Raw genomic sequence first — 72,089 nt, forward strand, 5'->3', positions numbered from 1 at the left:
GTTCTATACCCGTCAGCTGTATACCTATAACCTCACCGTATTCAGTACATACCTTGGCACACACTCTGCGACTTGCTTCCTTTGGGATGAGACTAAGGCACGTAGAGGTTCGCAGGAAGTGACTTCATGCTTACTTTTGGATTTGCAGAGCTTGCCGTCGACCGTTGAGCATATCATTTATTACAGCGATCGATGGGCTGGCCAGAATTTCAACAAAACAGTTGTCGGATTATTTAGATATTTCACCTCCAAGGAAAGAAAGCATATAAGTTATATTTCGAATGGACTTCGAAGACTTTTTAAAAAGATTTAAAAGACTACTCGCGACGATGGTTCGAACTAGAATGATTTATTCCCTCAATTTGAATTTTATGTATGAAATACAAAAGAGCTTACATTCTTTGAAAAAGTGCTGAATTCTAATTATTATCCCTATGTACTGGCTAATGCTGCTTCTGCTACCAACCGGTGTCGGGTTGACTTGCTGTTGCCGTTGCCATGTGGTGATCCTCTTCGTCAACATCGTGGTTGGGTGTTCACATTACTTTGTTGCTGAATTGGCGTTTTCTGCTAGTGCACTTGGTGTATGCTATGGTGGTCGTCGGGGTGTTGATGAGTTATAACCGTCACTGATGTTGTTATTGTTGTTGTTGTTGCTGTCGACGCTGCCACTCGTACTAGTCTTTGGCGTTGAGGATCCCTGGAAACGATGACTGTGCAATCGCACTCAATGTTATGGCTACTTGTTGTTGTTCCTGTTTAATTGTTTCCAACCGATGTCCGATATCTTCTGGTGTTTGGGTTGTTGTTGGGGAGCGGTCCTTAACTTATATATCATTGAACATAAGTTCATGAAGACCGGCCACTCCACATGCCTGGGCAGTGTCTATTTCAGCAATAAGACGATCAGTACCATTCAAAGTGTTTGAGATGGAACAAGGTTTTGGCTGATCGGTACAGTATTCCGAAGTGGTCGGTGGAGGGAAACGCAGTGCGATTTAGGGACATCATGGTTTTTAAATACACCACGGATTCCCCAGGAGAAGTCTCCTTCAAATATGAACCGACACAAGAAAATTTTGAAACTATTCGACTGTTCCAGTCAGCGATCAATATCAAAGCAGTTAACTTGAAGCCGTTGAACATCGAACCTCTGCTATTGCCGGATGCAAAGCTTTCGGACCTTCGAGGACTACTTCCTTTCGTCCGTCAAAAGGAATATTATCAAGCGTTCCTCAAAAACTTGGTGCCTGCTAAAAGAGGGCGCAAAGTGAAGTCTACGAAAGAAGATGACTTTGAAAACGATTTGGATTTAAATGATGATGAATAAGGTAAGGTTTTCTTTATAAAGGGGGCTTTCAGCCCGGGGCTCTTATTGTTTATCTCTGCTTTGAAAATACTTTTTTAGCATGAACAGCAACTTTTAAACATAGGGCATCGAAATGCTCGCGACACTGGCAGACAAGCGACAACTGTGGCACAAGGACAAGTACGCTAACTATCCTCCTCCGTTGTGATGTGGGTGATTAAAGCCAAGGTTCTTCAACAAACAGCCAGCTTCACCTTCGTCATCCAATGGGTACTTTTCCCCACCAACTTGGCTGCAGCAATCGCGAACCAAAAACCTTCCTCGTTTTCTCGATCTACAACTTCTGGTCCTCTGCGGCCGATTTTTCCATAATCAGAACCACGTTGGTTGACTTTTCCTGCGGAGAAAATTTCCGTTGCAAATCTATTCAACATCATCCGTTTCATTGAACGCAAAACGCGCCCAACCCGTCGTGATAGGAATTCCTATGGTGACGATTTCGGTCAGGTTTGCTTCCAATGAAACAGATAATATTTCAACCATGATAATTGTCATCATCATGACCATGGTGGTTCAGCATAATTTCCATTAGACTAACCTGAAAGGTATAATTCGAACCGTTGTATGTAATTATTGTATGAACCTTTCGAATCGTTCGAAAACGAGAATAGGGGTGGATGTCTTCGTGGCTGCCGTCTCAAACAGCTTCGATTCCACGTACACCAGCGCTCGCTGTTCCGCTTCCAGCAGCGGAAGGAAACCCGTTTCTGCCCTGCATGTTTGTTTCTGACAGGAAAATTGTCGTGTCCGGGACTTCTTTGTGTGGGTCGAACAAACTCACTACCTGATACTGGACTCCGTTATTTTAATCCTCAGTTATCCTCTTGTTCCAGATAACCTGCTCCTGACTAAGGATCTCCTTCTCCGTTCCTCGAAATGACGAATTTCTTTATGAGAGTTAGCAGACCGACGTATTTCTGCTTCCAAATCAAAACTGGTGTATCTGATCTGACGCAAGTGTAAAACGGTCTGTCAAATCGACGCATCTCACAAGGTGTATATAACAACCAAGGTACTATAACGACGAATCTATCAAGGTGTATGTGGGAAGTTCAGAACCAAAAGGGTGTATCTTTTAATTTTTATCAAAATTGCTGTTAATGTATGCAAAAACCCAGCATTTTTCATAATAATCATAAACTACAATCCTGTATGTAACTTTTGGCAGCAACAGATCCTGAAAAATAGCAAATTTTTTTTAAATAGGATTTAATAATATAGTCTGTATATTACTGCCTAATTTTTCTCAATTGCTGTCAAATGTTATATACGTCCTTTTGAAAAGTTATGCTTGAATGGTTTGTTTGGCAATCTGGTTAATTTGACAGTTCACATGTTTTATTTTGAAGAACCAAACAAGCTCCCAAATTCTCTCGGAAAAAGACTACACTGAACCTAATAAGCAACGGCCTCGGCCACCGAATCGAAGCTTCGAGCGAGAACGTTCTCCGGGGAGGCACTTCCAATTTCCTACAGAACAATTTAACTTCTACTGGATTGGAGTATGATGTGGACTCGGATGAACCACAGGAGACGATGCGAGAGTGCATCATCAGAGGAAACTGGTCCAGATGCTCTTCAGATTCTGATGAGCTAGAGGAGCTACTCCCGAAAGCCATCGACTCAGTAACAGATGCGTCGCCAGCGTTCTAGTGGGAGTTTCAACCGGAATCAGACTTTCCTGGTGGAGGTGGGGTTTAATATGTCTACACGGTCAGACAGTCCAACGATCGGTCAAATGGAGAGAAGTATGATGTCTCTGGCAAAAAGCATTGCCAGCCAGAGAACACCTGTAAAAGCTGGGGTGCTGTCGATGATAGGAAAGTAAACGCCGGTGAAGATTCTACCTCCGAAGATGGTTCGACTGATCATCGATGTCAGTGTCATGTGCATCCCTACAAATAACCACGACAATAACCATATCGTAAACAAACAAAGTCATTAACTTCAATCCGAACAAAGTTCATAGTTTCAAATTACATAGAATGCAATTGCAACCATATGCGGCGATTGCGCCACAGCGTTAGAGTTATTTCATTTCCACTTTCCTCTCCCCGCGTGAGGCCTATACCGAAGTGCCAACGCAAGGTGTCATGTTGCGCAGTCGGGTAGGACCACCAAGTCACCAAAAATGCAGACCTGGCAAAGATGCATATTTTGGGTATCGGCACTCCAGTCGTCTCGTTCTTACATGTAGACTAACTAGGATAAGCAAGAACATGTAAATGCTATATAAACCAAATATTTCACAATATACGGGACAATTATCGATCAGCAGTCAAACTCTCTTCACTGCGGTCCTCACTGGTAGATACTCTGTTTAGAGTCTACCATAGTTTGGATACCGCATATCAAAGAAAGCCCTTCTCCAAAGGAAGTCTGTTCGATCGATCCATGTAGGCTCAACCTGCTACATCAGTTACGATGAGGAACGAATCATGGAACTGAATGTCGGTTGGCTGATCAACGAAGTGGTGAAGCGTTACGGAATCAAACATGGTAAACGAACACTGATAAAACTACTACAGTCAGATGGTGGCTTTTGAATGAAGCCTATAAATGTTTTATTTCCAGCGCTGGGTTACCAGCATCCACTTAACCTCGTTCGGCTGTGATTGCAGTTCCGTCACGAATCCCCCCCACCTCAAATTGGTCTACCAACATCTTCAACGTTCGCTTCATTTCCTCTTTCAGGGTCTCGCCCACCCAACTAACCAACTCACTAATCACATTCCGAATCGGCATTATGACCAGTAGCAGTCTCTTCATGATCATCTTTTCAATCAGCTTCCGGAACGATGCCCCCCCCCCCTTCCCCACTTTGATCAAACTGTTCTGAAACACCAAAGGCTTTCTTGAACAGTTCGATCGTTTTAAGTGGAGGTTCTCCGATCTCGAAGTCTTCCGGTAGCGACTCCAGCACCATCCGCAGGAATTCCAGTATCACCTCCATATTAGAGTTGTACTTGGTAAAGGTGGCCTCGTTCATCCCGCAAGCATACCGCGTTGGCTTTTGACCGGCTTTTAGCTAATGTTTTGAAAATATGTGCGCTGTGAGGAATCCATGGCAGAACTTCGCCGGAAATTTCACGGTTGCAGCTATGAAACCAAAAATTGGATTGTGTCAACAACAGTGTCTAACATATTGACACATGGACAGAGCAGACGCAAATATAGTGCAGTGTTGCCAGTAACTTTAAATATCTTGATAATTTCTTACCATGGGTACCAATGAAAGTGCCCAGGTGTGCCCATCTGTATTTTTGACACACTCTTCGGAGTGATCAACCCCTTGACACTTCTATAGAGAACAACTGGTGCAAGTTTGAACAATGTAGTCGATCGCGTTCAGAAATAACGTCAAATGGAACTCGAAAGAAGAAAAAAATATTGTGCAGAAACACCTGGAAAATACGGAGTGGTCCGGTTTCAAGCTGGCTTAAGTGTTGAAGATGCCGAAAACAACAGTTTGTCGAGTGCTCAAAACCTACAAGGAAACCCTGAGTGTGGACAGGAATCAGTGGACCTACGATCGTCAGCTGCGCAGCAAAGTGTTGAGGTGCGTTAAAGCGAACCCCGGTCTTTCGATCCAAGATGTGGCCAGAAGAACCAGAAGGATACAAGTCGTACAAAGCTTGTAAACATCCGAACCGGCACATGAAGCAGAGTTCCGTGGCCAAACATACGTCAAACTCGATTTTAAGCAGCTTCCCGGTCAAAAGTTTTTCGTCGCGACTGGACGTGGAGATGGGTCTGGAAGATTCAAGTTCGTGTTTGCCGACAAGTTCGCGAAGAAGGCCATAATTTGGCAAACGATTTGTAGTTGTGGCCTGAAAACGGATCCATCCTCGACGATGACATCCCAAGTTTACATCGAAGAATACCTGAAATAGCGTGTATTGTCGTTCATCCGCATGGATAGGGGCAAAGTCATCTTTTGGCAAGATTTGGCCAGCTGCCACTACTCCAAGGTGGTTCTGGAGTGGTACGCTGCCAACAAGATCGATTTTTGTCCCCAAGCTAATGAATCCTCCGAATCACCCGGAATTTTGACCAATCGAAAAATACTGGGCAATTTCAAAGCAGCGACTTCGACGAAGCGGCGAGGCGGTCAAGGACATCCAGCAAATGCGGGCAAAATGGAAGAAATGCGCTGATTCCGTGTCTGTTTCCACTGTGCGAGCGCTGATGGGCTCCATCAAGAGGAAGGTACGAGATTTCGTTCGAACTGGAGAAATGTAATCATCTAATTCTGTAACTTTGGAATTTTAATAAAAGTACTGTAAAGCAAACTTATTAAATCACGAATTACAGGTCTTTTTGTGCGTACCAATTTACTTTAAGTCAGCCTTTAAGTGAATACATTCAGCTTTTATCGCTTCAATTTCGTATCTTGTTAAAGTTATTGAAAAGTAAAGTTTTTGAATTTAGTTAAATATCAGTTAGATCCAAGGATCAACGTCGGAGTTTGAATATGTTAGAATGACCATCATTTTGCCATATGTGGACTGCCATATCATTTGAGAAAGCCTTGATCTAACATCAACTAGCGCAAAAAGTAGTTAATTCCAGTCGACAGTAGTGCGATATCCACCAATCAGGCTTGTTGTTGTTGTTGTTGTTGTTGTTGTTGAAACTGTAAAACTCGCGCAGTGACTGAACTGCCTCTATTTACCTCTGGGGCTACGTAGTTAAGTCATAAAACTCAACTCCCGTACGGTCAAGCTCCCGGGGTGTTAGCTGAAATTGAAGCTCTATCCAAGCATCTACCTAATCGGCCAGATCGTGCCAAACCTGCCAGGCGAAAAATCTCAAAACTGTTCGAGAGCGAGCAGTCGGTACCTGTGCTGGGCAGAAGGGAAGGGACCCGCGAAATTAAGACAAGTGCTAGTTTATTGCAGTGCACACACGGTCGAGACCACCGACTGATTGCCGGCCGCCCGTACGCAGGAGGGTATTGGATCGATAATGAACAGCGCGCGCTTACCGCAGGGCCTTCACTGTGCTGGGTCGGACAATCAACGAGGAAACTGCGCGAGAAAACTATATCATGTTATGCCTCGAGAACAAGATCGTTAATTTGAATATCGCATGCTGTAGGTCTGCTCGAGCAGAAATTGTCAATAAGTGACCATATGGGAGTTTTTCCCCCCGAAGGTTTGAAACCTGTTGAACGCATGTCAAAAAGTAAACGACTTGCATTCAGAATGGACACATTCCCATGGATGGGCATCACGGAGGATTCCCACGCGTCACATGTGGAGGACAGTTGAATCTTCTGAATGACGCTGGAGAGCACAGTAAATGTGCTCGTTTTTGGGCTGCTTGATTTTAGATTGTAATTATCTCTCAGAGGAAAGCCAAGCCAAGCAGAAGCCAAGTACTGTTCATTACGAATGGTTACGTCTACCGGTAGCTTTTGAGGTTTATGAGTCTAGTGGAGAGAAGCTAGAAAAGCATTAAAGAACCTGGTCCCTGATTCGTGTGTCCATTAGACTGATGCAAAATTTGAAAGTTTCGCTACACAGAGCTCAAACGGTTCCAATTTGGGTTCTGATTAGCCTGTCAAAATTGGAACTCATTTATTAAGAGACTGTCTTGGTACAAACCATTTGAAGTTTATATGGAAATTACTATGGGAAAACCAAATTTGTTATTCATATCCATCTAACAATTCACCATAACGCTTTGCTTGTAGGAAACTTCCTCAGCAACAACTTTGTTAAAATTACTTTTCGATCACATTTAAGGAACAAAAGCGTTTTGATTGAAGTCGGTGATGCTTATGATTATGCTCAATTAACTGTGCAGCAGTAATAATTGATCAGTGTCCATTTTTCGTTTTTTTTGGCCACGGAATTCTGCTTCATGTGCCGGTTTGGATGTTTACTGGTTTGGTACGACTCGTATCCTTCCCTGGCAAGGATGTTCCGAACCGTTTGAAAGTTGGCGTTGTATCTTCTGGCCACATCTCGGGTCAAAAGACCGGGGTTGGCTTAAATGCACCTCAACAACTTACTGCGCAGCTGACGATCCCTGGTTCCAGTTATTTCGTAGGTCCGCTGATTCCACAGTCAGGGTTTCCTTGTAGATTTTAAACACTCGACAAACTGTTGTTTTCAGCATCTTCAGCACTTTAGCCAGCTTGGAACCGGACTACTCCGGATTTTCCAGGTGTTTGTTTCTTTCGAGTTGCACTTGGCGTTATTTCTGAACTTGATCGGCTACTTTGATCAAACTTGCAGCATTTATTCTCCATAGAAGTGTAAACAAACCACTCTCAAAGATTTTCGATTCCCAACACTAGAGGCATACTAGCGGCGTGCGACGGGCGTACTTTTAGAAAGCCTTTATGGACAATATGCAATCGAGCATACCTCATCCTTCACCCCTTGACTGTCCACGTGGTATATGGCCGGCCACTAGCGATAATAACTTGTTGACGTAGGATTACGTCTTTCGGCAACATATTCGGGGTGCAATTTAAAAAAAAAAAACCAAAATCGACCACATTATGAAAAGAAGTCAGGTTTTCACCACATATAACTCTGTCAATAGCAGATGGTTTTTAATTCTAAACAAGTCAAACGATTGAAAATTTATCTACCAATATGTTAAAATTCACACTTTATTAATTTTCTATAGGTAACTTTTGAAAATCACGCAAATGTCCAACTGTTGCAATGGTGATCAAAATTATCACCGATTGCCTGTTAAAGCGCTTTCCCTAACACAGATTTTAAAATCGAATTCCATGTGGTCTCACTGAACGGTGCTCATTCAATCACCGTGTAGGGTGGTGTCCGGTCGTCGGTGTTAGCAGCACCAGCAGCAGCAGCAGTGCTTTCGGCGTGTGGCGTTGAACATTGTTCTCCAGTATACAACGAAAGGCAGCCTGCAAGCAGCGAGCTGCAGAGCCCATAGAATACAGAGTATCCATAGAAGGAGGAAGAAGCCGCACCGCTATGGATCGGAATCAGTAGCTCTTCGTGAGTCCTTGCGGGTCATCTATGCCAAGCGCTTCACCCTTGCTCCAAACAACAGCTCGCCAGCCTCATCCGTGTTAAACACCCTAATAGCTCAGCATTACTTAACCATCATGACAAAACAGTCCTTTGCAGGACCATCATAAATGTGTTAAAGAGTATTTTTGAACATTTGTTAAGCTCATCCATTATTCATATCGTCCGGTCATTTTCCACAGAGATGGCGCTGTTCCGCTGGTTGGAAGTGTTAAAAATTCCCATATCGAAATTGAGAGAAGTGGCAATAATTAGCTTTCGGTGCATATTCAGGTCAAAAAAGTGAACGACAACCTAAATAAATTAGTCAGAGACTTTGTCGTACAGTTTTTTTTCCCGGAAATTATTGTTAAACAAGCTACAATTAAAAAAAAATAATTTTCCCCATACAGTTTTACATCTTTTAGTACCAGTCTCCAGAGAGATCTGGTACCTCTATATATGCATTTAGTCAAATATATCATATTAACAATATGATTCATTCATGCCTTTTCCAAATATTGCAATGGCGACCCGCAAAATATCGCTTCACGCAACATCTAGCGTTGAAAAAGGTCAGCAACAATCATTCAATTACAGTCGAGGGGTGCGAATATTGCACTTATTACAAAAGTAAGAGTCACATTATTTTCATAAATTACATTGTGTATATTACTTTAACATTTGTCTGACATGTCACTGTTGTCATCAAATAAAATAATATGCTTAAATACATTCATTTGAAATATTAAACAAATTTTCATTTGGTTTACCCCTCGTGACGATCAACAAATACTGTTGCCGCTTCGAAACACAACTGGCACCCCGGACGTTGTAGACAGCCCTGCAACGTGAGTCGCTTGAGAGCCTCTATTATGCGACCAGGTTGGAGCTGTCATCACCATGACGAGGCAGATTTGACCGGCCTGACTGCACTTGTGAGATTTGTTTTTTTACCGTTGAAGTGAAATTCTACTATTGAAGTGACAATCTGATAAACATAAGTTTTCGCATACAATCTAAATAATTGGTCTTATATATAGTTAACCAGTCGAAATCGTAGATAGTGTAGTGTAGACGGATTGCAGCCTAGTCTGTGCATTAGCAAATTGCTTAACTTGGATTGAACAACATAATACGGTTGATAAGTGGACGTCAAGTGAGAAGAAGAAACTGAATTGTAGGTAAAGAATTAAGTACGTCTACCCGAATTTATTTGACGAATTGTGAACTTTCAGCTTTGAAGCGTAACTGTATCGACGAAATATACAAGCTCTCAAACTTCAGCATTTTTTCTTGTCCACTAGCAACATTCTTCAAAGAATTCAAGGTACGATATGAATGATTCCGTCCAGACGCCTGAGCCTGCAAAGTCCGGTTGCGTTGCTTGTAGTCGGTCACATACGGATGACAACTTCGTGTGTTGTGACAAATGTGACGGTTGGTGGCATTTCTCATGCGCCGGGGTAACAGCTTCCGTGGAGACTCGCGATTGGATCTGTTCGCGATGCCTTCCAGTTACACGTTCACCGGCTAGTGTCTCAGTGTCGTCAGCAAGTTTATGGAGGAAATAGTGGAAGACGCATACAGTGTGTCATCTTTCTCAACCACCGTCCAACCAGCTAGGCGTGAAAATCAGAGGCAAACTGACCGGAGTTTCGTTCACGCTGACACTGCAGAAAGTTTGGAAGAAACCGAAGTCAAAAGTCGTCCTGTCGACTCGGGGATTGAATGTTCGGTCTGCCAGAAGTTCGGACACCGAGCGAAGGAGTGCAGGGCCTTTTTGGCGATGTCGATCGATGAGCGCTGGAAGAAGATACAAAGTCAAGCGCTGTGTCGTACTTGCCTCTTTGGTCACGGACGCAGGTCATGCCGTAGCACCACTCGTTGTGGTATTGATGGCTGCCAGTATCGCCATCATCCATTGTTACATTCGTCCTCCTCAGTACAATCAGCTCCGAAGCGAAATCAGACTGAAGAACATCATGTTCATCAAGATAAACTGTCTAAACTTCTCTTTCGGATTGTTCCGGTCACGCTTTTTGGACGAACTGGTAGCATAAATACGTTTGCCTTTTTGGATGAGGGCTCGTCGGTTACGATGATAGAGAGCAGTTTAGCGGACAAACTGGAAGTTGACGGCTACATCAAGCCACTCTGTTTGAAATGGACGAGTAACGTAACACGTGAGGAAAAGCAGTCACGTCGAATTGCATTCGAGATCTCGGGATTGGGAAAAAAGAAGCGTTATTGGTTAAATGACGTGGGAACAATCCAGTCACTAGACCTACCGGTGCAAACGTTACCGATCGAACAAATAATGCAGTACTACCAGCACCTCCGAGGAATTCCAATCGAAGGGTATCGTGATGCCGCGCCTCGGTTGTTGATTGGGATCGACAATCTCAAGCTGGCGTTGCCTTTGAAGACACGTGAAGGAAAAGAAGGGGATCCAGTTGCCGTTAAGACGCGCCTGGGTTGGTGCGTCTATGGAGGTCAAAGAAACAACAGATCTCAACCGGTCAGCCTTCATATCTGCGAATGTAGTGAGGATGCTGCTATGGAGGAAACGGTCAGCAAGTATTTTTCAATGGAGGACATTGGTGCTCGTCCCCTGAACGAATGTATGTCGAAGGAAGATCAACGAGCGCTGAAACTATTAGAGGAAACTACAGTTCTAGTCGGCGATCGATACGAGTCAGGCCTCTTGTGGAGATTCGATCAATTTGAATTTCCAGACAGTTATCCAATGGCTATCAAAAGGCTGCAATGCCTCCAGCGCAGAATGGAAAAGAACCCGGTATTGAAGGAAAACATCCAACGGCAGATACAGGAGTATATTGACAAAGGATACGCCCATCGAGCATCAACTGAGGAACTATTGGCCGCCGACCAACGTCGGATATGGTTCCTGCCATTAGGTGCAGTGGTCAATCCTAAGAAGCCATCCAGGGTTCGTCTTATATGGGACGCATCAGCGAAAGTCAACGGTGTTTCCTTGAATAGTATGCTACTAAAAGGGCCTGATCAGTTGGCATCTCTGCCATCCGTAGTCTTTCGCTTCCGACAGCATCGAGTGGCAATAGTGGGTGACATAAAAGAAATGTTTCACCAGATATTCATCAGTTGGTTCGACAGGTATGCTCAGTGCTTCTTGTGGTCCCCTGATTCATCTAACAATCCCGAAATATTTGTGATGGACGTTGCTACCTTTGGATCAACTAGCTCACCAGCGACAGCTCAGTTTGTGAAGAACACTAATGCTAAGAGATTCGCCGGGGAGTTTGCCAGAGCTGTCGAAGGAATCCTCTACAACCATTACGTGGACGACTATCTCGATAGTTTCCCGGACGAAAAAGAAGCCAAACGTGTGGCAGCAGATGTTCGAGAGGTGCACAGAAGAGGGGGATTCGAAATCCGCAACTGGTGCTCCAACAGTCCAGCAGTTTTATCACACTTGGGAGAAAGTACGGAAAGAGTGGTGAAAAACCTGAGCCTGGAAAACGAGGCGATGCCCGAACGCGTGCTTGGTATGCTGTGGAACAGTGAAGAGGATGTGATCCATTTTGAGACGGCTATGCGGGAGAATATCAAGAAGATTATCGAAGAAGAAAGAAGACCTACAAAGCGCCAGATTCTGCAATGCGTAATGACGCTGTTTGACCCGTTGGGTCTTTTAGCACCGTATTTAATATTTGGAAGAATCCTCATCCAAGATGTCTGGCGTGCAGGAACTAAGTGGGACGAGCAGGTGAACGATTACGTTTTCCAGCGCTGGCGTGAGTGGGTTAATTTGCTCCGTGACATAAATAAAGTTCGGATTCCCCGCTGTTACTTTCGGGATCCAGACCGCTCCTGTCTTGAGAATGTTCAGCTTCATATCTTTGTGGATGCCAGTCCAGCTGCATATTCTTGCGCTTGCTACTTTCGAATAGTTAACGTTCAAGGAGTAGTAGAGGTATCGTTGGTGGCCGCCAAAGCCAAAGTAGCTCCGCTCAAGCCTATGAGCATTCCCAGATTAGAACTCCAGGCCTGTGTGCTGGGAGCGCGTATGATGAAGCTTGTAGTGGATGGCCATACCTTCCAGATTACTAAGCGGTACTTCTGGACAGACTCCAGTACTGCTCACACCTGGATTAACAGGGATCCTCACAGATATCGTCCGTTCGTTGCTCATCGAGTTGGAGAAATCCTAGAAACAACAAAACGCGAAGAATGGCGATGGCTCCGATCTAAAATGAACTCTGCAGATGAGGCAACAAAATGGGGTGTCGGACCATACTTCAGCAACGAGAGTATTTGGTATAGCGGTTCAAAATTTCTTCAGCTCCCAGAAAACCAATGGCCACGCTCAGTACCAGAAAATCCAGAGGAAGAAGAGCTACGCCCGTGTTACATACATCAAGAAGTGAGCACACCAGAAACAATCGTGGATGCAAGCCGATACTCCTCGTGGAACAGACTCCTGCGTGCAACCGCATATGTTCATCGATTTGTTTCGAATGTCCGCAAGCATGCTGCTGATCGTTGTACCGGACATCTTACCCAGAGCGAGTTACAAAAGGCAGAAACAACGCTGTTCAAGATGGTGCAATGGGAATCGTATACGGAAGAAATGGCTACACTGACAGACAATCACCGGTCGAACCATCTTGCAAAAAAATCAGTTGAACGAACTAGCTCCATCTATCAGTTCACCCCGCAGGTTGACAGGCAAGGAGTTTTAAGAGTCGATGGTCGGATTGGAGCAGCCAAACGGGCCGCTTATGGTGTCAAATACCCGGTGATTCTTCCCAAGAAACATCACATCACCAATCTGATTCTCGAAGGCTTGCACCGGAAGTTCAAACACGGCAACAACGAGACTGTTGTGAACGAAGCTCGCCAAAGGTTCTGTATCCCCCATTTGCGAAGAGCTGTACGAAGCATCGCCAGCCGCTGTCTACTATGCAAAATCTGGAAAGCACGCCCAGCAGTACCACAAATGGCCCCACTTCCACAGGCTCGATTATCACCATTTATTCGCCCCTTTACGTATGCTGGCGTGGATTATTTTGGTCCGGTTCTCGTAAAGGTAGGCCGGAGTCACGCTAAACGCTGGGTAGCCCTCTTTACATGCCTAACAATACGGGCGATTCACGTCGAGGTTGTCTACAGTCTTACCACTGAAGCGTTCATCATGGGCGTGCGCAGGTTTGTTAGTCGTCGGGGAGCTCCGGTTGAAATGCACAGCGATAACGGAACAAATTTCCACGGTGCAGAAAGGATTCTACGGAAACAGATTTATGCTGGATTGTCTGCTACGTTCACCAACACCATCACGACGTGGCGATTCATTCCTCCTGGGGCCCCACACATGGGAGGGTCTTGGGAGCGTATGGTGCGATCAGTTAAGTCAGCACTGTCAGCAGCTTATTGTGATGAGAAACTAGACGACGAAGCTTTCCAAACGCTACTAGTGGATGCCGAATCGATAGTCAATAGTCGTCCGCTAACGTACTTACCGCTGCAGTCTTCGGAACAGGAAGCTTTGACGCCAAACCATTTTCTGCTTGGCAGTTCATCAGGAGTCACACAACCTTCAGTTCAGCAAATCGGTGAGGTTCAAGAACTAAGGCGATCGTGGAGCATCCTGCAAAAACAGTTGGACATATTTTGGAAGAGATGGGTACGTGAATACTTGCCGACGCTCACGAAGCGTACAAAATGGTTCGACAGATCGAAGAATATCCAACCCGGAGAGTTGGTACTGATCATAGACGATACGAAGCGAAACAGATGGACCAGAGGACGAATCTTGGAAGTCATCACCGCAGCAGACGGTGCTGTGAGACAGGCAGTAGTACAGACATCAGGAGGAATACTGCGGCGACCGTCATCAAAACTAGCGGTTCTGTAGGTAGCTCCATCTGATGTAACCTCGAGAACTGAGGGTTCCATCGGGGGGAGGATGTTGCCGCTTCGAAACACAACTGGCACCCCGGACGTTGTAGACAGCCCTGCAACGTGAGTCGCTTGAGAGCCTCTATTATGCGACCAGGTTGGAGCTGTCATCACCATGACGAGGCAGATTTGACCGGCCTGACTGCACTTGTGAGATTTGTTTTTTTACCGTTGAAGTGAAATTCTACTATTGAAGTGACAATCTGATAAACATAAGTTTTCGCATACAATCTAAATAATTGGTCTTATATATAGTTAACCAGTCGAAATCGTAGATAGTGTAGTGTAGACGGATTGCAGCCTAGTCTGTGCATTAGCAAATTGCTTAACTTGGATTGAACAACATAATACGGTTGATAAGTGGACGTCAAGTGAGAAGAAGAAACTGAATTGTAGGTAAAGAATTAAGTACGTCTACCCGAATTTATTTGACGAATTGTGAACTTTCAGCTTTGAAGCGTAACTGTATCGACGAAATATACAAGCTCTCAAACTTCAGCATTTTTTCTTGTCCACTAGCAACAAATACATTGGTAGCCTTTTTGGCCACAGAGGTGCTTTCATCGCTAAAAATTTGGTTCACCAGCTAAGCGAAAGAGTGGATCCAATATGATTTGATTTAGTTTAACATATGAAGTCCCTCCTTTTTTACAAATTCCTACAATGAATTTTCGCAATTTTTTTTTATTGATAAAAGAGTTTATTAAAGAGTTAAAATAAAAGCTTGTATCCAAGGCATATCGTCCAGGATTGACTTGTACTACATGGACACCGACAGAGCACCTCAAAAACAGAGCTCTCAAATTGCTTCCGATTTTTAACCTATCGATTTTTTTTCACTGATAACGAGTTAAGAAATAAATTTAATATTTACTATACATTTGCTGTGACATCAAAACTACCATTCATAATCCTACGTCAAATCTACGGTCGTGTCTTGGATACAATCTCTTAATCAGTTTTCTATTTAAAAAAAAATTGCTGTTTGCTACACCAAGTCAAATAGCAAATATATTTAATTCATAAGATATCCCACTAATAAATTCCTCAAACAAGGCAATGGATTGACCACCCTTATGTGACCACAGTGCCATCTGGTGAGTGCACATTGAAACTTTTGGGAGTCCCTCGCCAACTTCACCACCACGGCTTAATAACTGACAGGTGTCAGTATGGCAGATTTCAGGGCGCACTTTGATGATCAGCCGAGGGAAGAGGACGATTTCATCCTCGTTGTCACTATCATAAAATTGCGATAGCAAGATTCTCACTTTTTTTTTGTGATTGCTCCGATTTTCAACCATTACAACATTAAACACAATAGAAATACTTGAGAAAACAATCACACATATAAGCTCGCATCATGATGGGCTTGTAGAGTAGGTGTTCCAGTAATAGTGGTGTACCTATAGTTGCGGTATGGAGGTTCTGCCGGAATAGTGAGGAGGACCCGGATAAGATTATTTTTTATCGGTAGCTGTCCTAAAATAAAGCATATTTGCATATTTCAAACTTAAAATTAGCCCAAAACTTACGGAAAATCATTAATTTTCCTTATGATTTTCACTAATTTGCACCTATAGTTGCGGTAGTGTTTTTATAATAGTGGAACCCATAAGAAACCAACGCATTCCACTATTATAGGACCAAAGTAAGCAACTACCACAACCACTGGAACAGTGTTCCTTTTAATGGATGATGATTTTTCTAAAATTGTATGTAATTTTATTACACTGTAATATTTTTCTATCAAAATAGAGGTTGAAAGCTGACGTATAACAATTGTGTGTACATCGTATATTTATTGTTTAATTAATAAAATGGCTTAGTACCTCCACTACTGGCTCACCCACCCTAATATGTTTTGTTTTCGAAAAAAAAAAAGAGTTTACAATATCATCGGTATCAGTAAGGGCCTGTTCATAAACTACGTAGACAGTTTTTTTTGGGATTATTGACCCCCCCTCCCCCTGCGTAGACAATTGTCCACACAAATTTTTTAAAATTTGTATGGGCCGTGGATTATTGTCACCCCCCCCCCCCATTTCTACGTAGTTTATGGACAACCCCTAAGATGCAAATCTCTAATAGTAATTATTGCGTCGTTCGGATTAAAACACCCGCACTGATTTTGATAGTGGTTTTTATTAGCATTACACCTTCAAAGCTAGGGAGGGTTACAATTAGTCTAAGTCAATAAAGTTTCTCAAGGGTACTTACTAATCAGTAGCCTTTAGTGATTTAGGGCCTTTTATCCGACTTTATGATGCTAAGCCAATTAATTTTAGTCTAGATAAGGCAATTTTAATTACAATAAAGTTACCTCCATCTCTACTTTAGGTTAATATAGTTTAATCTAGTTTAATTATTGTAGTAATAGAAAAAAAAAAACCAATTTATTGTTCAGGAGTAACATCTCTCGTGTTCACTGCTTGCTTGCACTTTTTCCTCTTTACCGGATGTTGGCTCCTTCGATCGTGTTGCCAGACGCTTACTCGCTGACACTGACAGCTTCGACCGTTGCGCTGCACCCTTCAGCAACGTCCGTGATCAGGATGGTCAGCTCGGCGTCTTCGGCGTCAACAGTAATTGATAATTTGCAAAGCTGTTGTTAAAAATAATCATTATAAGCAGAGAAGTAAACATGAAAAAAAAACATCCTCTCTTCCTAACTCCAGCCACTGGAAATGCAACGTATCGAAATCATTGCTTAACAAACGTATTTAAGTATGCCGTCTTCCTTGGCCAACGCAGCATGCAATCTATTCAAAAAATAGGAAGGTATTTGCCAACGCCGGCGAATGCAAACGCAATCGGAAGCTGACGAAGTCATCATCATCTTCCAAAGGCTTTAAGCCTTTTGTACCATCAGCCTTTTTCAGGGCCACCAAGATTTCCCAAAACATTTAACTTTCTGAACATGTTCCAACTAAAATTCATATCAAAAGGTTCTTTCTAGGGCAATCATAGTCATACTAAAGAGTATAAACAGAGAGAACCCCGCTCAAATTCCTATTCCTACACAAAATACAAGCATTGCATACAACCCCCTCTATCCCCTCCCATTCCCCTTCCCCGCATGTATCTAAAAATAAATAAACCGTTAAACAAACTTGTGGGCGTCTTATAATTTCTAAAACTCGAGCCTTAGGTCACAGAACAGAAGGGGAAGTGCAAACAAATCGGTGAATCAAAAAGTGCTCGTTTTTCTGCTCAACGAGCGATGTGATGTGGTAGCGTTCCCCATGGGCTTTCTATGTGCACTCACACTATCATAGCATGCTGCCTATCTTAACTGCAGGCCGAAGATGCCTTCTACCGCTAGGTGCGCTAGTGTTCGCAAATGACCAGTGGAGCCACTTTCTGATTTGAAGTTCCACTCCTGTGCTTAGGTGCATGTCGAGTCTGTTCAAAGTGATTGTTTGTCTGGTGATTGGTCCACTTTGTCCCCCGACGAGTCTGCTTGGAGTACCACTTTGACAGCTGATTTCGTGGTTGAAAATAATAAACAAATTCGTTTTACACGGCTACACTAGCAAGGATGTATTAGTGAGATCTAAGGAAGACAAGATTTACTTACTTGTGTTCTTCGTAGCATTCCACAATTTCACAAATCGAATACACAAAATTAATATAAACTCGAGGTCAAATCTCTGGGTGAACAAATACACCAAGAAAATAACTTCGACTCCACTTCTTTGCTAGCGAACGTAAAAGAATCACTGAACAAGCGTTGCCAGATGTATTACCTCTAGCAATGAATATAAGATTATTAAATCATAATAAAACGAAGTGGCTAATCACTTAGATAAGTTACATACTTACTTACTTACTTAAGGGTCCTGTGCTCCACCAGCGGTGCCAAGGGCCAACGTGAAAGACTTCCATCCTGGGCGGCTGCTCGATTTTGCCTTGACCTGGGCCCAGGTCAGATTCCTATCAACTTGCTTAATTTCCTTACTGAGGCTCTACCGCCATGAGCCCCTGGGTCTGCCTCTGCTGTGATGTCCTGCCGGATTCCAATCCAGCGCTTGCTTGCAGATTTCGTTTCCGCCCCGTCGAAGTGTGTGGCCGACCCACCTCCACTTTCGCTCTCGAATTTCTGTTGCTATCGGCTTCTGATGACATCGACGATGGAGCTCGGCATTCGAGATCCAGTTGTGAGGCCACCAGGCACGAATTATATACCGCAGGCATCGGTTGATGAAGACCTGCAGCTTTTGAGTGTTCTCCGCTGATGCATACCAAGTCTCGCTGACGTATAACAACACAGATTTCACGTTCGAGTTGAAAATTCGGACTTTGGTGCGTTGACTTATCTGGTTGGATCTGCATAAGTTTCGTAAACTCGCAAAGGCAGCCCTAGCCTTCTTGATTCGTGCACCTATGTCGCTCTCTGATATTGGAAACTTTCGACCTTCTCCACTGCTAGCCCCGCTACCGTAACGATTTGGTCTTGTTGACGTTGATGGTGAGACCCACCGCAGTTGAGCGTTCGGCTAGGTCATTGAGCTTCCTCTGCATATCAGAGCGCCGTTGTGTCGTTGAGATGCTCCATGGTGATAGGCTACCAAAGCAGCCTACGGTTCGGTACACGGTCAATTGCACCTACCATGATCTCGTCGATTACGATGAGAAACAGTAGCGGTGATAGTATACATCCTTGTCTCACACCAGCGACTACCCGGATAGGGTCGGACAACGCTCCGTTATGCAGAACTCTGCACGTGAAAGCCTCATACTGCGCTTCGATGAGGTTGACGATTTTATCCGGGACTCCCTTGCGTCGCAGGGCGCAAGCTTTTTCGTAGTCAATGAATACCAAATAAAGGAACTCTTGGAGTTCATTGACCTGCTCCAGGATGATGCGGAGCGTGACAATATGGTCCACACAGGATCTTCCGGCACTGAATTTTGCCTGCTGCCGTCGGAGAGTCGCGTCGATCTTCTCCTGTATCCGATTCAGGATAACTTTGCACAGAACTTTGAGAACAATACACAGTAACATGATGCCTCGCCAATTGTCGCACACAGTCAGATCCCCCTTCTTTGGGACCTTCACTAAGACGTTCTGCATCCAGTCGGCCGGAAAAGTCGCGGTGTCCTAGATATTACAGAATAGTTGATGCAACATTTGTGCGGATAGCATGGGGTCAGCTTTGAGCATATCTGCTGATATGCGATCGACTCCTGGAGCCTTGTTGGATTTCATGCTTCGGATAGCTGCTTCAATCTCCTGCAGTGATGGGGCCTCGAAATTGACGCGAGTGATGCGCCGCACCCTAGGCGGATCATGCCGAGATGTTGATGGCTGGTTGGCCGTCGAAACTTGAAGAAGTTGTTCGAAGTGCTCAAACCAGCGTTTCAGCTGGTCAGTGGGGTCGGTAAGCAATTGTCCAGTCGTGTCCTTCACTGGCATCCTCGGGTTCATCCTTGCTCCACTCAGGCGTCGTGAGATATCGTAGAGGAGGCGTATATCACCAGTGTTTGCAGCTTTCTCCCCTTCGTCGGCCAGGGAGTTCACCAACGCCCGCTTGTCCCGTCTGCAAGAGCGCTTGACTTCCTTCTCTAGCGCGGAGTACCGTTGAAGGGCTTCGTTCTTGGCTCCTCTGGTTCTCGCCCGCTCTATCGCGGCTTTTGCTTCTCTTCGCTCCTCAATCTTCCGCCAGGTTTCATCTGTGATCCACTCTTTCCTCTGGGTGCGCAGCTCACCCAAGTTCTTCTCGCTTGTTTCTATAAAGGCATTCTTGATGGCCGTCTATTGTTCTTCTACGCTGCCACCTTCTGGAACGTCCGCAGCTCGAGTCTCAAGTTCTTCAACAAAAGATCAAGCGGTAAGGATCTTCAAGTCGGCGTGTGTTGAACCGCCGCCCGAGTCTCTCCTCCCGTCGCTGGATCCGTGCCATGCGTAGGCGGATTTCACCGATTAGAAGGTGATGGTCAGACGCGATGTCGGCACTGCGTTTATTCCGGACATCAAGAAGGCTCCGTCTCCATTTTCGGCTGATGCAGATGTGGTCGATCTGATTTTCGGTATGTCCATCACGGGAAACCCACGTGACTTTGTGCACTGGCCAATGGGGGAAGAGCGAGCCCCCGATCACCATGTCGTTATGGCCACAAAATTCTGCAAACAGCTCACCGTTCTCGCTCATTTCGCCGAGACCATGGCGTTACATGACACGCTCATAGTCCGTGTTGTCCACGACGGCATTCATTTGACTGTAAAAATTCTCCTTGTCCTGTAGCTCGGCAGCATCGGTTGGCGCATAACATTGGATTATGGTAAGGTTACGAACCCGTGTTCTAAATCTGGCAACGATTATCCTCTCATTAACAGGCTCCCACTTGATGAGCGTAGCACTTGCCTGGACGCTAAGTAGGAGACCAACTCCACGATGGCAGGGAGCGTTTTCACCTCGAATACCAGAGTATAGTAGTACCTGTCCCGACGGCAGTTTGTGTTCTCCAAAGTTTGGCCAACGGACTTCACACTGGCTCAGGATTTCTAGCTTCATGCGTCGCGCCTCGTTGGCGAGTTGTGCCAGTTTACCCTGCTGGGCTAACGTCAATACATTCCATGATCCAATTCGGGTCCGTTGTTTTGCGCTAAAAGTCGTTGCCGTTAAATCAGTTCGATGTCTTTCTCTGTTGGTTTCTGTAACAATTGTAAAGGTTTCAGAGACAGTAGGTGGTTGGCCTAAGGTCTCCTATCCGCCGTGATGGGGCTGCCATCTTAGGTCTAGCTTCCGGGTAAGAGCATTTCTTATTCAGCCGCTGGATGCCAGTCAGACGCTGTTTGAGCCGCACCTCCATGGTGAACAGACGCTCGGGTTGGCGAAGCATTTCTTCTATCACCGTGCTATGGTTACCGTGCCAGTGTTCGCGTCGCACAGACAAACTAAACTAAACAGACTACGACAGGAGTCTCAACGGAGACGGACGACACGCCGAACGGGTGAGCAGTAGACCCCTTACAGAACATTCTACCCAGAATCAAAGGTCTCCCCGAAGTCCACAAACCGGGGAATGAAATGCGAGAGATCGTGTCTGCAGTTGGTTCCCCCACCCACAAACTAGCGAAGTGGCTAGTCACAGAGTTCCAGAGAATCAGTTCCAGAGTTCACCCAGTAACTACAATCTTCAGGAGACATCAACGAGGACGAGATTATGGTAACTTTCGACAGCTCTTTTTCCCAGCGTACCGGTCAAGAAAGCGATCAACAATTTGGATGACTGGCTATTAAAACAACGAGAGGATTCAGCATGGAGAAACTAGGTTCGGACTTACCTTAACTGACCCGCCTTTGTATCGAAGAGAACTACTTATCTTTCCGAGGTAACTTCTACAAGCAGACGAAAGGAGCCCCAATGGGAAACCCCCTATTCCCCTTCCTGTGTGAACTTTTCATGGCCAACTTGGAGACAATCCTCAAGGAGAAAGGACTATTACCAAACCGTTGGAGGTGGTTTGTTGACGATATCTTCAGCGTAGTTAAATGGGAAGCCCTTCCAAAAATTTTAGATGAGATCCACAGAATTCACAAGGATATCAAATTCACTCACAAGGTGTCATCATCTTCTTCGCTTGAATACGAAATGTACAGGAAACCAACAAACACCAAAAGATTTATCCCCAATACTTCCAACCATTCGTTCCAGCAGAAAATGGCCGCCTTCCACTACATGATTCATCGGATGGTTAAGGAAGTACATCTTCGAAACAGCGAGACTCATCGGATACAAGGAGACCACAATCCAGGCAATCATTGATAGATAAGCGAGAATTCTACAAAAGAGATTATGTACAAAGCTCACCGCAGCACCTGAACCCTTGAAACGAGTGTCCGTTCCATTTGATCAAGAATTTTCTTGTAAGCTAAGACCACAGTAAAACAATTCGGATTAGATTCAGTTTTTACAAGTAGACATAACGAGTTGAAATCATTGTTAGGATCCACTAAAGACCCAGTTAATGTTTTAGGTAAAGCAGGTGTTTATAAAATAAGCTGTAATCATTGTAAGAAAGTAAAGGGTGATACGGTCAAAATTTGGTCAAGGGAAAACGCGTGTAAATCGGTGAAATCGTTTATTTAAAAAATCAAATTAAATTTCTTTTTCAAGTTCAATTAGTATAAAATTCAGGAAAAATATTCAGTTAGGCTTCCGCTTTTCCAAATCCGAATTGCCGGGCCTTACGCTTGACCCCTGCCATCAGATTTTGTACAGTCCACCTTCTTCGCCGCAGAAAGCCAGTTTGCCTTGAACTGCTGCTCGCCCTTAGCAGTTTTTTTGGTCTTCTTTAGGTTCCGCTTGACAATAGCCCAGTATTTCTCAATTGGGCGGAGCTCTGGCGTGTTGGGAGGATTCTTGTCCTTGGGAACCACCTGCACGTTGTTGGCGGCGTACCACTCCATGGCCTTTTTACCGTAATGGCAAGATGCCAAATCCGGCCAAAACAGTACGGAACAACCGTGTTTCTTCAGGAAAGGCAGCAGACGTTTATTCAAACACTCTTTCACGTAAATTTCTTGGTTGACAGTCCCGGAAGCTATGAAAATGCTGCTTTTCAAGCCACAGGTACAGATGGCTTGCCAAACCAGATATTTCTTTGCGAACTTTGACAGTTTCATGTGCTTGAAAACATCTGCTACCTTTCCCCTTCCTTTTGCCGTATAAAACTCCTGTCCCGGAAGCTGCTTGTAGTCGGCTTTGACGTAGGTTTCGTCGTCCATTACCACGCAGTCAAACTTCGTCAGCATCGTCGTGTACAGCCTCCGGGATCGCGCTTTGGCCGTCGTATTTTGTTTATCATCGCGATTTGGAGTCACTACCTTCTTGTAAGTCGATAGTCCGGCTCGTTTTTTGGCTCGATGCACGGTTGTAGACGATACACCCAGCTTATTTGCGGCATCTCGGAGAGAGAGGTTAGGGTTTCGCTTGAAACTACCGGCAACTCTCTTTGTCGTCTCAGCGGCTTCCGGTTTTCGATTTCCCCCCGATCCAGACTTCCTGGCTGTCGACAAACGTTCCCCAAACACTTTAATTACATTTGTAACGGTTGATTTGGCAACTTTTAGCGATTTTGCCAACTTTGCGTGCGAGTAGCTCGGATTTTCGCGATGCGCGAGCAAAATTTTGATACGCTGCTCTTCTTGCTTGGACGGCATTTTGACAACTGAAGAGTGAATTCCAAAATCAAAATAGGAGCAACATTATACACACACACACCTTCAAAATAAGGGGTGTTCAGGTTTTTTAAATGCAAAATTGAAAGAAATACGTCAAGTTGATATTGACCAAATTTTGACCGTATCACCCTTTATACGAAGGACAAACCAAGAGAACTTTAGCAATTAGATTTAAAGAACATAGAGCGGAGGTTAATAAGACCAAAAATCAAGATAAAAAAGGCCTAACATATGATTTCAAGTTGCAGAACACATCTTCACAGAGGACCACCAACTATCGACGGAGGACATCACGATTTTACGAACCGTATCTACACCATGGAAATTGGATGTTGCAGAAAGCCTCGAGATCAACAAACAACGTAATTCAACTTTACTCAACAGGGATCAAGGAAACGGACACACATGGCTTTTCAAGTTACATCAACGAATAAGCAGTGGAGTACCTGCTCATACAGGAAATTAAATTTAAGTTTACCTAGCTTCTAAGTGAAAAATGTACCTGTGTTAATATATATTCGGTAAAATGCGATGTTTTTCTTCAGTCGAGTATTAGTACAAGACACAGAAGAAGTCTGCACATTGTAAACAAAATACGCGTATCGATCAAGGATAAGCAAATAAAGTTATTGAAATTAAATAGAATTTACTAATCTTTCTCTCTCTCTCTCATGAGAATCGATATGTTTATGATCGCTTGAAGACGAGCATCCCAAACAATCAGAAAAAATATCGTGGTTAACAACTAATCAATCATTGGGTTCATATGTGTATGAGAAATAAAATCTCCATCGCATCCCAAAATTAACCTTATATATGATTTTCAGCCAGATTCAGTTTTTGGTTTCCTTCAACCTTATGAGAACGTACATTTGAGAATTCAGCTAGTAACCAATGAATTTGATTTTCTTATAAAAAAAAAACAACTTTTTCGACTTGAAAATAGACACAGAGAATTGAAACACTTCACTTTCAAGTGCTAGTAATTTGAGCCAGAGACTGGTAGCTAGGCCTAAGATTGATACACTAGGGCCCTCTGTTTTGCGGTTTGACACCAAGCCCGGCACCAACCGCAACGGGGAACGAGTCGGTGGTTGAATCCTCGTGCCGTGTGTAGCCACCTTCCGTACCACCAACCGCCGACCGTCAGTCAGTCAGGAAGTCTGAGGTTAGGGTCGTCGTTTGTTGTACGATATGCATACCTATATGATTCGGTTCCATTTAACTACAAAACAGCTAATGAGTGCCTTCCCCACTACGAGAGAAGCCCCCGCGTGTGAGCTGAGCATGTTACAGTTTAGCTCTATTCTAATTCCGTGACGCGCCGGAGACCGAAGTCGGAATGAAGATATAATTACGAGTTTCGTTGTAATTGGGTGATAAATGGAGGCGGCTGTAATTTGTTCGCCTGAGCGAGGATTTTGCATGATGGCTTTGCGAGCTGTTGTTGTTATTGTGTGTATATGATTTGCCACCGTCATTAAATGGGTCTTAATTTGGCAGGGGGAAACAGTTTTTCTCAATCCGTGCGCTCTGACAGCTGTCATTACCCGGCCCCGGTCAGATCAGGTCACATTCCAAGCATACCCCAATCCATTCGCTCCCCCCAGCCAATCAGCTGCTGAGCAGAGTACCGCTAATGGGGTGATTTACGTGTGGCCTACAACTGGAGGAGTCGAGCAACAACAGTTGGTACAAAAACATCTACGAAAAAAAATAAATAAGTAAAACAAGATCTCCAAACGAGGCTTCCTGAACCTTTCAGAGAGTGGCACGCAAAGTATCACGCGGCCAGTACCGTTCGTTACCGCGCATTGATTGACCATTTAAGTATATCATTTGGCCGCCGCTCCCAAATAGCGATCAGCGTGCTAATCAAACCGTTGTAAGTACGTACTAGTTATGTCTAAATGCTTTAAACTAAACAAGCAAATAAAAACCACGACGCGGCCGAGCTTCACACGTTCTCCCACATCCCGGCACGCAAAACATTCAACTGGGCCGGTAGGTGTAAGAGGGTTCTTCTGTGCGGCTCCCAGCAGCAGCCAGCCATCAGAGCGGGATAGATGAGGCGAACGAAAATGAGTGTAATAAAAAAAAAACGACGGGCAAAAGATATACACTCTTCACTTGTTCAACAGGTCGTTTGATAACTATACAAATATAATAAAATAAATAATGATTCGGAGTTATCGAAATTTCTCACGATGCTTTCTTGTGGCTGGATAGCCGATTTCTTTGGGGGCGACCACCGCGGCGGCGTGGCGGTTTTTCGAATTCAAATTATTGGAGGCAATTCCAGTAGGGAAATTGCGAAAAGGCAGAATTGGAAACAGTTCTTGAGAAATCGGCGAAAATATCGGGAAATTTTCGGAAACGGCAAGTAAATTGGGGGATGAAAAAAGAACCTAATTTAATAACTGGTGATAAGTGCCTTTCTTGTGTATTGTTATGTAACTTTTTGTCAACTCTTTATGTGTTTCAAATTCAAATTAAATTACATTTCATTTTAATTTAGGATCTCCAGCTACTACCGTAACTTATCAGCCTTAATTGTTATGATATATATTTGAGTGAGTTGACATTGTTTCTGCTTTGGCAATTCAGTATTTTAAACAGGTTTTCTATACCGGGCTGGTAAACGGCTGGACAATGCGTACCATTGATACTTCGCGTATCTTTAGGTATAAAATAAACCCCACTAGCGGTCCTTAGCCTCTTGTACAGTAACTCCTATCGCTACCTCCCCGCGGTGCCGGCTGGGGTACGAGTAACCATAGGGAAGATCTGGTAACCAACCCCGGTGGGACCTTGGTCGTATGCTGACAGGGAAGGAGGAGGGGGGGGGGGGCTCATCTCTCTGGAGAGTGCAGTCTACGAACGTCTGTGCACCATGGAGGTGCGGCTCAAAACAGCGTCTGTTCTCCATGTTAGAAGCGGCTGATCAACGTCCTGGTGCCAGCGTGGGACTCTAAACAGTGCTGTGCACGATGGTCACGCGGCGAGACAATGGGGGTTGGTGCAGGCCTACAAGTGAGCCGTAAAAAACAAAAGTACAGGAAGCGAGCAATGTAAATACGGACCGGAACAATCGGCATAGACCCCAGCAACGGAAACGGACTAACGAACTCGGAACATGAAACTTCAAGTCTCTCAATTTCTTGGGAAGTACCCGCGTTCTTTCCGATTTATTGAGGGTCCGCAAGTTCGACATCGTAGCGCTGCAGGAGGTTTGCTGGAAGGGATCGTCGGTACATACGTACAGGGATGGCTATACCATCTACCAGAGCTGCGGCAATACACATAAGCTGGGTACAGCTTTCATCGTGATGGGCGAAATGCAAAAGCGCGTGATTGGGTGGTGACCAATCGATAGCAAAATGTGCAAGTGCAATGTGCACAGCCCTCACTTAGCAAGTGACGATGACGCTTTTTACGCGCAGCTGGAACGGGAATATGACAGCTGTCCAAGCCATGACGTCAAAATCGTCATCGGAGATCTTAACGCTCAGGTCAGCCAGGAGGAGGAATTCAGACCGGTTATAGGAAAGTTCAGCGCTCACCAGCTAACGAACGCCAACGGCCTTAGACTCATCGATTTCGCCACCTCTAAGAACATGGCCATACGTAGTACCTACTTCCAGCATAGCCTCCCATATCGGTACACCTGGAGATCACCGCAGCAGACAGAATCGCAAATCGACCACGTTTTGATCGACGGAAGGCACTTCTCGAACATTATCGACGTCAGGACCTATCGCTTCGGACCACTACCTTCTAATGGTCAAGGTGTGCCAAAAACTTTCCGTTGCCAACAACATTCGGTACCGACGCCCGCCACGGTACAATCTGGAGCGACTGAAGCTGCCCGAAGTCGCAACTGAGTACGTGCAATGCCTCGACGCAGTGTCGCCGGATGAGGGAGAGCTTACCGAAGCCCCTCTTGAGGACTGCTGGAGCAACGTGAAAGCAACCATTAACAGGTTCGTGGAGTGGAATCGACGGAACGATTGGTTCGACGAAGAGTGTCGACGGTTTTGGACGAGAAGAACGCAGCGCGGGCAAGGCACCCGTCATAATGTGGAGCGATATAAACATAAGCGAAGACAGCAAACCCATCTTTTTCGGGATAAGAAGCGCCGCCTGGAAGAGCTGGAGTGCGAAGAAATGGAGCAGCTGTATCGTTCTCAAGAAACACGCAAGTTCTACAAGAAACTCAAAGCATCCCGCCAAGGCTTTGTGCTGCGAGCCGAAATGTGTCGGGATAAGGAAGGGGGTATCTTAACGGACGAACGTGAGGTGATTGAAAGGTGGAAGTAGCAATACGATGAACATCTGAACGGCGCAGAGGCGGAGGACCATGGCGGCAGGAAGAATGGCTTCGTCGGTACTGCGGATGAGGGGGACATGCCAGCTCCCACGATAGGTGAAGTTAAGAATGCTATCCAACAGCTTAAGAACAACAAAGAAGCTGGGAAAGATGGTATCGGAACGGAACTTACCAAAAATGGGCCCGGATAAGTTGGCCACTTGTCTGCACCGACTGATAGTCAGGTTCTGGGATAAAGAACAGCCAACGGAGGAGTGGAAAGAGGGAGTAATATGCCCAGTTTATAAAAAAGACGACAAACTAGAATGTGAGAACTATCGAGCGATCAATACTCTTAACGCTGCCTACAAAGTGCTTTCCCAGATCACCTTTTGCCGTTTATCGTCGCTAGCAAGCAGATTTGTGGGAAGTTATCAAGCCGTTTTTGTGGACGGGCGATCGACAACGGACCAAATTTTTACGTTGCGGCAGATCCTCCAAAAGTGTCGTGAATATCAAGTCCCTACGCACCACCTATTCAGCGATTTCAAGGCCGCTTATGATACTATTGACCGTGAGGAGCTATGGAAGATTATGGACGAAAAAGGTTCTCCCGGGAAGCTGACCAGACTGATCAGGGCAACGATGGATGATGTACGTACAGTGCTGCGTGAAGATATCGGGTGCGTTATCGGATTCGTTTGAAACTCGCACAGGACTTCGACAAGGCGATGGTCTTTCCTGCCTCCTGTTCAACATTGCGCTAGAAGGTATTATGAAACGTGCGGGCTTTAACATGCGGGGCACGATCTGCAATAAGCCCAGCCAGTTCATCTGCTTCGCTGACGACGTGGACATTTTCGGAAGAACGTTTCAGACCGTGGCGGAGAAGTACACCAGGCGGAAACGTGAAGCAGAGAAGGTTGGATTAAAGGTGAATACGTCGAAGACAAAGTATCTGTTAGCTGGAGGAACCGAGCGGGATAGGGCTCGCATAGGCAGACGCGTGAAAATCGATGGATACAGCTATAAACGGAGCTATAAAAGTAAAATGTCCAAATTTTGTTTCGACAGAAACTCCCAAATTTTCAAAAGCATTGGTTCCAAATAAAGAAAGAGTTTGATGTTTGATACGTCTATGAACAAAGATGACATCCCAACCGGCTCCTTCAAGACGATCATTTCGTCCCTTTTGACCTTATATTCAGGTTTAAGGAACGTTTCAGTTATAACGGCAATATGCACGCTATGAACTATCAAAAAGTTAAATAGCTCGTCTTCATTACCTTTAAGAGATCGAGCATTCCAATTAAAAATATTGAATGATTTAAAATCACAAATTTTACTCCAGTTTGAATAGCATCAAACATGGAGTTAATTTTAAGGATGGTAGTAATCATGTCAATTAATGATTTCTGTAAAAAAATCCATTTTAGAAGCAGTTAAGTATCCTTTGCCAAAAGTATCAAAATTTCCGTTAGAATTCTGTTGGCTAGTATTTAAGTTTCTATCAGCTGCAATAGCAGTATTGGACACTCCATTTACTCGCTGAACATAGTTAGCAACGAGGGGAGCAGGTATAGATGAAGAATTTAAGGCAGGGGTGATGTTTGTACCAACGGGTATGAATGTAGAATTTGTTCCTCGATGACCGTTGTTAACAGTAGAGGAATTTGTACCTGGTCGGAAACATGGAGCGTTTCCTACCTGTCACTTTGAACGAGATTGAAGGATCGCTTTGCGAGTCTTACATTCCCAAAAATTGGATTTGTGGTTTTCACCACAATTTGAACATTCAAATTTCTTAGGATCGTCCTTCACAGAACAGTCATCATTTGCGAGAGAGGAATCACCACAATTCATGCATTTAGCTAGCATGTAGCAATTTTTCGTTCCATGACCCCATCCTTGGCACTTATGGAACTGGGTGAGGTTTTGGAAACCTTCTCCGGTCTTCCTGAAGTGTTCCCACTTCACTCGAACATGGAGCATAAGGTTAGTTTTTTCTAAGGTCTTAAGTTGTTTAGTTCACTAGGCTTGAAGTGAACTAAATAAAAATCATTAGAAATCCCGCTGCACGAATCGCCAACTTCAAGTAATTTTGTCAAATCATCTTTGATCTGAACCAGAGATTCACCACTGGGCAGACCGACCTTTCAAGACAACCTTGAACAGACGTTCAGTATTGGTTTCGTAAGTAAAAAAAATGTGCTGCTTCTCGCATAAGATACTTGAGAAGACGTTTCAGCCCGTCCAATGTTTCAGCCAATACGCGACAATTGGTCAATTTGAAGTTAAAACTTGAATTTGACGAAGTTCAACAGTTCCGTGCCAAGAGCATGGAAATCGGAAGTGGTTATCACAATTTAGTTAACTAGAATTTTGCCTGGATGATGGATGAATCTTACTATCCATGAGCATTTCAAATTAATTGCTCAAATAAATTTCATCAGAAGGGGGACCAAGAGATTGTCCTTTTCTTTTGTTTTTAGGTGCCATGGCGGCAGTAAAACGTTTCTCCAAATTGACTTCCAAGTAGATTACTGTAAGAATCTGAAAGATCGAAGAGGAATTTTCCAAATCGATATCCAAGCAGGATTACCACGGGTAGGGTCTTAACAAGGATCAAAGAGGAAACAGAGTCAAACAAGGTTGAACATTTACGAGTTGAACAAAACGTGCTGTTTTTATTTGTTGTAGCTTTAGTTAGTAGTAACACTTCCTCTAACAAAAAGCAAATAGATCCGCACGGCAAGAGAGCACTATGCGGACACAGTATACATAAAATACACGATTTCGTCAGCTTTTCGGCGTATCAGACTTTTATCATTCAATAATTTCACATAACCATAATTCCAAATCTTTCTTTATCATCTTCAGGATGGGTGTTTACTGAATGCTTTGGTACGATAAGACCACTGAATAACCGTATGAATTTTGTAGTACATTAAAAAAGATTTTCAAAAAGAGGGCTGACAAAATTGGGTCTTTACTGCATCTGCTTAAAAGCTACTTGACAAGGAACAACACATTTTTCCCCCAAAGTACGATGCTATACTTATCAGCACCGATGCGTCGGACAAAATTTAACCGTGTGTTCATATCAATCTAAAAACTGCTAGGACGAAAATCCGAATATTATTGCTAAGCCTCGTCGTTCAATTCACAGTTCAAACGAATTATACGTAGAATTAAATTGTCTAAACTGGGCTTCGATTAGATTTGATCAGTTGAATTTGATAAGAATTGTATTTTTACACGGTTGTTTTTAACGCTGATTTCGGAATTTAAGGCGATTTTTATACGCGGCACTTCTCCCGCGTGAAAACTGAATGCAGAATTTTTTTTTCAACTGAATCGATCTCACCAAATCAATCTATGATCGAAAGATCTTGAAGCTTCCACGCATGTTTTCCGCACGAAATTAACAAGGTATGATTATTTTTTCCTCCATATCATTTTCAATTTTGCTTTACTGTCAGTGCAACATCGAACGTGTATGTGACATATCGAGACTAACAATTGAAAAGGCCCCAACTCCATTTTGTAAACAAACCTAAATTTTGTAGCGAACCAAAGTCCGCCAACGCAAACCAACAAAATGAACAGGTAGGAGAAATTCTCCTCTACCCGATTGTGTTTTAGGTTTGCGAATGTAGGTTTGGCCTTTAAGGCCTTTTCAATTGTTGATCTTGGTAATTTTCTTATCCGAACACATATCACTCACGTGAACACAATTCTGGGTCATCTCACCAACCCAACAATAGACCAAGCGCGATAGAGATCATTTCGGATCACAAAAGGGAATGCGATAGCATCGCACAATGCACCATTGCAGCGATACTTTGAGAACAAAATGTTTGCTAAAACCAGAGATTGTAATTTTCTCCTATTTGATAAGAGAAACTTAATTTTTCACATGATAGAAAAAATAAATAAAAGAGAATGTGAGAGGCGAACGAATGTTATACCCCAGGGTTGCTTCCACTCGCTTGCTATTAAACACTGTTATTCCGAATTATGAAATCATTAGACGATGTAATGATATTTTGTACTTGTAAGTAACATGACTCATAAAATATGTTAAATTAGCTTTCTGAGCGTCAATCAGCGATCAATCAGAGTGAGCGCTCACGAATCGTTAAATTGCTGATTGTGACGAACTGAAAGCAATGTTGACAGATTTTATGTGTCAAACACATACTTCATGACCTCTTCTTGTAACTTACAAGTACTAATTATCATTATAACATTTGATGTTTTCATAATTCGGAAAAGCAATTTTCGATAGCAAGTGAGTGGAAGTAACCCTAATACCCGCACAGTAGTTTTCGCGAGAAAAGCAATATGGTTTTCTATTTTTTTTTTATCCTTGATTTGTTTTCCGTCGATCTTGTTTTCCGTGCTGAGCACCAATGCTACTGACGCCAGTACTGACGCCTACACCTATCGACCGATCAACTCATGAACCGGGGACCAACGGCTTTACTTCCCTTCCGAAGGAAGGCTTGATCAGAGATGTTATGCCTCAGAACATCCTGGCGGCGCTGACTGGGATTGAACCCAGGTCTCGTGAGGTGAGAGGTAATCACGCTTACCACTACACCATCGGCGTCGCTAACAGGGATTTATAGTTTCCATTGAGCATGAGTAGCCAATAAATCGTTCAGCACCAGCGGTAGTGTTATTTATTTATTTATTTAACCACCATCTTTGACATTTTAGCCATACAGACTGTTTAATGTGAGTTAATCCTATTCTTAAAAACTGGTCTACTTATATTAAAATCAAAAACATCACACACACACATCATTAAACAGTCTGCAACATCTATCGAGAGGATTGTTATAACCGCAAGCAGTACGATGTCCGGGAGTCCACAGAAAGTAATAGTTGCGGAGACGGCGAGCTGGAGTGTGGAAATTGGTGTTCCCGAGCAAACAACTGCAGTCAATATGATTACTAATCATGTCAAATATGAACAACTTCTGGAGAAAGACTCGGCGTAAGCTATCTGGATTTGTCCATGGCAGACGTCGTAACGCAAACTTTATAAACTGTTTCTGGATTCTCTCGATGCGCAGTACATGAACAGCATGATATGGAGCCCAAATTTGTACTCCATATTCAAGAACACTGCGGACCATAGAGCAGTACAGCGCTTTCAGGGTGTACACGTCGTCAAATTGTGCAGTATTGCGGCGCAAAAATCCTAGCATGAAGTTGGCCTTTGCTACTGTCATGGATATGTGCTCGTTAAACCGTAGTTTACTGTCCAAGATGAGCCCAAGATCCTTAATGGCATTAACCCTTTCCAGCGGCGACTGATTCATAGAGTAACCAAAAATGATCGGAGAGTGAGAACGGGTAAGGGTAATCACTTTGCATTTGGCAGCATTGGCTTGCATTCCATTCATCTGACACCAGGATGACAATCGCTTTATATCAGCTTGCAGCGCGCAACAATCCACAATCGATTTGATCACACGGTACAGCTTAAGATCAACCGCATATAGCAACTTACAGGAACTTAGCATATCACACACGTCGTTGATAAACAGAACGAAAATGAGGGCAAACATACTTTTGAACATAAAAACCAATAAATGATCCATAAAATATTCGAAAACGTTCCATAAAAAACATCCAAATGATCCATAAAACTTCGGATAAAATCCTTAAAAAAGTGTGAATAAACCATAAAAAATATAAATATGATCCATATTTTATGTAAAATTTAGCAACACAATTGTAAAAATGTACCGCTAAATTTCTAAGGAATGATCATTGAAATTGTACGAATTACCCATAAACATATTGCAATTGACCCATAATACATTCAGCAGTGAACCTTAAACTAAAGAATGTGATCCATAGAAAATCAAGTTTGCGCACTTAAAAATATAGCCATGTTCGTATTAATGAAAGCAACTTCCTCAGAGCAGTCTCGTTTTGGACAGCTTGAAGCTGAAATAGGTTTCATTAAACTAATATAAAATCAAAACCAATCTTAATGCTTATAATAAAACCTATTTCAGCTTCAAGCTGTCCAAAACGAGACTGCTCTGAGGAAGTTGCTTTCATTAATCCGAACATTCTTGAAGAACAACATCGGATATAACCTCAAAATAACACCACCATTGAGTGAAGAACAGAACAGCGATAGAAATAGATGATATGGTCCAGTGTGATATCAACGATTTCTGGACCCATTATAGTTGTGCTGGTAAGACAACAGCTGTAAAGGAGGTTCCGTAGACGTGCTCTAAGTGCACAAATATGCTGAAGGTGGCAAAAGGAACCAAGAAGTATGTCCCAAAGAAACCACCTAGCAGAAATAATAGAGCGAGGAGTGATGCCGCAACCGAATCTGGAAAAGGAAGTACCAATGAGGTCAGCCTGGAAGAATCCCTAGACCAGTTGCTGCAGGAGAAAAGCGCAAATAAGAAAGCGCTGGAGGAAGAGAAATTCCTCCATGAAGAGCGATAGGAGGCTGAGCGGGAGATATTCAAACCGAGAGTTATCTTCCGTCACTCTTTCAACAAAGATTTGGCTAGATTTAGCATTTAGGGATTCAATTATTATTTTAGTTAAGCACGCAAACGATGTTAAATGAGCTACTTACTAGTTACTTAGGGTAAATCATGTATATAGCGTTTAGGAACAAATTTTAGGTTACCAGATTTTAGGATCAAATTGTAGTATCTAGATTAAGCAAATATAGGGTTATTAAATTCAATATTTGCACGAATTCCACCTCCAACTAACCTACTTCAGTAGCTACATAGAGGTAACATTAAGACCAGAAGGTTCCGAAGAAATGTGCTCAACTTTTTGGCTAAGCTCTGGTACTATCTTCGGTCCCAAGCTTATCGATGCACCCCTATAAAACACGAGAAAATCCCCGAACCCCTCATTTTATCTGTCAAACTTTCATAGCGAATCAAAACAAACATAGTGTAGTACTAGAATTTTGACTAGAATGGGGTACGTTAATCGATTTGCTTGGGACCAATAGGCAAGTCAAGTAGAGAGCCAATTTAAAATCGTTAGTTTTGTATTGATTGTTGGTAGCTAGTTCACTACAAATAACTACAATTTAATTAAACGATCTGTATATTAACAAATTTAGGCAATTAAAATAATTTAGCTGTAAAACGTTTTTTAGATGGTTTGGAATTGAATCTTCTTTTCCTCTTTTTTTTCTCGTTCATACTCCGACCTATCTAAGGTTTGGTTCAACGGAACTGTGAGTTCACAGTTCCGTTGAACCAAACCTGACGTCTGTCATTTCTGACAGCGACCGTTACCGTAGCTCTCTGAATCTCCCACAGGGTTGTCACTGGGTTTGGCGGTACAGGGTATTCACGTTTTGGACACTGTATTATTAATTTTGATTCATAAACCTTGGAAAATTGCTCCATTACTGCTTAACTACTTAGATTTACTGTCCTGCCGTGTTTTTAGGTAGATGTGCGAGAGATGGTCAAGCGTCTAGAATTAGCTTCCAAAAGAAGCTTCTATAATAATCTTCTTAAGAAAAAATGAAAAATAAATGTTAATTTTATGGATCATACCTAGGGTAGGTGTTCCAGTTGTTGGTAGACGTGTTTATTTTGGAGTGTTCCAATTATAGTCTATATCGAGGGGGGCGACACATCCAAACCTCAATTGGGTTCTTTAATTTTGAAAAATGTATCATTTTTTATGCATCATCTGAAAGAGCTTGGTTTTCTGAGCACGGCGATATTTTTTTCGAACCCACACACTTTCATCTCGATTTTTAAATCAAGATTTAAAGCAAAATAACAACTTCACTGTTTGACACTAAACTAACAAACTGACAACTCGCTCCCATGCAAAGTGACACCGAGGGGCGCTAGTAAGGTGATTTTTGCAAATGTAATCGTACTTATTTAAAATGTTCCAGTGTACCAAAATTGATGAAATTTTGGGTTTGGGTTCCATTTTTAATGCAGATTACGAATATGCATTTACCTTAATACCCTTAAAGAACCCAATTCTAGATGCTCAACAGATCTACCACTAGCGAATCAATCTTCGAAAAATATTCTTTCATTTCTCGCATCTACTTGCATCGGGCCTCATCTTTTAACAGGAAATCTTCAAAATCGTCATCAATCTTCTTTCTATCTACTCAGCGTGCGCGCAGCTAGCCGAAACAAAACACAATTTTTCCTGCATCGTAGCTAGAGTCGCCCCCCTCGGTCTATATACATATGTTTTTTAATTTGATCATTTTTTTTTTTTTTTCCTTTGGTTTGTTTTTTCCGTCGATCTTGTTTTCCGTGCTGAGCACCAATGCTACCGACGTGCCAGGAAGGCAGCTCCCACACCTGGACCCTACCTATTGACCCATCAACTCATGAACCGGGGACCAACGGCTTTACTTCCCATCCGAAGGAAAGCGTGATCAGAGATGTTATGCCTCAGATCATCCCGGCGGCGCCGACTGGGATTGAACCCAGGCCTGCTGGGGTGAGAGGTAATCACGCTTACCACTACACCACCGGCGCCGTTTAATTTGATCAATAAACCTTGGAAAATTGCTACATTACTGCGTAGCTACTCAGGTTTACTGTTCTGCCCGTGTTTTTTTTTTGTCAGAAGAGCAGAACGATGGGCGAGCGTCTAGAATAAGCTTCTTAAAAAGTTTCTTAATGAAGCTTCCATAGGAAGCTTCTTAAGAATATTATTATAGAATCTTCTTTTGGAAGCTAATTCTAGACGCTTGCCCGTCGCTTCGCACATCTACCTTAAATACACGGGCAGGACAGTAAATATAAGTAGATAAGCAGTGGAGCAATTTTTCAAGGTTTATGGATCAAAATTTAAAAAAATAGTGTCCTAAACATGAATAATATACGTTTAATTTATGGATCATGCATATATTTTTAAGTGTGCAAACTTGATTTTTTATGGATCACTTTCTTTAGTTTAAGGTTCATTGCTGAATGTTTTATGGATCAATTGCAATATGTTTATGGGTAATTCGTATAATTCCAATGCTCATTATTTAGAAATTTAGTGGTACATTTTTACAATTGTGTTGCTAAATTTTACATTAAATATGGATCATATTGATATTTTTTATGGTTCATTTACACTTTTTTAAGGATTTTCTCCGAAGGTTTATGGATCATTTGGATGTTTTTTATGGAACTTTTTCCAATATTTTATGGATCGTTTTATCGATTCTAAAGGTGCAAACTTAGGGCTGCCGAAAATGAGAGGTCCTATTTAGGTGACTCCCTTGTGGAACCCCCGATGGTATATGGAATACCTCGGATCTGGAATCACGTACCTTAATGAAAGCCTTCCTGGATGATAAGTATGATTTCAACCAACAAACGATCCACGGTGGAAGACCAAGGCGGCTTAGCTTCATAATGGCTAGGTCGTGAGGGACTTTGTCAAAAGCCTTAGAGAAGTCGATGTAAACGGAGTCCACTTGCTGACGCTTCTCGATGCTACCTATAAGAGTGTTCGTGTAAGTCATCAAGTTAGAGACTGTCGAGCGCTTTTTCATGAATCCATGCTGAAACAGCTGGATACAACTTCTCATGCCGAAGACTTTCGAGAACTTTGGCCAAGCAGTTCAGGATCGAGATAGGTCGGTTACCGGACTTGAAGATTGGTGTAATTGAGGCGAGCTTCCAGGCATCCGGAAAAACGCCATCCTTAAGCGATCGACTGAAAATAGACATAACGGGAGTGGCCAACGATGCTGTACAGTTCTTGACGAAAGACGGTGGAATACGGTCCGGGCCTGAACCTTTCGATGGATCGACTGAGCAAAGGGCTTTGAGAATAGCGTCTTGACTGAAGATGAGCTGCTGCAGGTGAATGTCGTATCTTGGTAGCTGATCAATGCATTGCTGGGGTGGAGGAGTTTGATCGGGTTCGAAAACACTTCGGAAAAAGTCAGCGAAAAGGTCAGCAGAAGTGGTGTCGGTGGTAGAGCTTCTACTACCGTAGGTGACGTTCACGGGAATACCAGCTGATCTTTTCCGACGATGGATTTTCCTTGAAACCCCTCTGGAGGTTGTCGACGTACTCACGAAAGCGAGCTTCCTGCAAACTATTATACTCTGCTTCTACTAGCTGCACCGTGTACTTGTTTGCTGCGGTCCGGCAACGAAAGTAACGTTTTCGAGCTGTACACAGACGGTTACGCAGATTACGCAATTGCGGATTCCACCAAGGTTGTTGGAATTGCCAACAAGCTTTTCGTGTCTTCACCGGAACAGTATCTTGGATTACTTTATAGATGTTGTCGTAGAATACGAAGACGGCGGCATCAATGGTGGGTTGGTAAAGTATTTATACCCAATCCAAGGCGGCAATCCTCGTGTTAACAACATCGAAATCACATTGTGCAAAGTTATACTCACTGCGGGCTGCTGGGTACGGGAGCGGATGATCTCTCGAACGGGAGTCAACTTTTAGAACCAACGGCTTGTGGTGACAATCAGCTTTCATAATTGCAGAGGGTGGTTCAAACAGCTCGATGTAATCGGAGTCACTGACGAGAACCAGGTCAAGAGGCTTACCATTCGTGTTCACCAGATCGTTGATTTGCTTCAATCCAGTGGACAGTATGGACTCCACTTCAGCGAGTTCCTGTTCTGATGAAGCATTGAGAGGCAGAAATCCTCTGACGTCCTCATCGAAGTCCCAAGCGTAGAGCTGTTCTGTCTGCCTGATGAGCTGCGACCGAAAGAGGACAAGTGCTGTGTTTCCTGCCTGAGGTGCTGTTCGGGCGGGAGAGAATTAATCGCCGAGTGAATGCATTGATCCATTCGATAGTGCTATAACAACTCGATTTATTTATTTGTCAGCATCAACAGACTCGATATGGACCCAATGATGGTTTAACTTGAAATTAAAATTAAAGTCATAAGTTAAAACTACAAAACATTAAAACATGATCATTGACTGTTTCCATTTCTGGAGAAGAATGAAGAGAAACGTCTCCGAAGTGTTAGTCGTGGCAGGTGAAAATCGAATACAGATGAAACTCGGTTAAATACTCGCTGCAGTCCGCCTATGGCACCGTTGATTGCATAGTTTGTCCTACGTAGTGGCATTCTCAGCATAACGTTGTTACGAAGCATTCGGGGTTGGACGTTAATGTTTACTTGCTCCAAGATTGCCATGCAATCAATTCTGCCATGTAACGTGTCCGCGACAAGCAGGGCTTTTGAAGTCTCTTCTGGTGCGAAGAGGCTCCAAGTCGATCAGCTGGCAGCGACTTTCATAGCTGGGCAAATTAAACGGGTCTCTCCAAGGAAACATTCCCAACGCGTATCGCAAAAAGCGGCGTTGAACGGACTCGACTCTCGCAGTACCATTGTTGTAGTTCGGACTCCAAACCACAGACCAATATTCTAGAATGGAACGTACCAGGGAACAATACAGTGACTTGAGGCAATGGATGTCGGAGAAATTCTTAGCTGTTCTGAAGATAAAGCCCAACGTCCTTGACGACTTGTCGACGACGTACGAGATGTGTTGCTTATATGTAAGTTGAGAGTCCAGGATGACACCTAGATCTTTCACATGGCTCACACATTCAATAATGGTGTCCCGGAGAGCATAGTGAAAAATAACTGGTTCTTTCTTTTGGGTAAAAGTGATGACTGAACACTTCGCAGGATTTACTGTCATTCGGTTCAAATGGCACCAGCTGGCAAACGCTTCAAACTGACGTTGGAGGAATTGACAATCATCGATCGAGCAGATCCGTAAGTAGATTTTGAGATCGTGTGCATACGATAGTCGTGGACCTTCGATAACTAAATTCACTTCACGGTCCCAGATGACTTCCTTGAGGTATTCCTGACGTAGCTGCAAAAATGTCGGACTGGCCGTCACCATGGGCTACCACCAACTGACGATCGGCGAGATATGAGCAAAACCATCTCAAGAGATTTCCGCTAATCCCAAGTCTATCCAATTTGGCGATCGCGATGGCATGATTTATCTTATCGAAGGCAGCAGACAAGTCAGTGTAGATGACGTCTGTTTGTGACCTTTCAACCATACTTTGCGTGATGTACGATGTCAGACACAGTAGATTCGTGGTAGTAGATCGACCAGAGGTGAAGCCATGTTGATCTTCACTTAGACACTGCTTGCAATGGGAGAGCAGAGGCTCTATGACGATTAACTCGAATAACTTCCAAATTGCGCACAACGATGGAATTCCACGATAATTATCCACGTTCCGTTTACTACCCTTTTTATACACAGGGAACATATGCGCAAATTTCCAGTTCGGTGGAAAAATGCCACACGATATGGACAATCGGAACAGATGTTGTAGCGGTGACAGTAAGTTAGCGATATGCTTCTTCAGAAAGACTGAAGGGACACCATCCGGTCCAGGGTCACGTACTTCCAGAAAGACTTCGGGTGCGACTTGAATTTCCTTTGAATCCCTCGCAGATAATGCAAGTAGCATTGACGGCTGACTCGCTTGAACTGATAATTGAGCTTAACGTAGTGACGTTTCAGTGACATCGTTCGTTATTGAGTGAATTTCCTCAACGCGGCTCTCTTGATCGATTTCAGCTTCTTCAATTCGTTCGTCTGCCAAGCGAGGTGCGATGCAATCTGGTGAACGCTCTTAGGTACGTGTCTGTCAATGACATAAGCCAAGACATATGAAAAATTTTGAGCAGCGGTTTCGACGTTATCAGAATCGAGTATGTTTTCGCAATCAATGCTTGACAGCTCATCGGCAATGCTACGATAATCGGCTTTCCGGAAATTGTATGACACCGTAGTGGAGATGTCTTCGAGATCCCGAATGTGATTGTCTTCAACAGTAATAACCAAAGGAGGATGATGGGGAACTTCCTTTACGAGTGGAGAAGGAGCCGACGAGATGAATGGAGCCGTATCCTGAGCGCTTGCGAAACAGAGGTCTAAGCTACGATTTTTCTCAATAACCACGGGATTGATTTGAGATAACGCCGTTGCGCTACAGCTGTCGAGAAGGCTAACTGATCCAGGATGGAAAGCAGAACCAACGGGGTCCGGAAAGAGAAAGGCAATTTCCTGAGCATCAAGAACTTCGTCTGAAAAAACGCTGCTGAATTGTGTGCGAAACATATTGGCGATATCTGCGACGGAGTTGGCATCAGTAACGCCATCAGTCATATTGGACGGCAATCCCGTTTCTTTCCGTTGCTCGTTCACATATCGCCAGAATTCCTTTAGGATTAGCTTTGAGACGACTCTGCAAGTGAGACTGATGTGCGTTGTACAAGCTTGCATTGAGATCTCTGTACTCGTTGTTGGCGCGGACGTAATTAGCCTTCGTAGAATCTGTGTGATATTTACTGTGTTTCCTCAGTGCAGCCCTTTTCACCTTTTTCAGATGCTTAAGATCAGAGTTCGACCAGGCGGGTTTGGCAGGTTTACACCGTAGTTTTTTAGGCACAAACTGATCGATAGCGTAGAATATGATACCACACATGGTCGAGGCAGCCAGATTCGCATCCCCGGAGTCTAGTGTCGCATTCCAATCCACATTAGCGAGAAATTTATTCATTCGCTCGAAGTCTCCTTTGTGAAAGTTGTAGAAGACGGTTTTGGCGTGGTCTTGGAAGCGTTTCTCAGGATCGATTGCAAGCGTCAACAGTAGAGGTGAATGATGTCTGCAGTTTTTGACGAGCGGAGCCAGAGCAGCTTTGTCCCAAATCCTCCCCGACAAAGCACAGATCGAGCAAACGGTTGTTTGCATTCAGAACGCCATTCACTTGCTGAAGCCTTGCGGTTGAATACGCGTCAAGCAAGGAGAGAGAAGCCGGTCTGAACGATGAACGGGAATTGTCAGGAAAGAAGAAGCCGTGAGCATCGCTAAGCCACGATACAGTGCCAAGGTTGAGATCGCCCAAGATGACGATGCTGTCCCTGGCATCCATTTGAGATCCAGCGAAAGTGCATGCTTCTCAATCAGGCTGTGGTCGTTAACGCGGTCGGGAGGAACGTATATCACGCAGATATAGATTGTACCACTTAGAGTTGAAATTGCAACCCACAGATGCTCAACCGTCGAATCTTCAGGAGGTTTCAGTAAGCGAGATACGAAGCAGGAGCGAATGGCCAGAAGGACTCCACCACCGGAGGTCTTGTTGCTGTTGAGGGTTGATCGATCTTGACGGTAGACGGAATATGTATCGTTAAACAACTGCTTTGACAAAGTGTTGTTATTCAGCCAGGTTTCATAGAAGGCGTATATGTCGTAGCATGCGTCGCTGCATGCTAGCTGGTATTCGGCGAGTGAGCTGTTCATGCCACCGACGTTCTGGTAGTATAGCAGAATTTGAGATGCTGGGACGCATGGAACAGCGGGCTGCAATCTGGAAGTGGAGGCAGCATCAGGCAGAGCAACGTCGAAAGAATAAGGGTACTTGCCTTATAAGTTGGTTTGCCATTTATTTTTTGCTTTTCGTATGAAATCATATTCGTGTTGACGGCAGAGCGAAAGAGTAAGGAACTGTTAGCACTCGCCAGATTAATGTGGACCCAGATTTAATGGAAAATAAAATGATAAATTAATAAAACGGAACGAACGTACCAAATTATTCTATAAATGATGAATGCTGGATAGAACAACACTATTAATTTAAGTTGATACATCACTCCTTTTCCTTCAATTAAGTTTAATGCGATGCTCCAATAAGCAAAATAACAAGTATCATCCAAAGAGCCAAGTGTAAAACACGATCACAATATGCTGCTCAGTAAGCAAAACCGGTCTACATTAGGCCACCAAGCCCCTTATATAACAACAAAGCACTACAACCGACGATCGTTCAAGCCCGGAGACAAGAAGCTATTCAGATGAAATCACGTCCCCGAAGGCCGTTAACAATGAAACTGGATCAAGCATATGTAATATTTTTCTAATCATATTACTTTTTCCTCAAATGGGTTGCGCACAGTTCATTCTTTACCGACAATATTTTTTATTTCACACCTTTCCGACCAAGTTTTGCATGTTTGAAAGTGATTCTGTACTTTATAGGTATAATACAATAAATCAATTAAAACATTTAAACAATCAAACCGGTCCACCTCAATATACCTAAAGCATACATACTGGTTCGATCGTGATCACGGTCTCTTTTTTTTAAAGCACATCAAGTTTCAGCATGAACAAAAGCTCAAATCATCGCACATATCCAACCACATCAACAGAGTAATATATCACACGTAGTTAAGGACATCACACTGGGTAACAAGTGGAAATCAATAAGATTATAAATTTAATACTATTCCAATTGCGTCTAATAAGTATAATGGTGTGGTTTCCAACACTATGAATTCAAATTTCTCCGTTTATCCTAACCATTTCAACGCTTTTCATAATTCCGAATAACGGTGTTGAAAATATGAATTCAAACTCTTATAATTCCAAAATCATTATCAAAACGCAGAATTCAGGTTTTAGAAAACGATCACAGGTCTCATATCCTTCGATTACCAAAATATTAGGATTGAAGTATCCAAAATTTGCAAGTAACCTGAATTTAAACAACAAATTCAACAAATTAACATTGGTTTTCCTATAGTAAACTTCATGTTAAATACAAATCGTTTGTGCAAAATCAGTTTTCCACCAAATGGGTTCAAACTTTGAGAGTGTGATCAGGACCCAATGTGGAACCGTTTTTAGCCGTTGTGATCCGAAACGTACCTAATTTTTATTAGTCCTAGCCACCAGCAGTCTACTTCAATTGATGTCTTCGATAAGACACACTAATGAACAACACGCCGTTGAGATTCGATTGTCTTGCAGAGCCTTACTTTTGGCTCCATTTCGCTGACATCGCTGAGGGCGTTTGATTGGCGTGGGCTAAGCATCAGGCTAATGCTTGTCATCGGCTTTTGGTCGGAGTTTTCAATTTCTTGCATTTGGGTCTCTTCAGGTCCAACCGCAACCATCAAGCAAGTCACAGTCCCATCAAGAACGCCCGTCCGAATACCTGTCAGAAGGCAAATCACCCTGCTTTGTCTCTCGCTGGCTGGTCGCAGTCAAGAAATTCATTAATATCCTTCCTCCTGCCAGCCAGGCCCTCCAGAAAGAGCGCTCTTGCACAAAACGTCGCGTCGTCACTTAATTCATACCGCGCCGCCCGAGACCTGGGATCCCGAAATCTTCCGAGTCACATCTTCCGCGAGACAGCTTAAAGAGGGCGGAGAAGTTAAAACCGATTTAAATTAAGGCTGAACCATATAGCCATGGTGGATTTCTCGCTCTTCCCCGCCACCAGCCTGCATCCATTATTCTTGAAACCGTGCGCAGGACTGAAAATTAAAAAAAATCCGAAATGCTGATTTGATGATGATGAACGTGTGTTTCTTCCAGTTCGGCTTGATGGCCGGGCCATCAGCGCTCGTCGGGGTTTTCTGTTTCTCCCTCCCGAATCTGTTGTTTTCGGAGGTCCTCTGTCGCCTGGTTTGCTCCGGGTTCCGAGAAGTACACGGACACTCTATCAATCCGATGGGCTTTGTTTCTCCTCGTCGCCCATCATCGCGCGGAGGGCAGCACCGTGAACGCATTAATACCCCATGGTGATCATAACAAATGTAATCAAATCAATGGTCTCGAGAAGCATCATGGGGTGGAACGAAGGGAAACGAAAATCATTTGTCAGCCCCAGTTGATCAGTCCCGGGCCAGAGAAAAGACCCAGTGACGACGAAGGGGATTTGTAATCCGTACCAACAAATCGACAACACGAAAAACGTCGTCATCTTTGCTCGGGAGCGAGTGATTTTGGGCTTTTGATGGTGGCGACGCCAGGTGATTGATGTTGCGAGCATTAATCAATAGGTCAGTTTGGGGAAGACTCGGCCGGGGCCGCGGTGGGATTAAATTTGGACTCTGTTGTCTTTGAAATTGATTGTTGGTCATAGAATTAGAATGTGTTTGAGTTGATTAAGAATTTGTGACTAGAGCAAGATGTGGGAAATTAGTGAGTTAGCATTGGCGATAGGAATATGATCCCTTTCTTGCGAGCTTCAATCAGCAACTGAGAAAATAACGGTCAGCAGCCGAATTTGGTCACAATATGCTTTTTCCTCTTACGGAGCTTTCCGACTGACTTGCTCCGAAGACAAGACATCAAGAGCGTTGTCAGTCTTCTTGATATGATGTCTTAGCTACAACTAAATATTTTAAAGTTATTTGGGGTACAAACTTTAAGCCAAAATCTGTCCTTCATGAAACGTAGTGCCAGAACGTTTCAATAATCTGAAAATTTGCCGAAATTTCGTTAAAAATAAATAGTACCTTCGGCAGCTCAAAGTATGCACCTTTAGAATTGATGAAACGAACCATGAAATATTGAACATATTTCTTATACAACACCCACATTATCCTTCAAAACCCCGGTGAAACAAAAAGATTTTTTTTTAACTAGTTCGTTTATTTGGAAGGCTCAATCGCGTTAGCTTTGCGGAGCCGATAGTTCATTGTTCTTTGTTTGTAACAAAATTCACTTAATTCTATGTGTAGTAGGAGTTGGGCCGAATACTCGCGGCTTACTCGAGGTTAGAGAGGTACATTGTCGAAGGATAGGATCAGGGGAGGAGCTTAGGGGTAATGTTTCGTTGTCTCATCAGAGCGTTGTCGCCAGTATGAACGGTAGTGCGGTTCTAGTTTCGTCTGTAGTTCGACCGGCTATGGTGACCAGTAGGCGACGATGAGAGTCATCGAGACGGGGGACAAGACAAACAAAAATTAATAAAGAGAGACAAAAGGCAAAGGCATTAAATTCTTATACTAGACATTTGAAGAAACACATAAACCGACTGCATATAGCAGAAATCGCGAGTTCCCTCTGATAGGAACATAGGGTTGTCTTTCTTGGGCCTCAAGGGTATTCAAAAGTTGCTCTCTGGCGGCGTCATTATGCGTACATTGCCAAACTGCGTGATCGATGTCATCGTAACCGTTTCCACACCGACTCTTCACGAGATTTATTCTATTGAGATGAGCATCTAGCGAGTAGTGGTTGGACATAAGTATACTCACCACGCAAACAAAAAAAAAAAAATGACACTATCATCAATTTTTTGTGTAAAATTTAGCAACACAATTGTAAAAATGTACCCCGCAAATTCCGAAGAATGAGCATTGAAATTGTACGACTTATCTATAAACGTATTGCAAATGACCCTTAAAAGTTCAATAATCAACCTGAAGCTAACGAACTGGATTAATAGAAAATCAAGTTTGCGACCTAAAAGTATATCAATGATCGATAAATTAGACATATACGTTTCATGTTTTGGTCCATAACCTTTAAAAATTGCCCCACTACTGCGAAGATTCTCAGATTTACTGTCCTGCCCGTGTTATTTTTTGAGTCAGTCATCATGCCTCGTGCGAGTCTGAATGATTGCGAAGGAAACGAGTCACTGACAGTCGAGCAATCAGTCAGTAGCTCAGTCAGCTAGTTTACTCTATAGTCGCTATATTCATAGTCTGGCGAATAGAATTTCGATGTATCAAAAAGCGGAACCAATTCAATATATTTTATACCAACAATTGAAAAGGTGCTATTGACTTTTATAAACAAAACGTTGATTATTCTTTCCTCGCCTACACTAGCGTGCACAGTAATCTTGTTAAGGAGGGGAATTTTTTTTTCTATGGTGCATTTAATCTGGGGATGGAGAGTACTCCAAAGTACGTGATAGATGGTGCTGTCCTCCTCCCACTTTTTCCCTACTGTTCAATTTAGCTAATTTTATTTATTTTTTGCTCTGGTGGTGGTTCATCTTCTTTACATTACATTGTGCAACGACGTAATCATGTCATTTTGAATATGGTTATTTGTAAGGGTGTCCACGATGAAATTGCCACACACAAAATTGATTCGCAAAATTCGAGTTTTCATCCGATTGCCATCAAATTTTCAGGGATTGAGAAATAACTATTAAACTTCATTTTACCATTTTACTCGTATTTTATTTACAGTCCATACGCAAATGCCCGCACCTTGGCCTTAACCCCGGCCATAAGATTCTGCACAACCTGTGAATCAACCGTTTTTTGCATGTAAACCCATACTTTCTTCAGTTCCTCGACTGCCTTCACTACCTTAGGTCGTTTAAGAAGGTGCTGCTTCATAATCGCCCAGTACTTCTCGATGGGGCGGAGCTCCGGAGTGTTGGGAGGGTTGAACATTTTCGGCACGAAATTGACCTTATTGTCCGCATACCACTTCAGCACGTCCTTGGAGTAGTGGCATGAGGCCAAATCCAGCCAGAAGATTGTTGGGACGTTGTGGGCCTTCAGGAGAGGAAGCAGCCGCTTCTGGAGGCACTCTTTTATGTACACCTGTCCGTTCATCGTGTCCTGGGTCACGAAAGGTGCACTCCGCTTCCCGCACGTGCAGATGGCTTGCCAAACCAGGAATTTCTTCGCAAATTTGGACATCTTCTGAGTGCGGACATGCTCCGGAACGCTGAACTTATCCTTGGCCGTGAAAAACAGGTTGCCGGGGATCTGTTTGAAGTCGGCCTTCACATATGTTTCGTCGTCCATGATGCAGCATTCAACTTTCGTCAGCATGTTGAGGTACAACTTCCTGGCACGGGTTTTGGCGGACTTGTTCTGCTTCTCGTCGCGATTAGGGGCCTTTTGTACCTTGAACGTTCGAAGCCCAGCCTTAGTTTTGGCCTTCTGGACAAAACTTCGGCTTAGGTGCAGCTTCTTAGCCACATCCCTAACGGAGGCGTTCGGATTTCGGTTGAAGGCCCCAACTACGCGGTTGTGATTTTTGGTGTTGTACGGAATACTTTTTCCTTCACTTCTGGGCTTCCGATCGGTGGTCAACCGTTCCTCGAACCGCTTAATCACTCGCGACACCGTGGAATTCGCGATTCCCAACGTTTTAGCGATGGAACGATGCGAGAGATCCTTGTTCTCGTGATGAATGCGCAAGATTTTATCACGCACGAGCTGTTCTTTCGACTCCATTTCCGCGAGTTTTGATCACAGGACTTTAAAACTTGCAGGATGTAAATAATGCACTATGAACTAAATCCACCCAAATTTTCATTAAATTCTACCCAACGGTTAAAGAGTTAGAGCAATTTCATAGTGTGGCAATTTCATCGTGGACACCCTTTACTAGCAATTTTTAGCACCTTCCGCCAAGTGTTTTTCCAGCACAGGATCGTAGTTAGCCACCAACTGGATGGCACACTTTCCGCTCCTTCCGAATGTCCACGAAGTGGTCGGTTTTGCAAAGTATGCGCACAATATCGATAAAATGTTCCATTATATAGCGATTTTGTAGCCGCTTTGCCTTACTAGCAGCAATCATAGCTGTTTTTGGTGGTCCAGTTCTTCGTCGATACACTTCCTGGTTTTGAAATTCTTCGACGCTTCCATACTACCAACATGGGTATCACTGCGATTGTGTTTGCCCAGCAACTCGGTCGATTTCTTCCAAATTTCTGAACCCTGTAGGAATCGTTGTAATAAAGTTTTGCGTCATGCTCTTCTTTACAGGTTAAAAATACAAATCAAAGAAAATATATTCTTCAAGTTACTGGTATCATCTTTTATTCAGTTACCTTTCTGAAATTTTGTGCAGTATATTTGTTGTATTTTGTATATTTTGAAGGTATCGTTACAATTTTTGACTATTTCAAGTAAGTATTTTTGTAAGCCCTTATATGCTGTTATAGTCACTTTACTGTTACCGTTGCGAGTACGTTGAAGCTGGTTATTTTCAGCGAAAACTGTAGTTTTAATTTATTTCAAATTTTGATCTAAATTCCAAGGCTAATAGGATCATTGAAAGGTTTAAAAAATATATAACGATTGGACCAAAGGCGCACAAAACTATTTTGATAAGCGAGTACAGGATTGATAACGGAATGACGACTTGTGTGAAGGATTGAGCAAGTCAACCACGGTAACAAATGACTTGAAATTTTCAGAGAAGATTCTTAGACAAATTCTTAGTAAGACAACAATCGACCAAGGTTCCAGGGAATCCAAAAGCTGTCTTTAAACTTTGTACAGTTGCGAAAAAGTCCATTCTCAGAATTCCTTAGGTTCTTTTAGAAATTTTTAGAACTCTATGAGCTTTTTTGAAATTCTTCTCAGAAGTCCTCTGGAATTATTATGAGAATACTTCTTGACTTTTACTCAGAACACCTTGGAACTTAAATTCCCTTAGAGTTTCAGAAGAATTTTCTCAGTATTATCTGGAAATTATTCCCGGAATGAGCTAGAAATTATTGGTACTCCCTTGAAATTTTCCTCAAAATCCCTTTGGAATTTCACTCAAAATTTAATTTTCTCGGTATTCTTTTCGGAATTATCTTGGAACGATCTGCAGGATTCACTAGACATTATTCGCAGACATTTCTTGGAATACTCCCCAGAAATCTTTTGGAACAGTCCTCATAATTCAATATCCTTGAGGATCTTCTCGGATTTGTTAGAACTCTCCGAAGAGCTCTTTTGAAATTCTTCTTAGAATAATTCCACTGGAATTATATTTACAATTCTTCATGATTTTTTTCTCAGAACACCTTGGAACTGAAATTTCTTTAAAGTTTCAGAAATTATCCTCGGAATTCGCTTGAAATTTTGCCTAAAATCCCTTGGAAGTTCACTCAAAATTTGATTTTCTCGGTATTCTTTTCGAAATTATCTTGGAGCTCAAATTTTTTTTCGAAATTATCTTGCAACTATCTGCAGGATTCACTAGAAATTATTCGCAGAATTTTCATGGAATCATCCTCGGAAATCTTTTCTTTAGGAACTTCTCTTCAGAATTCAATACCCTTGAGGTTATTCTCGGAAGTCTAGTTTAAGTTGTCCGTCCATTCACCAAAACATTATAATTTTTCTACCAGAAATGTTCAATAAAGCCTGCCCCATCCATTCACCAGAACTGTGCTATTTTTACATCAGGAATTTTCAATTCAGCTAGCCCCTTCATGCAGCAGATTGAATCTTACACCAGAAATTTTCAATACAAACTTGCCCCCAGAAAATTTAACACCAGAAAATTGTACACCAGAAAATTTTACACCAGGAAATTTCAATTGACCAGAACGATGCAAATAATTCACCGTAAATGATCAGAAAAAAATGTTCTCCGATCTTCTGATTGGTGCAGATTACCTTTTTCCATTTTCCACCAGACATTTTCAATATAGCTTGCATTTCCTATCATCAGAATGTTGCAGTTTTTCTTCCAAATAAAACTTGCCCCTATTTTCAGATTTTTCAGCATAAATTTTCAGTAAAGCAGCTTCCCTCCAATCATAAGAATGGAGCTAATTTTACACCAGAAATTATAATTAAAGTTTGTTCCTCTATTGAGCAAAAGGATGCAAATTTGAGACCAAACATTTTCCGAAAAGCTTGCTTATCCGTTCACCAGAACGGTGCAGATTTTCCTCCAGAAGTTTTCAATATAGCTTCATTTAAATAAAGCTTGTGCCTTCATTTACCAGACCAGTGCAAGTTTTCCACCAGAAATTTTCTGTTAGTTTCATTTAACAGAGCTATACGAATTTTGCACCAGAAATTTTAAATAAAGCATTTTCCTCCATTCACCAGAATGGTGCACCAAAAATTGTCTGTGAAGTTTGTTTTACCATGCACTTTTGTGGAGCAATTCTCAGGCACCAGAATGGTGCAAGTTTTCAACCATAAATTTTCAATGAATCTTGCATTCATCAGAACGATGCAAGTTATGCACAAGAAAAATGAATAAACCTTGCTTCTACATTCACCACAGTATTACGAACGTTCCACAAGAAATACTTAGTTAAATGTGCACCTCCAAATTTTTAGCGTGATTAAATTTTTCCACCAGGGTTATTCATTTTGATTAGTCCCTCTATGATTGATGATATTTTTACACCAGATATTCAATAAAAAGCTTTATTTTCGATTTACCACCACGAAGGGGATTTTTTTCAACCTTAAATTAACCCTCTTCTTTTATCTCTCCATAAACCACTGTGATGCAATTTTTGACCTAAAAATTTCATTGAAGTTTGTCCCTTCATGCACCTTTGTGGGGGAATTTCCAGACACCATCTCAAAGGAATTGACGCAATAAAAGGTTTACAGTGCCCTTATAGTATGAAATGACGTTATTTTACCTTCAAATCAAGTTATCAAGAAAACAAGTTATTTTATATCGTAATTTGGAAATATGGAAATAAACATCTTATTTATAAAATGAGGGGCAATTGCCCCACCCTGTGCACGCCAGTGCTCGCCTATCGAACTCAAATTACCGGCATCATCGAATAGGGGACACTTTCCCCAACCCAAAGAGGGTGTTAGTTTGCGTAGGCGAGCCTTAAGTCACGAGAAAAGGGTTTCTGAAGTTTTGTTCGTACTAGCTGATGTGCTCTTTTCTGTTGTTGGTCGTGATTTGCTCGATTGGTTCCGCGATTTGACAGCTCAATTGGTTCCCGAGATTCTATCCGCCATACTATGAAAATAGCGACTATAGTTTACTCTTCCTTGATGGTACCCAACCCTTGTTAGGAATAACTGAGCGTACAGTTTCTATGGAAAAATTCCTCAATTACATGCTGTGTGAGCGGTGTGAATCGCCTGTTTGTGAGTGCTCTTTTTAATTGCCTCGTCCTTTACCGTTTGGTACATACGGTCAGGATAGAGTAATGAATTTAAAAGAGCAGTGCTTTCGCATTCAGCATAAGCAGTAAATAATTTTAAGCTCTGGAATTTTCGCATTCTTGTGCTTCTATTAACATTTTTTCAAAACATTTTTGAAAAAGTTTTTACAACGTTCTAAACATCTCAGGTGAGTGTGACTATATCAGTGTTCACTCGGCTTTCGACAGAAGCAGGCCACTCTCGATGTGTGCCACGCAATCGTCTGCTTGCTCGGCAGCAGCCATTGTGTGGTCCTCCTCATTGTTCTTCGTTAGCAGTTCTTTCGGTCGATGCGTCGTCGACGTTGGAAAGCAACCGTTTAGTGATGTGAGTGATGAACACGTTTTGCGTTCATTGCTTCAATGGAAGCGCTCTGCCCCCTGTTGGCGATCCTACCATGCAATGAAACCACTGAAAGCGGATCCCGTTCTGATTGAGGAAGCCTATTCGATAGTGGAAGGTAAACTGTTTATTGTGTTGCACCTTTTGCCTATAATTTTACGATGTTTTGTATAGTAAAAAAGCACAAGTTTGATGTACCGAAGGAAGTAAGTAAGTAGAAACTTTCAAAGTTTGCCAAGAAATACATTATTTGGCAAGCGATTTGCTCATGTGGCAAACGAAGTGCGCCGTTCGTGACTACCGGGACTATAAACGGGGAGATCTACCTCAAGGAGTGTCTACAGAAACGTTGGCTTCCTCTTTTGAAGCAACACGAGGGCCTTACGATCTTCTGGCCGGATCTAGCTTCGTGCCACTATTCAAATGTCATGGAGTGATACGAAACCAACGGGGTCACTTTCGTACGCAAGAACATGAACCCCCCCCCCCCCCCCCACGCACCGAAACTAAGGCCCATCGAAAAATACTGGGCTATTATGAAGCAGGCACTACGGAAGCATCCCAAGGAGGTCAAATCTGAGGAAGACATGAAGAAAAAGTGGGTTTCCATACAGAAGAAGCTGCAGCCAGGTGTTGTACAGAACCTAATGAGTGGAGTTAAGCGTAAGGTGCGAGCGTACGGTTTGGTAAGTGAAATAAATATGCCAAAAACTTGCTAATGGGTTATATGTTATTGTCTGCTAGTTTGAAAAGAATCAGTCAACTAGATAATTTTCTACAGCTTTTTTTCCGTGATGCAATTTGATGTGGGACACCCTTTTTATAAAATGTTTGGGATTTAATTAATTTCGATGCTTTAGAAATATTTGTTCAGCTATGACTATGAAAAATCGACATTTATCAAAAATCTCGTTGGGCGACCACTTTTTGCAGCGGGTGAACCCCCGGGTTTCAAGATAATGTGTCATTTTGGGCCACCCTAATGTACACGGTGGTTGCATTACGATGTGGCAAGCATAATGATGTCCAATCCGATAGATTTTCTCAACCCGACCGGGAATCGAACTACAAACCGTGCATCAACTGCCTAGACTATCTGAGTCCCCTACGAACTTACTAGCAGTTGTTTAAAATCAAACAAATGTGAGGCTATCTTCCATTTTGAACCCTCAAATATCCGTTAGCATGCCCCAGTATCGCGGACATATCTCACCTAGGCCAGATTGCAAAACTCCAGCCACTTTTGCGCCACATTAGCACACACCAAGGGGATTGTGGGGCGTCAATTGCTCACACCGGGCCCGCGCGTCACACGCCTGATTTGCTCTAGTTTTGATTGTTTTATTCCGTTTCAGCCTCGTTTGGATTTAGACACGCGTTTGCCAGGGCACTTGCAGTGCCAAGTGAGTAGTAAATAGAGGAGCATACAATAATTCGCCTTCCCGCGGGATCTGCCCGCGAATGGCCGTAGGAACAGTCGAAGGCGGTCAAGCCCGGTGTGAAATCAAACTACTAGGATGGATGTGTTGGTACTTGTTGGGTCCAAATCGATTAACGAGGTGAATCGAAAATGGCGTTTCCAATCGCAAGGTGCGCGAGTTGAGTGGCTCGAGTGATTTATCGAGTGTTTGCCGGAGAGGGTGCGAAGCCGATGAATTTGACTATCTGTGGCCGATCGATAGCAGATCAATTGGATCACGTTCGCTTGGCATGATGGGGGAATAGGAATAGATCACCTGGAATGGCAGATTTTTGCGGCCGCTCGGTGGTGGTAACGGGTTCCGAGCGTATTTAGTAGGACTCCAATTCCGATGGGCGTACCAGAAGAATCCGAATGATTTTCCCATTTTCTGGCTCTTTTTCGGTTGAATGGCTTGTGTGAAATTCGAAAAATCAACACCGGATCGCACCGGGAGTCGTTCCCATCGCATTTATTTGCATCGTTCATCGCCGCCGCCTAATGATATTGATGATGATGATGATGATGCTGCTGCTGATGATTCTAATGGGTGCGATTTGTGTGCGGAATGGGTTTTCGATTCGAAGCACTGCTCAATTTACATTCCGAGGAATGAGTTCAACTGGAAATAATCACAGTATCAGATTTTCGGTACCTTCGTGCCAAACGGAATCGAAGTTCAATTGGTGTGCGCGCGTTCCGTTGGCCGGTCTTGCTCTGCACGGGATCTGAGGGCATTCAACTTTCGAAGAGGCTCTTTCGATTTGTGGCATGCGAAATATGATAATTTTAGACATATCTTTTCTTAGGTCTTTCCAAATGATTATCACTCAAGTATATACCTAATGCTATGATAATCGTTCAAATTATTCAATAAACTATGCCGAAGCAATTGCAAACCATACTAAACAGTAGAAGAATTGAATACTATGTGTGAAAATCCGGCAGAACTGCTTGCCTTTTTTATTAATCAGACTCAAATTAAATTCATCAGAATTCTCAAAATTTATCGAGAGCTTCCAGACACTTACATATTTTGTTCAGACAACTTTGACTTGGAGCAAGTTTCATTCGAATGATCTTTTGATTTGAACTCAATGAAGAATTGGACAATCTAGAACATCTGATCATAGCCAGTGCCGATGGTGTAGTGGTAAGCGTGACTGCTGTCTCACTCCAATGGGTCTGACTTCAATCCCAGCCGAAGTCGGTGGGATTTTTCTGAGGCATAAACATCTCTGGTGCCCGTCTTCCTTCGGAAGCTGCCTTCCTGCACATTCGATTGTCGTCAATGGATGGCAATCGATGTCCGTCGGTGATTGGCACTAGATTGCGGAACAGAGACCGACGTTAAATAAAGGAAAAAGAACACTTGATGTACTTATAAATTAATTCAGTGCCAACATTTCTAGGGGGCGTAATTGCTTTTGTAAACAATGGCTTTAGCTATCGATTTCTCGCAAATAAAAGTCCATCCCTCCAAATTTTCAATGCTAGCTGGTAAAGGAAACATTCTTCTACATTAATCTTCATGAGTAAGTTTTTATTCACGAGAAATCGACGACTAAAGTCATTATTTACAAATGCAATTACGCCCCTTTGAAATATTGACACTGAATTGTAAATTGTGCGCATGGCCTCTATGAATTTGCTTGGACATGTTTCGTTGCTAACGGCCTTTTAACAGTCGTGCTTGATCTAGTAGATCCTTTGATCTAGACTTCAGCACAATTTGGAGGCCATGGAATTGGATGGACTTGCAATTCTTCATTTGCGAGATTTAGGTCGAATAGTCATTAGGGTGAATGATTTCCAGTTTACCGAGACTTAAATAAATATTGATAAAAAGATTTTAAACACTTATAGCGGTAATCTCCACCGAGGATAATACGCCAATCTCGAAGGATCCTCGATTTTGCTAAGCACCCGTATTATCCTCAATTTTCATCTCGAATATAACTTTCAAACGCCAATTTTCGGCGTTTTAGAGAAAATCTAAGATTTTCAAAAATAACGCAGCCAAAACAAAATCTGCTCTCACCGCCATCACGCACACATATGCACGAGCATCAAATCTCAGAACAGAAGTGGAACTTCTGTTCAGAAAGTGGCTCTACTCTTGATTGGCGAACACTAGCGCACCTAGCGGTAGAATGCATCTTCTGCCTGCAGTTAAGATAGGCAGCATGCTATGATAGTGTGAGTGCACGTAGAAGCCCGTGTGAAGCGCTACCACAACGCATCGCTTGTTGAGCTGAAAAACAACCACTTTTTGATTCACCGATTTGTATGCACACAGTTCAAAGAAGTAGTGTAAATTTCTGTTCAATATGATGCACATAAATGGAGCGTCACATATCATATAAGTTTACATTATATATCATGTAAAGCTCTGACACATTTCATGCAATGTAGCAAATATTGTATACAAAAGCCCATCTTTGTAAACAACATTGCTTACAAGTTGCTCGGTTGTGTGAAATAAAATACAAGTTTACGTGAATGAATGTTTTCATCACAATTAAGATTCAGAATTTTTATCTGTGCATTTCCTCTTCTGTTCTGTGATCAAATGTCATATTTCTGTTTATGTTTGTAGAATCAGTTCTGCTGTAACGGTTCCGACTGCAGCTACCAGAAAGTTTGTTACGGCTTGATCTCAATCGGATTGGGACCATGGGTGCCTTATTTTACAATATCTTCATCAGCTTCCAGGGCAATCCGGTCGGTTGCAGTAAATACATTAGGAAAAGTTATACGTATCGTACTCTGGAGAAAACAGCAAGTGATATGAAATCCCGCATCGGACTTTTCCGCAACATCCTATTTCCCATATTTCATGTTACCCCAAGCTACAATTTTGGTTTTGTAATGCTCATTTTATAATGACCATGGTTTAGCCTTGAAGAGTTCTTTAAAACCTCGATAAAACTTGCCAAGAAAATTGTGGCTTATTTGGGACGGATTATGTTTCTGGTTTGCTGCTCTTTTGGGTGAACTTCTCGTCGGACGTACTGTGAATTTCTCCTCGGAAGTTCTCGGAATTTATCGTCAGTACTTTTAGAATTTCTCGTCTGAAGTTGTTTGTACTTCTCCTTTGACGTTCTCTGGATTTCGCATTGGAGATTCTGTGAAGTTCTCATTGGAGGTTCTCTGAATTTTTCGTCAGATGCTCTAAGAACTTCTCTGAACTTCTCCTCGGAAGATCTTTGAAATCCTCCACGGAAGATTTTGAAGTCCTCCTCGGAAGTCCTCTGAACTTCTTCTCCGAAGTTCTCTGAACTCGTCGGATGTACTATGAACAACTTCTGAACATCTAAACGTCTTGTCAGAAGTTCTTTAAACTACTCGTTGAATGCTCTTTGAAGTTCTCATAGGATATTCTCTGGATTTCTTGTTGGAGATTATGTGAATTTCTCCTCGGAAGTTCTCTGAACTTCTCGTCGGGAATTATGTGAAGTTCTCATCGTAGGATCTCTGATTTTTATCTCAGATGTTCTCAGATCTTCTCCTCGGAATTTCCCTGAATTTCTCCTCGGAACTTCTATGAAAGTTTCTTCGGGTGATCTCTGAATTTCTCCTCGGCAGCTTTGAACTTCTGCTCGGAAGATCTTTGAACTTCACGCCGGAAGTTCTCTGATCTTCTCCTGAGAAGTTCTTTAAGCCTATGCTTGACTGTTCTCTGAACTTCTACACAGAAGTCCTGTGGATTCCTTGTCGATAGTTCTGTGAACTTCTCCTCAAAAGTTTTGTGAACTACTCTTCGGAAGTTCTCTGAATTTGTCCTCGAAAGATATCTGAACTGTTTTTCGGAAGTTCTCTGATCTACTCGTCGGACGTACTATGAACTTCCTTTGAACATCTGAACGTCTTGCCAGAAGATCTCTAAACTTCTCGTCGGATTTTCTCTGAAGTTCTTCTCCGAAGTTCTCTGAACTGGTCGGATGTACTATGAACATCTTCTGAACATGTGAACGTCTTGTCGGAAGTTCTCTAAGTTACTCGTTGGATGCCCTTTGAACTTCTCATATGATGTTCTCTGGTTTTTTTTTGTTGGAGAATATGTGAATTTCTCCTCGGAAGTTCTTTGAACTTCTGGTCAGGTATTTTGTGAAGTTCTCATCGTAGTTTCTCAGAATTCTATGTCAGATGTTCTCAGAACATTTCCTTGGAACTTCTCTGAACTTATCTGAACTTCCCTGAGCTTCTCCTTGGAACTTCTATGAAATTTTCTTCGGGTGATCACTGAATTTCTCCTCGGAAGCTTTGAACTTCTGCTCGGAAGATCTTTGAACTTTTCGCCGGAAGTTCTCTGATCTTCTCTTAAGAAGTTCTCTAAACCTCTCCTTGACTGTTTTCTGAACTTCTCCATGGATGTTCTCTGGACTTCTTGTCGGAAGTTCTGTGAACCTCTCCTCGGTAGATCTCTGAATTTCTCGTTGAAAGTTCTCTGAACTGTTTTTCGGAAGCTCACTGATCTTCTTCTTCTAGAAAGTTCTCTGAACTACTCGTTGGACGTACTATGAACAACTTCTGAACATCTGAAAGTCTTGCCGGAAGGTCTCTAAATTTCTCGTCGGATGCTTTCTAAACTTCTCCTATGACGTTCTCTGGATTTCTCGTTGGAAATTCTGGGAATTTCTCCTCGGAAGTTCTCTGAAATTTTGGTTGGGTATTTTGTGAAGTTTTCATCGTAGGTTCTCTGAATTCTTCGTCGGATGTTCTCAGAACTTTTCCTAGGAACTTCTCTGAACTTCACCTCGGAACTTCTCTGAACTTTTCATCGGATGTTCTCTGAATTTCTGCTCGGAAGCTTTGAACTTCTTCTCGGAAGATCTTTGAACTTCTCGCCGGAAGTTCTCTGATATTCTCCGCAGAAGTTCTCTAAGCGTCTTCTTGACATTTCTCTGAACTTCTTCCCGGAAGTCCTCAGGATTTCTTGTCGAAAGTTCTGTGAACTTCTCCTCGGAAGTTTTGTGAAGCTCTCCTCGGAAGTTCTCTGAATTTCTCCTCAAAAGATATCTGAACGTTTTTCCGGAGGTTCTCTGAACTACTCGTCGGACGTACTATGAACTACTGAACATCTTAACGTCTTGTCGGATGTTCTTTTCAACTAACTAAATCGTTGGGAGCTCTCTGAACTTCTCGTTGGAAGTTCAGAGAACTTAATTGAAGTCTTGTGAACTTCTCGGAACTTCTCTTTTGAAAATCTCTGAATTTCTCGTCAGAGGATCTCTGTACTTTTCATAAGAAGCTCTCTGAACTTCTTATCCGGAGATCTCCAAAGTTCTCGTAAGAAATTCTCTGAACCTATCGTCGGAAATTCTCCTAACTTCTTGACGGAAGTTCTCTGATCTTCTCCTCAGAAGTTCTCTAAGCCTCTCTTTGACTGCTCTCTGAACTTCTCCATGGAAGTTCTCTGGACTTCTTGTCAGAAGTTCTGTGAACCTAGCCTCGGAAGATCGCTGAATTTCACCTCGAAAGTTCTCTGAACTGTTTTTCGGAAGCTCACTGATCTTCTCCTCGAAAGTTCTCTGATCTTCTCGTCGGTCGTACTATGAACATCTTTTGAACATCCGAACGTCTTGCCGAAAGGTCTCTAAACTTCTCGTCGGATGTTCTCTGAATTTTTCAGGACGTTCTCTGGATTTCTCGTTGGAAATTCTGGGAATTTCGCCTCGGAAGTTCTCTGTATTTTGTATTTTGTGAAGTGTTCATCGTAGGTTCTCTGAATTCTCTGTCGGAACTTTTCTGAGCTTCTCCTCGGAAACTTCTCGTCGGAACTTCTATGAACTTTTCTTCGGATGTTCTCTGAATTTCTCCTGGGAAGCTTTGAATTTCTCGCCAGAAGTTCTCTGATCTTCTCCTCAGAAGTTCTCTAAGCCTCTCCTTGACTGTTCTCTAAACTTTTCCATGGAAGTTCTCTGGACTTCTTGTCGGAAGTTCTGCGAACCTCTCCTCGGTAGATCTCTGAATTTGTCTTCGAAAGTTCTCTGAACTGTTTTTCGGAAGCTCACTGATCTTCTTCTTCTAGAATGTTCTCTGGACTACTCGTTGGACGAACTATCAACATCTACTGAACATCTGACCGTCTTATCGGAAGTTCTCTTAACTTCTCGTTGGATGTTCTGTGAACTTCGCGTTGGAAGTTCAAAGAACTTAAATGAAGTTCTGTGAACTTTTCGGAACTTCTCTTTGGAAAATCTCTGAACTTCTCATCAGAAGATATCTGTACTTCTCATGAGAAGTTCTGTAAACTCCTTGCCCGAAAATCTCTAAACTTCTCGTAAGAAGTTCTCTTAACTTCTTGACGGAAGTTTTCTGAACTTTTCGTCGAACTTCAGAAAACTTTGATTGTGATCTTAACGGAAGCTCTGTGAACCTTAGGATTTTTTTAAGTGCTTTGAACTTCAGGGAAGATCTGTGAACTTTTCGTCGGAAGTTTCGTGACTTTTTTTTTTCGGATATTATGCGTTCTGCGAATTGTTTGTTGGGCTGTGAGCTTCTGTGAACTTTCTTTTAAGTTCAGAGCATTTCACCTGGATCAAAGTGAATTTCATATGAACTTTAGAGAACTTTGCTTGAACTTTAGAGAATTTCGCCTGAATTGCAGAGAAATTTGCCTGAAGTTCACAGAATTTAGGCTGAAGTTTAGATAATTTCGCCTGATCTTCACAGCACTTCACTTGAAGTTCAGAGCACTAACTTTTATTATCAGAGAACTACTTTTGAAGTTATCAGATCATTTCATAAATTGCATTGGAACTCTTTAAAGCTTCTTCGGAGTAGTTCTGCGATCTTCAAGGAAGTATTGTAAAGTTTAAATAAGTTTAGAGCACTTCAGAGAAGTTATGTTAACTTCAGAGAAGTTATGTTAACTTCAGAGAAACTCTTCGAACGTAAACAAATTCTGAGAACTTCTCCGTGTTTTGCAAACTTCAGGGAGCTACCTCACATCTCACACCACGAAGAATAAGCCAGAAATTAAAATCTCAGCACTATGCATAGCATCTCTGAAGTTAACAGGAACTTGGTAAGAGTACTCGAAAGTTTGTTAAACTTTTCTTAAGTGTCTGCCCTACTCATCAGACTTTTCTTAGGATAGCAGATCTTATCTGAAGCTCGCAAAACTTCTGAAGTTATCTGAACTTCTATGATGTATGCAGGGGCCTCCCTTAGCTCAGTCGGTAAAGGCGCAGCTACAAAGCAAGACCATGCTGAAGGTGGCTGGGTTCGATTCCCGGTTCGGTCTAGTAATTTTTCGGGTTGGAAAATTTCTCGACTTCCCTTGGCATAGAAGTATGATTGGACTTGCCACACAATCATATCAATGCAAAAATGGTACAGGCATCGATAGAACACTAAGTTGAGAGCACGCAATAAGCTAATATGCGATATGCAATAAGCTTGAAATGCGAAGAAGAAGAAGATGATGTATGCAGAACAGTTTTGAGAAGTTTAGTATAATTTAGAGAACTTCACTGAAGCTATTTGAAGTTTGTTGAGCTCATCTGAGTTTTTCATAACTTCAATTAAATTAGTAAATTTTGTCTGCCTATTGCAAATTGGTACCATATGTTCCGGTTACCCCAGGAGATGTGGCCAGTTTCTGACTAGGATCAAACCCATCATGCGACACCTTAAATAACATGAGAATTCAAAAGCATGTGCAATGGTGGTATATTAAATGCCCAGGAGCACATTAAACCCATCTGGACATGTTCCGGGTACCCCAGAGGAAACGTTCAGTTTCTGACTCCGATCAAAGCCGATCATGCGACACCTTAATTCACATGAGAGTTCAAAAACAAGTGCAATGGTGGTTATATCAAGAGCCCAGGAATACATTGGACTCATCTGGACATGTTCCGGTACCCCAGGGGAATTGGCCAGTTTCTGACTTGGACTAAAACCCATCATGCGACACCTCAAATCACATGTGAATTCAAAAACAATTGCAATGATGATTTTATCAAGTGTCCAAGACCACTCGGACTTGTCATGAAGTCGAATCGATTTGTGGTCTTCGATAAAGCTACTCTGCATAGTTTTCTCAATATTGATCCCATATTTGGTCAAAATTAAGCAATTTTTGAATAGTTTTGTTCCATACAAATTTGATCCACCCTCGCTTCTAAGTTTGTAATTGAGTAATTCCGTTGATAATTTAAAAATTTGCAATGCCACATGCAACCAACAAACTGCAGACGACCGCTAGCAGATCTCTCCCGATGCATGTTTCGTATCTTCTTTACGAAACATTCGTTTTGGGAAATCTAAATCCAAATCCCAGCTCATTTCGCGAAAACTTCAAAAGCCTAATTACTATAATGACACTTAATGGCACTCCTCGGATGACAAAATGCTGACAGATCACGAGAACCCAACCTCAACGATCGCCTAATTTAAAGCGTACCCATTAGGGTTCCTCCGTCCGCTGTCCGCATCATCGTCGTCGTCGTCGCCGGCCGTTTTTGCTCAGCGAACCTCCCCGGGAAGGGCACTTCCTAATCCTGAATCCTTCTCGGACTGCGTGAACACAGAGCCGAGCAATAATCGCCATCAATTTATCAAAACGTCGCAAACGAAAACGAAAATCACGAACCTGTCCTGTCCTGCGGCCTGTGATGGTGATGGAAGGGGTGGGTGGAGGAACCGTCGTCTCGGAAGATAAAAACAGAGCAAAAAATAGCCATTTGTCGTGTTTCCTGAGTTCTCTGGGTCTAAGATCGGCACCGATTTTTTTTTTTTACGTTGGCTTTGTTTTGCCGAGCCGTGTGTGTGACTTGCGCCTTCTTTCGAACGACTTGCGAAAAGGCAATTTCGGGCGGGAACTTGTCAAGATTTAAAATTTTCTGAGTTTGGATCTTTGGGCTTTTGTGTGTCTCCTTCTGACTTCGGGTGTTGTGCGGGTTCGTGTCCATATAGTGCTCGCGGGGCCATTATTGGAAGGAAAGGATCTGCACTTGAGTGGCGAACGACGGACGGGTGGGGTTTGAGTGTGTCTCCGACTCCGATTTTCGATTCGACGACTGGAGATCCAAACCTGACGCGGGCTGCTACAGTGCTTTGCCCAGCGGGGACGGGTCCAAACGAGTGGAATTTTAATTAAAATTCTAAGAGACACCCAGAAGTGGTTTCCGAGGAATGACGCACCCGGACGAGAGAAACGGACGACGTCGACGACGACGACCATGCGATGATATGGCTGCAGGCGATGCTGGTGTGGTGATTTCCAACGAAGACACAATCAAACGTCTGCCTTTTTTCGAAGGGTTCGATGCGGGGTTCGGAGGTTTTGTCAAGAGTGTCTAGTTTTTTTGTTTCGGGAAAAAGGTGTCCTGTATTTTTGGAACGCCAACCCTCCCAGACCCAATTTCATGCAATGACTGTCCAAATGTTGAAGCCCTTGAAAATCATTAATTCCCGATGCTGCACAGAGTGCATGAATTCACGGGTCCCGAAAATTAATGACAATCCCGAGGACTGTCTGTTTGTAGGATAGCAGAGCAGGCGAAAAAAAGATCCTTGAAACAAATTAGAAGGAGGCGTTTGACTTTTTTTTTCTTCGTTGAAACGAGAAATGAAAAGTTCTCGAGAACCAAAACAAGATTTGCAAGATCATCCCAACGTTCGCTCTTCGATGGAAGATGACGGTTCAAAGGTGCACTGGAATCGAGAAAAACACACCGGTATGTTACAATTTATGCTTCGGTTTGAGCACAGAACAAATTAACACCGCTATAAACGTAAATTTTTAATAAAATTTTATTAGATTACATCTCATTTGTCTCTCACATCTGCTTTTCGCCTTTTGCCGGTGGTGGTGATGAGGCAACCTGACGGTTTCGGTCGTTTATTTTCCTCTGGGACGGATGGTAGTCGAGTGTGTGTTTGTGAGAAGCATCCTTGTTTTTCACTTTTTGGGGAGTGATCAATGGCACTTAACTGATCCAAAATAAATGCTTTGATCTTTGGATTTATGCGGATGTGGTGATGAGTCGATATTGCTGTTTCGAAACCCTGAGGATGAGGACGTTTCGAAAATTTTAGATGCTTGTAACATTCAACAATTTTTAAACAAGGGATCAAAAAGGGGAAACCACGTTTCTCCTCCTCTGAACGACCGTTGGAAAATTGCGATAATATTTGAGCCAATGCAAATTTCAATGTGCAAATCAGATGGAACAATAAGCTAATTAAGCTTTATTTATTTAAGAAGACCCGTGTAGAGGTTCGAAACGTCTCATACAAAAAGTATTTTTAGTTTTTACTAAAACCGACACTGTAGGCTATCGTCGAAACATATAGATTAGGCAACAATGAATGTAAGGCATAAAAATGTGACCCTCGAATGTTCAGAACAGAGCCTCGAAAAAAGACCCGGTGCAAAATTTGAGCTCAATATTTGTTTGAGTTTTTTGAAAATTGAAAAACCACCGGATATCGATTTTTATGAATGAAACGTCGACTTCTGGTATTGATCTGGTCATCAAAAATTGACCTTCTGGGACTTAATTTTCTTCATGAGATATGGACAACAACTGGGACTTAATTTTCTTCATGAGATATGGCACATTGATAAATTTAACACTAAAAATCGACACAACTATTTTCAAACGGCTTGTATATCATCAGCAGCATCTAATAGGGGAAAAGTTGGCTTCGGCAATACCTTAACCTTTTATCGTCAGGGGGGTAAACAACGTCCTTGAGAGCTCAATTTTGGCATGTGGATACATTGTGTTTCAGAGCAACTATTGGCCAAATTTGAGTGCTCTAGGACTTTGTTTACCCCCTGATGATAAAAGGTTAAAGTATTGCCGAATCCAAGTTTTCCCCCACGTAATTTAAATTTTTTTATCAAGGGCATTTAACATCTCCGCGATGCATTCATGTTCGTACTAATACGTGATTTTGTTGTTGTTGTTGTTCTTTATTATTGACATTTTACATCCTGCGGATGCATTCATGTCAGTTGAATTGGTTTCTGTGTAAACAGTGTGTGAGTGTGTTCAGAGTGATGTGAGGGTGAGTGTTAGTGTTTACGATACAGTTCAAAATTCACTTAGCTTTCTTATCGTTTGCTCGTTTCCTGGTTCATCGTCTGCATGCTCACCAGCTAAATCATCGGAAAAGCGGAAACAATAACAACAACAACAACAACAACAACAACAACAACAACAACAACAACAACAACAACAACAACAACAACAACAACAACAACAACACCACCACCACCACCATCCGCTCAAACTCAGTTTGAAAAATACTTGTTTCAAACCTTAAAATGACTATATCTTTTGATTCAGTGATCCAAACGTCATAATTAGGTGATCAAAATGTGTATTTTTTAAAGTTCTAAAAGTGTTTTGAAGCATAGTTTTCTCTAAATACAAAGCAAAAAAAGTTATGGTCAAAAAACTGTTTTTTCATGAATCACCCTAACCTTCTAGTTGTTTCAGTTCGTAGACTGCGTAGATGATGAGATAAAAATTTGTTGTCTTAGACAAAGTTGCTTGGTTTTGCATTCTCTACAACTTTAAATAAGTAAAAAAAGTTCCCAAAAATTTGCCTGAAGAGTTAGATTTCTGAAGATTGACTGAAAAGATGTGCTTTTTCATTACCAACAATTCTTTCGAAGATATCAAAACGCTACAACGAGTAGATTTTGCGGAAAACCCAATTTCCATGTATTTTTCCGCTCTGGACCACTGTGCAATGTCAATAGGCTTATCAAAATTATCCAGGCCAGGATGGTGGAACTCAGAAATAACGATTTTGCCAACAAGATTCGCTCTCTCCAAGATTGTGCAAAACCATTTTGGAAGATGACCAAAATTTTGAAAAATAAGTCGAGACCGATCCCTCCGCTTTCCTCTGTTGACCACTTAGGCCCATCCCTACTGATAACCCCAGTTGAAAAGGCCAATGCTCTTGGCCAACATTTTGTGATTTCACATAATCTTGCAGTACTGGAGGCAATGTCTAAAGTCGCTGACACCCCCGTAGTAGTGCATGATGATAGTAGATTAGATAATAACATCTTTTTCAAAGAGCAATTCGGGTTTAGGAAAGGCGATTCTACCATCCACCAACTCGCACGGGTTACTAACATCATCAAGCGGAATAAGTCCGTTTCCAATACATCTGCCATGACATTGGTGGACGTCGAGAAGGCGTTCGACAATATGACATATAACAATGCATCGATATAACATTCCGATCTACCTCGTGAAGATCATCAAAAATTACTTGAACAATGTCCCCCTGATACGTTCAACGTTGATGCAGGGGTCCTTCAGGGTAGTCTACTTGGGCCTATCCTATTCAACATTTTCAAGTCAGACGTTCCTCCCCTGCTGGGTGGTGGTATCCTGTCAATGTTCGCAGATGACACCTTCATCATCTATAAGGGTCGAGTGATCCGTGCTCTGGCGAGTAAACTACAATCAGGCCTGGATGTTCTGTCCGACTATTTCAAGAACTGAAAGATTTGTATCAATGCAGCTAAAATACAAACCATTCTGTTTCCACACTCGAATTCACCTCGGCTTGTTCCCCCTGCTAACGCCAAGACCCATCTTGATAGCACTCCCATTGAATGGTCGAGTGAAGTAGTCTAGTCTCACCCTCGATAGCAAATTGCTATTCCGATCCCATGTGGACAAGACATCCACCAAGTGTAACATCTTGATCAGGTCGCTCTACCCTCTGATACAAAGGAAGTCCACCCTGCCCCTCAAAAACAATCTTGCTGCCCACAAGCAGATCATTCTGTTGGCTAATTCAGTATGGTATGCCAATCTGGAAGTGCCACCACCTAAAACTTCAGAGGATCCAAAGCAAGATCCTCAGAATGATCCTTAACAGTCCACTGCGAACTCGTAATTCTGAGATTCGCCACCTGGCCGGTCTTCAAACACTCGAGGAGCGAAAGACTTCCACGTTGTAAAGGCTCAGAGTCGCCTGTCTACGATCAAACCACCAGATCATTCGTGATTTGGCAACATAGTTTAAGTAGTTAGGCAGGATCGTGTGCTCAAGTAGGTAGGTTATCAAATTTTTAAATTCAACGGAAACAATCCCATAAAAGGGTATCCTGTTAATTAGCGCTAAACGCAATAATCACATTAGAATAACGAATTAACAAGAACAAAGTTGAAGAGCCAAAGGCTAACCAATTGAAATGTAAAACCAAATGTTGAAACATAAAAAAACTAGAAAATAAACGTAAATTTTACTACTACTCGTCGTAGGTCTATTCACAATGCAGAAACGATCATCGCACTGGTACCTGTTACCACAAACACGCGACGTGTACTGGGACGATTCCCGGGTTTTGGCACCAACAATGTTTCGGGAAACTACTTGCCGGATCGGTTACACTTCTTGTGTGGATGAGCGAGATGCGTGTATGATTTAGAGTGAGTGCTATTACGTGTATGTGTTATACAATTCAAGGTTAGTATAGTTTGTTGAAGGTAATGTTTAAAATGTTGGTACTACAGGTTTAAATTCACTTTATTTTGATTTCAGGTATCGACAAAACTTGCGGCAACAATTCCTATACGGCGAAACGAAACAAAACTACCATTTTTACCACAATTCTTAAGTGATCTAGTAGTCACAATGATCCAAGATTTCAGTAGACAGCTTGTTCTCGTCACGATCGGTCGTTTTTTCGGTACTTTCGAGCTGTTTATTTTTCTCCTTTTTTCACTTCGTAGCGAGTCTACTTTTTTTCCTAATCGCCTGGAAATCACTCGTGGCTGGCCATAAGGCTCCCCAACGCGAGTCATCGGAGTAGTGCTGGCTTTTAATAGCCATTAAATCCTAGAAACATATTTCTTGTTTTTTCATAAACCAAAGTCACCGGCTGGGGATAGCAGCTATTGGAACAAAAGCACGAGCTTTTGTCGGTTAGAGAAGAGAGTGGTCAGAACAATCTCGCACTCACAGTGAATTAGTAGTGAGTTACTATTTGTTCACATCCCTCACCGGGTAAAGTAGGCGCAGTGTTTCGGTGCAAATATCCGTTAAAAACCGTTCTTCACAGCCGGAATAGTCTTCGGTACAGGTCGGGGACACCCCAAGTCAGTTTTCGTGGCGCAATATATCACTCCGTCGAGTGAAAACCCCAGTCTGATACAGTGAAAGCAGTTTAACTCAAAGAACTCACTCCCAAGAGAGCGGTCTCTTATCCGGTATATAACAGTGAGCCGTAGTGTTTTCGCGGGTGTTACGTTCTCCGGATAACTTCACTCTATCTATCTGGTTTCCATTTCCCCCGAGGGAAAAAATAAATAATCAAAGTGCATCGTTGGGGGTAATTTTGCCCGCGGTCCACCGACCATGGTGACCCTTACTGGGGACCCAGGTGGAGGTCTATCGAACAAATCTACACAAAACCTAATCAATGGAAGCTACGCTGGAAGAACCCTTCCAGAGTACATGGACCCCTTTCTCTTAACAACCTCCGTGGAAAAATGGATCGGCTCAAAAATAGAAGGAGCTTTTCCAGAGGGCAAAGGAATCTCCTACGCTCTCAAGGTCCGTAGCCCTGAACAAATCGAACGTCTGCTGGCGATGTCGAAGCTACTCGACGATACAGAAGTCAAAATAAGCAAACATCCTAACCTCAACTTCACCCGATGCGTTGTAAGCTGTCTAGACACTGTGAATTTTAACGACGATGATCTCAAGGCTGCCCTAGCTTCTCAAAAGGTTGCGGATCTTCGCCGGATCATTCGAAGGGTTGGGGAACTATCATCCTAACGATCGAAGGGACTACTCTTCCGGAATTCATAGACTTTGGCTGGCTTCGATGCAGGACAAGACGGTACTATCCGGCACCGATGTTGTGCTATAAGTGCTGGAGTTTTGGACACAGCAGGGCTCGTTGCCAGCAAACCAATGCTACATGTGGAAACTGTGCCCAACAGCATGAGACCGCTGAAGGACAACACTGCTAGACTACTTGTTTTTGCACCAGGTGCAATATAGCCGAACACAGCCTCTCAAGCCACAAGTGCCCCGTGTACGTTACCGAAAACGAGATTCAAAAGATCAGAGTAGATCAAGGGCTCTCCTATCCAGCAGCCAAGAGGCTCTACCAACAGACGCATGGTACAAGCAGCTACGCTGGCGTTGCCTCTGCTGGCAAGGACCAAATTATGTTCGAACTGTCCGACAATCTTGCAATCATCCGTCTTGAAATGGAGGAAAAGGACAAGCGGATCCAAGCACTCAAAGCTGGCAACAATGGCAACATCACCAACAGCAACCTGATCCATGAACTTATGGCAAAAAACGATTCCCTCGCGGAAGAAATTAAGAGGAAGGACGATCGTATATTCGCCCTGGAACAGGTCCCAGTCGAACGATCCAGGACCATCAGCGGGGATGATACGATTGAACACCTATCAGCCCAAGTGTCTTCACTCAATAGCACCGTCGCCCTCAAAGATAAAGAGATCGCCACACTGCGAGCAGTTGTAGAAAAAATTCCGAAGGAAAACACCACCTCAACACCGCAAAACTCCCACAAATCCAGGAAACTCTGCCAAGAGGGAACATCTAAAAATGATCCGCTATCCAGTGAACTTCAACCACCCAAACCCCTAAAATCAGACCTGCGGGAGGCTCGACTCCGAAGCCGAAGCCGCAGCAACAACCCCAAAAAGGTAACTGGATCCCCAAAACGGTCCCGCTCTCCAATCAAGAAAGACAAAAGGAGCAACAACAACAACAAAACCAGTAATAGCAACCAACCAACGCAAAAGAACAAACCGAAACTCAAACTCGGCATTGACCCTGACTCGCTTTCGCGCTCATCAGAGCACTCCGACGACCCTATGAACTAATACAATTCTCACTGCACCATTCACCCCCAACAACCTACAATGCACCCCACAATCCCACCCACCCAAGATAATACGGTTCTTCAAAATGCGGAGTCACCCAGTCATGTAGCCGATACAAACGACATCATCACACCAACCAACACCAGCTGGATGAAGAAAACGGTGGAAGCCTCGGGTAGCCGGGGCCCCGTTAGTGCGGACGCTACACCCCCACCGGAACTGTCGGACAACCTCCGGCACTCGAACGCTCTCCCCGTTACCGGGACGCACAAGGGTGGTATCACCTGTTTCCCGTCTAGACCTTGGGACAAACGAGGCCCCGTTGGTGCGGAAGCCATACCCCCACCAGTACTAGCGGACAACCTTCGTTCCCCTTGGACTGACGGAGGAGGGACGGACAAGGGTAGAAATACCTACACCCCTGGAAGGACCATGGAAAGCTGCGAAGACTACGTGAAGCAACTCACTCCCCGCACAACACATAAGAAAAAAGGACTCCAATTTCATACCAATACAACTCATCTGACAGTTTCGGGCCACACAGGTTTTAACCTCAGCCCGCTTCTACCCGCAGCAAAAACAGATGCAGCCCTATATGACCTGTTCTCTCATCAAAGATTTGGATCATCGCTACTCAACCAACCGTCTTCCTCCCACAACAACAATAAACAAGCCACAAACAATCGCCCCCCTCACAAAGTGGGGAAAACAAATAATCCAGAAAGAACTCCCGGACTTGCGGCAACCCTGCCAGCGATAGACTCTCTTCGTCTGCCTCGTTCTGGTGAAGCCTCACCTATCATCGGACTTCTCGAATCAACGACAAACCTGCCAGTGCTGGACTCCTCACCGGCACCTTCCTCTGGCGAGACTACACTCGCAAGGACTCCGCATCGTCTAGAAATCCCTAAAGTTGCAACCGTTGATAGAACCAGGCTTGTGCTGCAGTGGAATATAAATGGTTACATGAACAATCTCCCAGACCTTGAGCTCCTGGTACACGAAAACCCTCCTTTGGTTCTCGCTATTCAAGAGATCCATAGGACCAGCACCGAAAACCTAAATCGTACCCTACGGGGATCATATCACTGGGTATACAAAAGTAGCCCTAATATATACCACTCCGTTGCAATTGGCATCCACACATCGTCAACTTTCTTCCCGATCCAGATTCAGACCGATCTTCCGATCGTGGCGGTTCGACTTTAAGCCCCTCTCGCAGTATCTATCATCAGCATCTATTTACCCTGCGGACAAATACCGGACCTACAAAACAAACTATTCGAGACGCTCAAGCAGATTGATGAACCTAGAATTATCCTCGGCGATGTCAACGGACATCATCCGGCTTGGGGCAGTTCAAAGTGTGACTCCCGAGGTAAACTTCTGGCCGATATCGCTGAATCTCTTGAGCTTATCATCCTCAACAATGGATCAAACACGTACATCAGCGGTCAAAGGGAGTCCGCCATAGACATATCAATGGTAATTTTAGACATTGTGAGTCAACTGCTCTGGCAAATTCACGAAGATCCCATGGGCAGCGACCACCGACCAATTGACATCTTTCTGAACGACCGTCCACCTGAAACATCGAAACGCCCAAGATGGATCTACGAGCTGGCAAATTGGGAAACTTTCCAGTCAGCGATAGATGCACGGCTTGAAGAGGCGATGCCGGAGACAATCTCCGACTTTGTATCCATGATTAATCGCGCATCCAAATCATCAATACCACGAACAAGTTCTCACCCCGGACGTAGAGCCCTCCACTGTGGACCACTGATACAAAGACTGCGGTCAAAGCCAGAAGGAAGGCTTTACGAGCTGCCAAACGACTGCCCGAAGGACACCCCGGTAAGGAAGAAGCGATGGCCTCCTACAGGAAAAGCCGTAACGGTTGCCGACAAACGATCCGAGAAGCGAAGCGAAACAGTTGGGAGAACTTCCTAGAGAGCATCAACGCACACCAAACATCAGCGGAACTTTGGGGACATGGTTATGCCTTAAGCGGCAAAAAAAGAACCACAGGTATTGCCATCCGAGCAAACGGAACAATCACTCGTGAGCAGAGCGTCGTAGCAGACACGTTTGCTGACTATTTTGCCAATCTCTCCTCGCTTGGCAGATACGACCAGCATTTTATCAGGCGGCACGGAGTCTCCAACGAATCCTTAGCGCGACTGCAGATCCCTAGTGACCGTAGCGGCCTTCAAATCAATCGCCCCTTTTCCCCAGTTGAACTCAACTATGCGCTATCGAAAGGAAAAGGGAAATCTGCGGGCCCCGACGGCCTCGGCTACCCAAGTCTAAAACACTTGCCCTCAGCAGCGAAGCAAATCTTTCTGCACCTTCTTAACAAGATCTGGCTCAACGAATCCTTACCTAAAGAATGGAACCACAGCCTAATGGTGCCAATTCCCAAAAGCGGTTGCAATCCAGTCGACCCCAGCAGCTACAGACCAATTTCCTTAACATGTTGCACCAGTAAAATCATGGAAAGAATGGTAAATCGGAGACTGATTCAATTCTTGGAGGACCACGGCCACCTTGACCATCGGCAGCACGCCTTCCGTCCCGGTCATGGAACAGGAACGTACTTCGCTACATTGGGACAGCTACTAAATGACGCCAAAGAGCGAGGGGAACACACAGAAATCGCAACACTCGACCTGTCGAAGGCCTACAATCATACCTGTACACCCAACATCATCAAACAGTTACAGGATTGGGGTCTATCGGGACATATATTGGCATTCGTCCGCAAGTTCCTCGACAACCGGACCTTCGAAGTATGTATTGGAGCTCACAAGTCAAAAATTTGCCGAGAAGAAACGGGGGTTCCTCAAGGCTCAGTCATCGCCGTCACTCTTTTTTTGGTAGTAATGAACGGG

At 43.1% G+C, this 72,089-nt stretch overlaps 1 protein-coding gene across 1 annotated transcript in view; it reads left to right on the forward strand.

Moving 5' to 3' along the window:
* The first annotated feature begins 71,699 nt into the window (after positions 1-71,699).
* LOC135705587 (uncharacterized) overlaps positions 71,700-72,089 on the forward strand; it is a 561-nt gene continuing 171 nt past the window's right edge. The window contains exon 1 of the mRNA XM_065227359.1: positions 71,700-72,089. This exon is cut by the window's right edge and continues 171 nt beyond it. Within this exon, the coding sequence (XP_065083431.1) occupies positions 71,700-72,089 (390 nt within the window).

Source organism: Ochlerotatus camptorhynchus, unplaced genomic scaffold (assembly GCF_037179485.1).
Source record: "Ochlerotatus camptorhynchus isolate MF236.1 unplaced genomic scaffold, CSIRO-AGI_Acam_v1.1 ptg000270l, whole genome shotgun sequence".
NCBI classification, from domain to species: Eukaryota; Metazoa; Arthropoda; class Insecta; order Diptera; family Culicidae; genus Ochlerotatus; species Ochlerotatus camptorhynchus.